Raw genomic sequence first — 71,367 nt, forward strand, 5'->3', positions numbered from 1 at the left:
CATCTTTTCTACGTGTCAGACTGGGATCTTAGAGCCAACCTGTGCTGTCTTCTTCTCATGCATCGTTGTTGGCAGTAAAGATGCTGCAGGTCACATCGCGCCATCCATTGGCTCCTACACAGCGTCCTCATCCTCAGAGCATGTCTTCTGCGATGAGAATCCAGCTTGCTCATCTTTAGCTGAACTCACAGATCTGACTGCAGCCGGAGCACAGCAAAGAGTGATGCTGCTGGTGGACAAGGAGGAGGAGGCCAGCCCATTCCCCCCAGATGTGCGAGAGCCGTGTCACGGAGCACAGCAGGCAGCTGACGACAGGAGGGGTGCAGGTCTTTGGGGCAGGAAAAGGCCAGGTTTGCCCACTCCCTCGCAATTTGACATGTATAGTGTGGTTTTCATGGGCAAATGCCAGCACCCAAACTGTATGAGGAAGTGCAGCTTCAGCGATAACATTGGTTGTACGCTGCTGAATCACTGTCCCGTGGAGCTGGAGCTTCATTTCCCTGGCCTCTGTCCAGATAGGATCTTTTTAAATGGGAAATTGGTGGGAAGTCTCATCAGCCATGACAGAGCTATGTAAAAGGATGGGTACGAGTGAGGAGAAACGAGAGCAGAGCGGGTTAGGGACGGCACATGGGGTGACATGCCTGGGTGCTGGTGTCCAGCAGTGACGGGTCTTCCACCCTCCTGTTGTAAAGAGACCTGGCTGCAAAATAACAGGGAATGGACTTTGCTTGTGGACATCGTGACCTTTGCAAGCCCTGAGGTGGACAACACACAGCCCACTTCCAGTGCTCGGGCTGGGGAGAAGTGCCAAGAGCTGGAGGGACGCCGGTGCGCATTGGGCGGTGAATAACCCCCCGTAACTGCTGTCTCCAGGTCAGGACAGCTCTGGGATCATGTAACCCACACTGATTTGGCTTCTGATCTGGTGGGTGCGGAGCAGAGTACAGAGCCTGGCCTGGCTGTTCGAAAAGTCAGGGCAGCATGAGCATCAGCTGCGCTGGCAGGAATGTCTGACAGACACAGGCTCTGCTTGGAGTTAATTTCTTGTGTTGCCATGACACAAACATTTTCTGTCTTTTATTGTCACTGGCAATTATCATAATTGTTTGTTGCGAAGCCCACATTCCAGGGCAGAGCTGCTGAGCTGACCCAAACCTCAGCTGCACTTTGCCTGGGTTTGCAGTCCCCAGCCTGGTGGGTGGGATGGGGCCCTGGGCTCGGGGAACGTCAGCAGGCTGCGTGTTTGGAGGGAGCGAAGGAGAAGTTAATTTACAGTAAGAAAGCTTGTATTAGCCCCTGAGCTGGCCTGGCGCTGGCGGGACCCAGAGACCCAGGCTGCCCCAGCCTCCTGCCATGTGCACGATCCCCTCCACCAGTCCCGCTCCAGATTCATCCCCAGGGTCTCCTTCCCACACCCAGGGCTGTCCTGTCCCTCCCGCTCTGTCCCGCTGGTGGGGGAGGTGGATGGTGCAAAGTCTGCTGGAATAAATAGTGCTGGAGGAACTGGGGAGGAGGATGGTCCAGCTCACCCAGCGCCAGAGGAAGCGGGATAGGAGAGTGGTACAAGTGTTTCCAGTGGGCACTGGGACCCGGTGGGGCTGGGACACCGCCTGCCCTCCCCTTGGCCATGTCTCCGTGCTCATGGCAAGGTGGACAGCAGGCACCAGCCCTTCCCAGCAGGCGGGGGCCAAATCCAGTGCTTATCTCATGACTGCCCCCCAAGTTATTGCCTCTCACAGCAAACTAAACTTGCAGTTTAATGGTGAATTATCAAAACAGAGCGAAAGAATCAACAGAGGCAATGCCTGGGTGCCCTTGGCCTGGTTTTGAAGAGGGAGACTAATATGCTGAGTGCGTGGCTTGGCTGGCAGCAAAAGTAGGGCCATGTGCTGCCTGGATTTCTGAATGGGAGAAGCAGCTGGAAACACTGCCCTGGGCTTTCCATGGATCCTGACCTTCTTGTCAAGCTTACTGGGTGCTCTGGCTCATAGGGATGCTGGGAAAGCCCTGCTGTCCTGGCCCCCCGTCCTCCCCCAAACCTGCCCCGTTCCAGGTGTTTCCCAGAAGCCTGACAGGATGAGTGGTGTGGGCGACCGGGACGTGTGACAGCGGAGGACAGGAGAGGGAGATTTTCACCTGGTGTAGTGTTGCTGCTCTCCATCACCAGGGCAAGGCGTGGGTCTCTGAAAGTCAGACAACACTGGTGTGGGACACCTGGGCAGCCCCAAATCAGTGGGTCTGCATACACACATTTGTCTCATGTTCCCATTTCCAGGCCTCAGTCCCAGTGTGTGAGATGGCGAGGGGCAAGTCCATACATCTTTTCATTGCTCCGTCTTCAGTAGGGCACCCTGCTCCCTGCGCACCCGCCCTGTATGGACCTTTCAGTTCCCCGTGGGGTTTTCTCTGCTGTTTCTCACAATTGCAGCAATCCTGCAGGCGCAGAAACTGAGCTTCACCTTCCTTCCCTCTGGGCCCCTCCAATGGGGACAGGGTCCCGTGCCCACCCCTGCTGAACCTGGCTTATCCCCATAGAGGCTTTACTGAGCCCAGGCTGGAGCACAAGAGAAGGCCAAGGCAAGGCACATCTCTGGTACACGCGTCGGGGCTCTTGCAAGGTTGTTCCTGATCTGTGGCTGTGAAGATCCAACCTATGCGGGGGGCACCAAGTTATCACACTTGCCTTGTCGTACAAAAGCGCTGCAGAGAAAAGCTAGAAAGTGCCTCTGCCCGGTGGCTGGGTGGGTGATGTTGGGAAGCCACCTCATTGGCACACCAGCCTCGAACACTGGGGGAGAGGTGCCTTTGGATGCTTTGAAACCCTTCTCAATAAGCATGTTACTCGCTGACCTATCCCTGCCAAAAAAAATTATTCTGTCCTGAACGAGGGCCTGTGTGTGCCTGGTGCAGGCAGAGCTGCTAGGTGTGCCACCAGGCACCAAGGACTGATGTTGAAGTCCGGCCTCAAAGCATGAAGGAAGAAGGTCTCAACTGTGGTGGGATGAGGGTGGAGAGTGTGGGATATTGCCTCTCATGTCCCTTGGACTACTCCCTGTGGCACGTGAGAGGCTTCAGCTTTTCCTGGTTTTCTGTACCCTCCTTCCCCACTCTGTTTCAGCATTCCTGCGTTATTCTCCATGGAGAGATCCCAGGAGAGATCCCAGGAGAGATCCCCAACCCTGCCTCGGCAGCCAGGCTACGGGGTCCAGCGGTGGACCCCAAAACCCCTGCGCAGACCAGAGATGGTGCATTGTTGTGAGGCTGAGCCGTCTGCCTCCTGCAACTCCATTTGTCCATCTGTGGGGCCTGTCCCTTCCCTGATGCATTGAGATACCGGCAGCACAGCTTTTCTTCTGTCATTGAAATGGCTTTGGCCCCTGCTTGCCCCCTCCTTTCCACTCTCCTTCGGCTCGGCATTACCATAGCCCTTTGTGGAGAGCCACACTTCTGTTTGTCTGGGCGAGCAGCTGAGGCAGGAGAAATGTGTCGATGCCATTCAGGGGCCTAGTCTGGGAGGCATTGTACCTCTGAAAGGGATGGTTAGAGCATTTACATAAAAATGTGCTTGATGCAGATAATATGAGTGCTTGTGGGGGGTGTGCAAGAGGGGCAGGGCTGGGAGGAGCCCCCGTGTCCTTCCTTGTCAGCCTCACTAATCAGCAGCAGAAGAGAAGGTGTGCGGTGCGATAGCGGTGTCTGACTTCCCAGCTCAGCTGGTGCTTGCCTACAGCCTCCTGGCTGCTTGTTTGGGGCCGTGCAAGTCATTTCTTCATCTGGGTCAAAGAGCGAGCCGATCCAGGTGGCGGGGAGTTATCTTCAGAGGAGATGCTCAGGTCTGTCCCTGTCCCTGCAAGCTCTACTCTGATCCTGTCTGTACATCTCCAAGCAGCTGGGAGATGGCTCCTACTAGGATGTCTGTGTCTTCTCCAGGGTGCTGTGACTGGCAGAGGACAGCTCTGGGACCTGGGAAGTGCCCCAGAAACCCTCCTCCGTGTCCCCATGACATGCTGAGCTCACCCTGCCCCTTGTCTTGCCACGTGGCACCTGAACCAGCTGGCTTTGCCCTCTTGCTTCTCAGCCTTTCCTGAGGGACCTGCATATTTTGTCTTCAATATCTCAGTCAACTGGGTTGGATTTAAGCAGCAAATTGAATTTTGGCCATGCTCCATTCCAGCCGTGGTCCTAAATTCCCCCTGGGGTCGGATCTGACCCATTGGGAACCCTGGTCTCAGGAGAGAGACTGTGGGAACTAGAGAGCAGAAAGTAGCTTGGCCTTGGCTCTGTCCTGCTGATTTTGTGTTTGTGGGGTGGCAGCGTGGTGCCTGTCCTGGTCTTTACACAGTCATGAGGTGTCCTGAGTCCAAGCACTTTAACACGCCAAAACTGTCCTCAAAGCTTATGATGCAACGCTTACGATGTGACAACATACGCACACCTTCATTTTGCAGTTGAAATCATTGAACTGAATTTAAATCCTTAGGCATTTGAACAAATTATTTTTTTTTCCATTTGTAAAATGTGACCTAACGGAAAACCGAAACCTCACGCAGAAACTCTCTCCCTAAGGACAGTTTTTCATGAAGATTATGATGGGTCCTGCGTCACTCTTAGACTGCAACATTATTAAGTGTTGTGGTGGTGCCCAGAGGCTATGATGTTAATAAGCACCTAATTTTAGCAGTAATCTAGCTTCTGTTATAATTACTAGGTCGTTGTGCTGTACAGACACATGTGAAAAGACGGCATTAGTCCCAAAGGGCATGTGCTCGGCACAGGACAGTCACAGCAGTTCCTGCAGCAGGTCCATGTCTGGGTCGGGGGTGGGGAACAACCCAGGTTGTGTCTTGGACACAAAAGGAGGTCTGGGCACGGCAACAGGACCCGAACCTGGGGCGGTCTCGTCCGCACTACCAGTGGGGAACAGCCCTGATGGGAGCTGGCCCAGAAGTGCTCTGTGCAGTGTGGATGGGTGGGCAACCAGGATCAAAGAGCAAAGCTGGTTGGTACTCAGGGCTTGCAGCCTGCGCCGCGACAGCCCATGGTGGTGCTGAGCTCCTGTGGCCCTCCTTGCGTGGCCCCCCCACAAGTGTTCGCTGGGCTTGGGAGCACCAGTGGGTTTGCAGACATCCTCTGGGGAAAATGAAGGCTTCACAAATGGGGAAACCAGGGCACAGAACACATAAATCACTCCAGGTCACCTGTAAATGATGTGGAATAGCATCCAGGGAAGCCTCCTACAAAACAGCAATAACCGTTGTCTTCCTAGGGCTAGAAAAGGCTTTCCTCCCAGGTCAATTAAAGAAGTCAAATCTCAGTTCTGGATTTAAATAGACTCTTTTTGCATACCATGAAAGCTCAGAGGACATTAACCATGATTTGTGCACCTGTCTGGTTCAATCTGGGCTGGAACAGGGTGGCTTCGTCAGCGAAAGTCTTTGCCTTGTTACCCCCAGGGAAGGACCGAATTCCAGGCAAATCTTGCAAATGCTGCTCATCCTGGATGCTCATGGAGTAACCCGACCTCAAGTACACTTTAGGATAGATCCTATCAGACAAGGCTGCTTCAACCATAAGAAAATACATGCAAGCTCACATCAGTGCACAAATTGGAAGGTGTCACCTAGGAAAAATGTAGTTGTAAAACAGAGCAGAATGCAGTAATTTGGTAATGGCATCTCATTTCAGCAAGATTTACATGGTAAATATCTCATGTGGATGCACATATATTATTCTTGAGCAAAAAGTTATTTAGCTTTGAAGGTTTAAATGAAATGAATCATGGTCAAATTAAACTTTCTACCTCGCTGAAATGAGAAGGGAAAAATGAACTGATTCATTTTGACTCTTTTTCTGTAGAAAGCATGATCTAAATTGACACACTCCAACAACGAATTTCTATTTTGGCCCGATTGTATTTCCAGTGGAAAGCTATCGAGATGAACAGGTCTCTGCAGTTGGGAACTCACTGCTGACCACCTTCTGGCATGGCCTAAATTAACTTTGAAAGTGGCACTTAGTGAAACCCGTCGCTGCCGCCCTCACACCCTTTCCTCGCTTTCCTTTAAGTCCTCTGGCATTTTTTTTTCTCCTCATTCCTTCTGGTTTTTCCCCAACCCTTTCCCTTCGTAGGTGTGCTTGAAGGTTTTGTCTAAGAGGCTGTCCTGGTTCTGGCTAAGATAGAGTTAATTTTCACCTGAGCTGGGAGGGCAACTGGAGCTGGTGGCCCCTGTGGCTGGGGGACACGGGGATAGGTTACCACTTAGCCAACAGCTGGGACAGGTTACCCAGACTGGCCAAAGGGCCCTTCCATGCCATGGGACACCACGCTCAGTGTATAAAGTGGGGACCATGCTACAAGGCAGGAGCTCAGTGTCAGGATCCACTGTGAGCTATTGTACCGTAAATTATGTGTTTAAGTATATTCTCTTATTGTGGGTTTTTTCTATCTCTGATTTTTTTTCTGTTCTTCTCCTAAACTGTTTTTACCTCAACCCACGAGTTTTTCCTTCTTTTCTTTCATGATTCTTGGAAAGGAAGGCCATGGACCAGTTGGAGAGGGTCCAGAGGAGGCCATGGAGATGATGAGAGGGCTGGAGCAGCTCTGCTGTGAGGCCAGGCTGAGAGAGCTGGGGCTGTTCAGCCTGGAGAAGAGGAGGCTCCGGGAAGACCTGAGAGCGGCTCCCAGTGCCTAAAGGGGGCTGCAGGAAAGAGGTGGAGAGACTGTTCAGCAGGGCCTGTTGTGACAGGACGAGGGGTGATGGTTTTAAACTAGAAAGAAGCAGATTTAGACTCGACATCAGGAAATTTTTTTTTCCACTGAGGGTGGTGTCACACTGTCCCAGGTTGCCCAGAGAGGTGGTGGATGCCCCATCCCTGGAAACATTCCAGGCCAGGTTGGCCGGGGCTGTGAGCAACCTGATCTGGTTGGGGATGTCCCTGCTCCGTGCAGGGGGGTTGGACTGGATGGGCTTTAACGGTCCCTTCCATTCCAAACCATTCCATGATTCTCCTCCCCATCCCACTGGGGGGGCAGTGAATGGGGGGAGGGAGTGAGCGACTGTGTGGTATTTTAGCTGCTGAGCGGGGCTAAACCATGACAGATATGGACAAAAAGATGGAGTGATCCCCCTCCCAGCTTCAAATGTGTTGAGTTACAACTCTGTAGCTGTAGCCCTGACCCCTTATCCAGAGCAGGATAGGGGTGAAGGATGATGGGTCTTATTAATCCTTGTCCTCCTTGCTGGTTGGAGATCTTCTCCTACCCTACAGCCATGCTACAGCAGTTTTTAGGACCTCCAGTGTTTTGCCTGGTTGGCCAGTAAAGAGAGGCAAAAGTGTGCATGTACCTGCACCTGGGAAAAAGACTTTGAACATTGGAAAGGAAAGGGAAACAGAACCAGGCAAGATGTGGAGCTGCTGCTTTGTTCCCTTTGAGGACTTGATGCCTCTCTCCACTACGTGTTCATCTCCCCTCTCCAGGGCTCTTTGTCTTGGTTCCAGACTCTGGCTGTGCCTCTCATCTGGCCCCAGAGGCAGGTTGTCTTTGGCTGCTGAGGGACCGAGTGATAGTGCAGCAGGAAATGAGGAGCACCAGCTTGTGTGGCATGAGGCATGGCTCCAGGGCTGGTTGGGGTGGGTCTGATGCTGCACTGGCACTGAAATCACATGCTTCTCCAGTCCTGGCTCCTTCCAAAGGGTCTCTGGAGCATTGCAGGCCTGGAACAATGGAGGCAACATCTGGAAGTGTATGAGATAGAGCTGCTGCTCTTTATCCTGCTCTGAGTAAGAGCAGAAATAGCTCCTAGCTCTCCCTTTGGGACTGGGTCAGTACGAGCTGCGTTTTACACTACTTTGGAGAAGAAGGACCTGATCCTTAACTACAGGACTTAGGACTGGCTCCTCTGCAATACGTTCCCTCCGCTTCTTTTTTCCATCTTCTTTCATGAAGGTGTTTCAGGATGGATACAGAGTAGGAGAAGGCACTGGTCGCTCCCACAACAACTGAAAGCACATAGCCCCGATGACTCCTGTGGACAGGAAGGCAGATTCAGGTTTGAGCCGTGGAATAGCAGAGCAGCACGTGATCGCAATGCTATTTAAAGGCCTCAGGAGACGTGTGGAATTGAGCCCGTACAAGGATTTGTCCACACACAGCTCTCACAGATGGGACGTGTGGTACGTCCTGGTCTGTGTTTGGAGCTTGCTGAGTCTTTGCTTGTGTGGAATGAATAAGCCCTGCCGTATGGGTTTTGTAGTTGAAGAATGAAGGAAAGTGCCAGTGAAATGAGGCTCAAATCCCCCAGCCTTAGCTTTCTGGCTTCCTAGATGTGTGGGTGAAAGAGGACTGTCCCGTGGCCTCCAACAGTGCAAGTCAGGATTATAAAATCTGTTTTAACCAACTTTATGCTGCAAGTTAAACCTCAATATTGAGCTTTCAAGGGATGAAAATCACACTTGTTAGCAAATAAATAATTTGCCAAATCACTGTTTAGTTGCCAAATCCCATCCCATCCTGCTGAGCCCAGCAGAGCCTGGTGAGGGAGCATCTCTGTGCAGCTGCACCGAGCCAAACCCTGCCGAGCAGGGTTGAGGCAAGACACCCCTGTGGGTTTACAGACTCCAAATGCGAGACGTCATCCCACTGCCAAGGCTACTTTTTCTGTTGGGAATTACTCTTCCAGTCAACAATCACGCAAATCCATGTAGGAAGGTCTAAGCAAACCCCAATTCTGACAGTCCTCCCATGGGAGTTCCCAGGTAGTGTGTTGGCTCCTGGTGCCCCATGTTGCTGCGTTTCATGAGCTCATCTTCAGGAGAGTATCTTAAGTTTCTTGTCTGGCCTGTATGGGTTCAGCAGATCCTGCCCAAGGCAGCTCAAGGTCCTAAAGCTGGGTGCCTGTGCATTGACCCAAGGTTTGTCCCGTGCCTAAAACCTTTGGGACTAAGAAATTAGGCTCAGTTTGCTTATGCACCCCAAGGAAGTTCTGTTTCATCGCAAGCTTTGAGCATACATAGTCCTGGACACTACATGCATTTTTGGATGAGTGTTTCTCATGTTCTTCCATTTCAGCAGGAGCTAACTTTTGCTAATAGTGAAGGAAATAAGCACCTGGGGAGTCGCCTCTGTGCCGTGTATGACACCTGTAGACCTCCTGCATGGGACACCCTGGCCCATCAGAGACCTGGCCACCTGTTTTCTGCATCAGTAGCAGCCTGAAAGCTGCTACTAATAACAGCAGAAGGGCTGTTCTATCTGTCCTTGGCCATGTCTTACTGCACGATGGCTGCACGGTTTTGATGAGAGCCCAGATAAAGCAGAGCTTGCCTGGCAGAGGACTGCCATACCACAGGCCACCGCGGCGCTGAGCAGGGACTTCAGCCCAGACTCCACGGTGAAGGTCTATTTGCCCATCATGCCAGAGCCTTGCTGCGACGTTTGTAGGATCCCGGCTTGTCCTCTGCAGTACAGCGTTGCTACTCGGCAGAGTTGGGCAACGGCTGGCACAAGCGTGGGGATTTCACAATCTTCACTTGCACAAGCCCATGCTGCTTCGGGGGAGTGTTTGTCTGTGAACAGCGCTGGACAAATTGAAGTTGCATAACCCCATCCTGTGCTACTTTGGACTCTTTCATTAGGTTTGTATGCCTTTTTTCCTCTTTCTTATTGTTTTTTCCCCTTTCCTTTTCTCTGTGTTGTCTCTGCTTAATCAATCCTGACACAGCCTGGTTGCGTTTGCTCCATCGTACACCAGCCTCATGCCCAAGTGTGCGCCCCTCCAAATCCCTTCCCACGGATGTTTCTTTCCATGCCTGTTGGTCATCACTTTTACTTGAGGGGTTTTCCGGGGCGCCTCTGTTTTGCCATGACTTTGTTGCACAGGCTGCCAAGGGTCGATCCGCCACTGATGGCCATGGAGCAGTTGGCTCTGTGCCACGGAAGCTGAACCTGCAAAGGGGCCCAAAGACCTTCTGTGCTGTGGCTGCTGCAAACTGCAAAGCAGCTGATGAAGATTTCCTGGGAAAGGCGTGATTGCACACACAGCATTGCACTGGGAGGTTTTGGTTTTTGTTTTGTTTTGATTGTTTTCACCGCCTAACATGGGTCACACTGGAAGGCTGGGGTGGAAGCAGGAAAACCGTTGTCGCACCAAACATCTTCCATAACCCCAGCCACAGCAAGGGAAACAGCAAATGCCTTTGTTGCTGTGGTGGCAGCTGGTTTTGGTACATTTGTAGCCCAGCTGAGGGAGGAGGGGTCAAGGCAGTGGACAAATGAACAGGAAAAGGGATTTAAAAATGCAATTTAGCAGAGAGTTCTAGGTTTTCTGTTGGTGCAGAGGACAAGGTATTTGCCAAGAAGCTGTTGTTCCCGAGATTCCTGCAGGACAGGAGCACATCCATATTCACACATGGGGACAGTCACGCACCTTCCATGGCTGAAACATTCCTCATCGCAATATTTAAATGCCTGTTGCACTATCGCCGTTAGATCTGGGCGAATAATCCACAATGAATAATGTATCCAATGAATCCGTCTCTGCTAATTGCGGAATATTCACGAGCAGATGGCAATTTGAAGCAGGTTTTTTCACATTTCTTTTTTTCTCCGCTCGGCGGCCGGAGGTTTGCTGTAAGTAGGTGATGTTTGAAATTCAAGCTGTGTTTCTGAGTGGCGATTGGCCGCTTGTGACACGATGGTGTCCCTCTTCCCGCATTGGCCGAGGGTACAAAGTACTTTGGATACAAATACTCGCATGTGCAAATTTAAAATTCTGTTTCCATGGTTACTTATGCATGCAGCTTTGAACTTCACTTTCCTCCAACATTTGTGCTAGCAAAACTCATTCAGTCGCAGGTTCGTGGAAACTGAATACAAAAGATGCATGAGGCTATATTTGCGTGCCATAGTATATATGATTTCTCTTCAAAAACCCAGCCTGGATTTTCACTGGGCTTTTCTGCCACCTTTTCTGGTGCCTTCTTACATGGGTTTCAGCCTACAGGAATTTTCTTTCCCAATATTATCAGCCGTTGTGACTCCAGTTTTAGCCTCACAAATGCATGTAAAGCTGGGTGATATCTCTATCTGCAGGTAGATGCAAACATCTCGTAATCAGTTCTGCACTGGGCAAAGCAAGGTGTTTATTTTTCTTGCAATTCAAACCTCAATTGGTTTTGCAAAATCAGGTTTCTCTCCTGCTAGTTAATCCTGTGGCATTCAGAAGTAACAGGGCATTAGGACACCTTTGTCTTTGTTTTGCGGCAGTGATAGAGAGAGAGGAGTGAAAGGGAATTAGCAGGAGTTTTCAAGTCAGGGTGGTTGGAAAGAGCGGAGCTGATGGGAAAGCAAGTTGTTTTGGTTTTGAAAAGAGCAAACAAGACATCAAAGTCAGAGTTAGAGCACAGAGCCCTACTGTACGTGAGTCATGAGGGTGTGTATCTGTCCCTGTTGAGATCCTAACGCATACCTGTAACTGCTGATAAAGGAATACTTGGTCTGCATTATTTTCCTTCCTGTGAAAAGTACCGACTTTCCAAAAATTCCTTCTCCCCTCCCACTCTGGGACAGTTTAATAAAAGTTATTTTTGTTTCTCCAGCTATCATGTGTCTTGTGCAATATTTCTGTAGCCTCTGGACAAACATATGAGAGAGAGCAAAGGTTAACCGCGATTTATGTCTGGGTTTGTAATTGTGCTGTGGGGAGCATTCCTGCCTGCCTGTGGGTGCATGGTGCTTCCCGCTCGCATCCCAGGGCGCAAAACCCGGCAGAAAGCAGTGCTCCTTTCACTGGCGACCCACAACCAGCGTTTCATTAGCATGTTCTGGCCGCGTTTCATATTAACGGTGAATTAAAGGTGTTGGGTGCAGGGTCAGGCCGTGGCTGAGCCCTCCGTTCCCCCCAGAGCTCGTCCATCGGCAGCTCTGTCCCTTGGTTTCGCGCGGTCGCCGGCTTCGGCCCTGCTGCGCAGCAACCAGTTGCAGAGCCGGAGGGTTTAGCGAGGACAGGGAACGCACAGCCTGCACCCGGTCTCAGCTGTGGAAGAGATCAAAGCCGTCCCCTCCCGAGCTGCCGAACTGGGAAGGCAGCGGATGTTCAGACAAATATTCGCACCTGGGAATATTCACATCACACTCAGCACTGGGAAAACTGCACTGCCCATGCTCGGTGCCTGACCTTTTTAACTATTCCGAGTGCAAAACCAAATGGCACTTTAAAAAGTGCTCTCTGCTCTGAAACGGGTGACAAAGCATAACAATGACCCCTTCTTATTCAGCAGATGTGATCTCCAGTCACTCTGTGCCCAGCTGTGTGTGTTCAGGCTCAGAGCTGCTGCCTTTAGCAAGAAAATGACTTCCTGTTGCCCGGCAGAGCTGGCCAAGCTGCCCCTTGGGCTGGATGATGGTCCTTCGCGTGCGGCAGGACCGTAACTGCTCTCCCATCTGTCCTAAGGCAGGGAGATGGATGGTGGCCCTGGCAGGGGGATTTGTTCTGAGGGATGTTGGGATGCTTGGAGGGATGGAGAAGGGCACCGCAAAGCCAAGGATCCAGTGGTTTGATACCTGTGAGCCAGGAACATCTGTGGTGGAGCAGTGAGTGATGTCCTACAAATGTGGTGCGCTCCTGCTTGGGAAGGGGTTGCTGTAACAGTGCAACTGGGGGGTTTTGGTAACAACTGCTGACAAAAGTGTTGTCAGTTGCCTTGTGGATTGAAAATCGCTTTAAACTCCCGGTTGCACAACCTAGGTTTCTCAAGACTTTCCCCAAATTGCCTGTCTGGCACTAGGGACAAGTCTGAGACTTTCAATGTGAGAAGAAATTAATTCCCTCTGAGAGCCTGGAGAGGTTCAGAGGGAGGAGAGCGCTCAGCTTTGCCACTGGCACTGCTGCTGTGCTGATCGGCTCTGCCCTTTGGCCGGGATGGCAGGAGAAGCATCTCCCTGCCCTGGGATGTACGGGGGGCGCAAAGCAGGAGGAGAAGGGAGCAGAGCTTGAAGCGAGTCCCCTGTGATCTCTCTGCCTTCCTTTCTCCTCTTACCCCATGGTGGCAAGGCCTGCCGCAGGGGGATGATGCTCTCTCCCTGTTTCGGTGCCCTGTCTCCTCCCGGAGCACTCCTGCCCAAAGGATGGGAGCACGGGGGCGGCTCCCCAGGACCCTCCGTGGCTCTCGCTCCCTCCTCTTCCTCCGGGCTCACCGCAGCGGCCTCGCAGTGCCGCCTTTGTTTGCAGAAGGCACTGGCAGCCCTTGCTCTGCCTTGGCCAGAGGCTGCGGGAGGAGGGGCAGCTGCTGGAGCAGATGGTCCTTGATGGAGAGTTGGGGGGGGCAGACGCTCCTCGGTGGCAGGTTGGGGGGGGATCCCCTTTCACTGCTTGGCTGGGGGAGGGCTCGCTTGCCTCTCACATGGTCAGTTCCCAGCTGAGCGCCTCTGTGGGATTACGCTGCCATTCATCGAATTGAAATTGTGTTTGGAGCAAGGAGACAGTATCTCTGTCCTGGGAGGATCTATTGTGCATAAACTGCGCACAAAGGCATCCTCCTGCCAGAGGAGAGGGGGTGTCTGGGCGGCCATGGCCCTGCTCTAACTTCATCTCCACTCAAAACAGCCCCACACACCCTGTCCTTTAACCCCTCTCTCCCCAAAAGGGCTCTTTGGCCTCTTCTTTCCCGCCCCTTGCATCGTCCTGCTTTGCTCGCTGACAGCAGCGTGAAATCCGCGACTTGCCCCGCACCTCCAGCTGGGACGTCCCACCTCACCGAGGCGGTGGGTTCCCAGCCCTCATCCCCCCGTCACACCACAGGATCAGGCACAAGGCCTGGGGAGGGTGAGGGAAACTGCAGCATCATCCTGGGCTGCCTGCCTGGGGTTAGGGCAAGTGCTGGTTCCAGCCTGCAGCGGACACCCCTCCTGCACACGCAGCCGGGCGGTCACGTCTACAGCCAGACCTCCCTCAGGAGATGTAAACCCTCAGGGAACCTGGAAATCAGTGCAACTATCTAAGTGGAGGATGAGGAGGGAAAACAAAACAAAACAAAAAATCACACCCCACCCACGATGGCTTTATGGCTGAAATCACCTTGCACACACCCTCCTGGAAGCGCTGCCAGAGTTCATCTGCTATCAGCTCATGCCTGCAGATGAGAGTGAGACCTGGTCCTCTGAGCCTTGTGGGACCAGGAGAACTTCTAAGTGGAAAAGGAAAATATTTTTTTTTAAAAAAGAAAAGAGAAAGAGATAATTACCCTTGCAAAGAGTTGTGTGAGCATCTGCCATGAGGCAAAGAGCAAGGCTCGTTGGTAGGGAAGGAGAGCTGTGTCTGTGAGACCCTTCACAGGGGTTGTGGCTGGGGGATCAGAGGCCGGGGTGGGACCTTCCTGACCAGGATAGCCCCCTCCAGAGATGGCGAGTGGTGGGAGTGGAGCAGGGGACGGTCCCTTGGTTGCACAGTGGCTGTTTCGGGAGTCCCTGCTGGCCAAGTTTGTTTGCAAGCATAATTCTTCTGAGAACAGCTCACGATGAGTGCCAGAGGCTCTGCTTGCCGCCCGGGAATGCTGTCCTGTCTGCTCAGGGCTTGTCCTGTCAGCTGTGGATTTGCAACCTGGGCTGGCCTGCTGGGCCAGCTCCAGCTGCTCCAGCTCAGTCTGTAGGTGTGGGAGCTGCTCGGGTGTTTGGTGGCTTTGCGAGAAGCAGCTGTTGGTGGCAGGAAGATCCTGAGGTCACAGACACCATCTCTGTGGTTGCTGAGATGGGGACAACGCTGGCCAGGCTGGCAGAGATACCTTGGCTGTGCTACAAGACTACCATGCCAGGGCAGGTTCAAAGGGGCATTTGGCTTATAAATCCCCTTTGCTGGTTTGGAGGCACCAACCCTGGCCATCCACGAGCTTCCTCTGGGCTTGGGAGTCCTGTGTTTCATCTCCACTTGCAAGAAGAAAGGAAGATCAACCCCCCCAACATACATACCAGCCCTGCGGGCACAGGGGATGGAGGGTGCCTGCTCTGCAGCTCTCAGCCGCTCTCTGCTCTTCTGCATGGGGCATCCTGAGTTGTTCCACTGACGGTTGTTGCTCTTCTGCCCTTAAAAAGCCAGAGAGGCAGGGACATGCTGTCCCTCCATAAGCCTCATTCTTCTGGTGCATCCTGTAAGACAGCTCCGTCCTCAGGTCCTCTTCCCATCTCTCCCCTGGTGAACACCCTTCCTGTGCTAATATTCCTACCCATCGTCTTCTAGCACCTTGTCCCAGGAGAGCCGATAAAACTGCTCAGCTTCATCAGGCACTGCATTCCTTCTCGTGCTGGTCTGGGACAGGCTGTGGGCTCCCCTGTGTGCAGTCCCCGGCATGTCCCCCTTTCACCTTCCAGCCTGGAACAGCCTGACTTAGAATCACAGAACAGTTTGGGTGGGAAGAGACTGTTAAAGGCCACCCAGTCCAACCCCCCTGCCAGGAGCAGGGACATCTCCAACCAGATCAGGTTGCTCACAGCCCCAGCCAACCTGGCCTGGAACGTTTCCAGGGATGGGGCATCCACCGCCTCCCTGGGCAACCTGGCCAGTACTCCACCACCCTCAGTATAAAAAAATTCTTCCTGATGTCCACTCTGAATGTACCTCCTTCTAGTTTAAAACCATTACCCCTCGTCCTGTCACAACAGGCCCTGCTGAAGAGTCTCTCCCCACCTTTCCTGCAGCCCCCTTTAGGCACTGGGAGGCCGCTCTCAGGGCTCCCCGGAGCCTCCTCTTCTCCAGGCTGAACAGCCCCAGCTCTCTCAGCCTGGCCTCACAGCAGAGCTGCTCCAGCCCTCTCAGCATCTGCGTGGCCTCCTCTGGACCCTCTCCAACAGCTCCACGTCCTTCTGATGTTGGGGGCTCCAGAGCTGGACGCAGTGCTGCAGGGGGGGTCTCAGCAGAGCGGAGCAGAGGGGACCTCTTGCGGGATCTGAGGGTCCTCATGGGGTCCAGGCTGAGAGAGAGGACTAAAGAGCACAGGGACTGGCACCGTCTGAGCAGTGTGTCTGGGTGCTGCTGAGGGATGAGCTACAAGTGACTGTGATCTTGTGCTGCTGGAGCCCCTTTCCAGTAGGATCCATGGGACTTTCTTCAGATTCCTCTGTGGTGCACTGGAAGTCTTGATGGTCTCCCCCGACCTGTTCTTGTCTCTATCTCCTTCCTTTGCAGCTTTACCTTTTGTTGGTCATTTTTGGAAGTGCTTCCCTATATGGCTGGGTGATTCCTGAAGCTATACATCTACACCATGATAAATGGCTTGATGCATCTTGGTCCACCTGTGTCTTTTGCTCTTGGTCTTGTATGTAGAAATCCTTAGGGGAGAGGCTGGAATGACCCCAAACATGGATATCAGGTGTCAGAGGAGGTGTCACATGGAAAGAGACCCCAGCTAATCAATAGACTGTGTATAAGCTTGCAGAGCCTTTCCTAGTCATAGGATTTGAGCCAAATCTCATCTGTTTTAGACAAACCAGATCTTCTCTGTCCATGCATGAATCCCACTGAACATGAAGGTGATCCAGTTTGAAAGCTGCAGGGCCCCAACACGATGTAACAAAGTGAATGTGGGACTTTTTCAGGAATCTACCGAACGGGTGAAAGGTGTAATTTCAAAAGAGATATCGTGGCAAACAAGATGGTTGTGTGTGCTATACTCTCTTGATGTCCCCCTGTTGTTCTGCAGAGAGAATGAATGGCTAGATTCAGCTTTTAATGCTGATGCTGAGGCTTTCCAAGGAGCTGGTAAGAGAGAAGGGTGTTGTGGTTGTTTGTGTGCTAAGCAGTGCAATGAGAAACCAACCCCGCTGTGCTTTTAGGGATTTTTTTGTAACATGGTGTCAGCAATTTGGAGTTCAGCTCAGGCTGTGGACATTTCTAGCAGAAACTTAAAATTGACCTGATGTCTGGATGTGAAAGCAGCAGGAAAAACAGTGAGAAGGGTTAGAAGTGTGGCATGTGCTGATCTGCTACATCAGCAGGTCATCAAGAGCAGAGCAATGCCACACAACTTCTCAAGACATCTGGAGCAGTAAAACAAAGGACAGCTTAAAACAAAAGAGAAATTACACCCAGAAAGGAATGCAGCCAGTGTGAGTAAATCAGGATCCTGCCTAATGACTCAGAGGCAGGACGGGATGGAGAGGCAGAAGATCACAATCATTGTCTGCTCCTAAAGGGCAGAGGAGACGTGCACAAGACCCAGGGCATAGCCACCCATCTAAGGAGAACGCAGGAGCTGCGATCAGGCATTGAGAGCTGCTGTCCCTTACTTCCCATGTCCCCAGAGGTGGTCCTGACCGGGCTGCTCAGGCACACAGATCTTGGTGCTTGTATGGGAGCACAAAAGAATGTGCGGGTGAAACCTGGGAGAGGCTGAGCGTGAGCTGAATCACCTTTGTCAAAAATAAGAACTGCCTTCCCCTCCTAGATGATCTTGCATTGAACCTTGTGCTGCAACTGGAATTTTTGCATTCCCCAGTGACCTCCATGGCCATTTAAAATTGTGGTTGTTTGCATTTTTGTTTCTAGAGATGAAAACATGAGCAGGTGACAGCTCCTGCCATGTGGATGCTGCTGGAGTCTGACTTCTGGTAGAGACACGGTTTGGATACCTACCTCAGATGTGAGCAGACTGCACCAGCGTTAGTAGAGATACAGCTAAAGCCCAACGGCTTTGCAGGCTGCTTAAACTTATGCACACAGGCACGAGGCAATCTGGCCTTTAACCAAGCCTTCCCACGCCAGCTCGGTCTGTCTGGTGCTGGACTGGATCTGTGCAGCTGCAAGTCACAGCCACATCTTCTAGCAGCTCTTCTTAGGCTCTTCTAGAGCTGAAGTTACGAAGAGTTTTTGCAGTGGAGGTGTTTTCCCAGAAGTGCCCAGGTTAGAGGCATTAACCAATACCCTGTGGGCATATAAATGGTTTGTGGCCAGTTTCAGCTGGCCATGGCTTCCTGTGATAAAACTACGTGGGCTCTAGGGTCTAGAGTTTATGCCCGAACCTGGCTGTGTGCGCTGACTCTCCTGCTAGCACACAGCTGCTGTTAGGCGCCAGTCTGTGGGCTGTTGTGTGCTGTGGGGATGCTTCCCCAAGCAGATCCACCTGCAGCATCAGTCTGCTCTCGCTGTTGGGGCACTGCAGGCTGGGGGCTTGCAGGGAACTCCCCTGCTTCACCCCTTTGATTTCTCCACATGCCAGGCTCTCAAGCTGCTGGGGTGACTGGCTGCATCTCCCTGCAGCCCAAGGTTGCCCCGTGTCCCATGTCAGAGAGGCAGACCTCATCCACATGCACCCTCTCTACACCTTTTCCTGCCTTGACATGAGAAAATGTTACAGTTGTCATATGGATATTGAGGTTTGGGGTGTTTAACCCAAACCTGCCTGGAGTCCCTGGCAGGGCTCCGATGTTATTAACTAGACAAAATGTGATTTACTTACACATTAGTAGCCTCCACATCACAAAAATTAGTTTCAGTTTCCTGCTGGGTCCTAAACATGGCTCAATAACAGTCTTAAGAGTGCACAAACATGGGCTTTGTTTTTCTAAGTGCATCTGCCCCAACTTGCAGTGACGCACTGGGCATGGAAAAATATTTGGTACCAGCTGTGCCCCCACAGTCCTCTCCCTGTGACCAAAATCTTCCCTTTGTTATGTGTTTATTTAATCTTTTGAGTAGGGGAAAGGGCAAGGCCAGCAGGACTTGCAGCAGCACCAGCAGGACCGCTGATGGACTGAACTGAGCTGTCCCTATCTGCCAGCACTGGGGAGACAATTCCTGAAGAGTTGTTTGAAATCCAGCTTTTTCTCCAAAGTGGTATGGATGACTGCTTTATTGTCCTTCCATAACAGCTGGAATCCTCTCCGTCCCATGGACAGCATCCTAACCTCCTGCATGTGCTGGTCCCTGCCTTCTCACTGAGCCGTGCCTTGCCATGGGTTTCCTTGGTACCCACACAAGCCATATCTTTTCTGACCAGCCATGCCATACAGCTAGAGGCTCAGCTTGCATCCTTCTTTTAGAGAGGCAGCTCACCTCTCTTACCCTGAGTCTGACCTCCCGGCCTCGTCCTGCCCCAGCTCCTCTTCCAGCGCTGTTGTTGCTGCTTCTGGAGCCACCCGGCTCCAGCATCCAAATCCACCTCAGACATGAGGGCGTCTCTGCCCCCACCTCCTGCAGCACCCAGGCCCATGGCTCCCAGGGGGGCTGGGCACGGATGGTGCTGCTGTCATTCTCATTCTGCCGTGCATGCTCCACTGGCAGTTGCAAACTGTTGCAAAGCAGTGTCATCTGCTGCGGTTCCTGCAGCTGTTTCCAAGTACAGGGCTTGATCTTGTTTGCCTTACGCTGTACAGCTTAGCGTGCTCTGCTCTCAGCTGCCTGATTTGACTCCTGCCTCTCTGTACCGCAGTGGATCCTCTTCAGCTGGCCCATGCAGGTGATGTTTCCCTCTCTCTATTAGTGACTCGCAGAGATACAGAAAAATAATATGCCATTGCCTGGTTTGGTCTTCCCCTTCTCACTGAGCAGTCCTGAGATTTACCTGCCTAGGAGAGCTGAGCACTCCCTTTGCTGGGCATGGCAGACATTCCCTGCCCAACGTAGAGAAAGGAAGGGACCGTATCAAACCCATCCCATCAGCCACAGCAGTGTGGGAGACTACGATCAGCTGGGACAGTCTATCCCAGTGAGGATGATGAAAAACGCAATTATTTTACACCTATGACCTTGGGCTGTCAGCGATACAAATCACTACATCTTCATCCAGAAGCGGTCCAGAGAACCACTGGTGCCCCCAGTCAGCAGCAAATTGGGTGACCCATAGCCCGCTGCCGCTTCTTGCAAGGCTGGAGGACTTTGTGAGCTCCCGGCTGGGAGCGACCTGGGATCGCTCGGAGCTGGCCGCTGTGCAGAGGCCCAAAGAGCTTGTTGTCCAGGTCTGCATCCCCCAAAGAGGGGGTGCTGGACGCCAGCCCATGTCAGTGGTGCAAGACTGGCTCCTCAGCCTCAAAGGAGTTGCAAGCTATTTTGTTATTACCCTCTTTTTAAAAACATATGGTTGATTAGTTTCATTTTTACGTGAATGCAGTGCTCAGATGTCTCTACAGTTTCATACCCTCTCCTGCCAGAGCTAACTGAAAAACACCAAAACCAGGAGGTGCACAGGAGCAAACTCCTCTGGGCTCTGCACCCGCTGCTAGCCACCATTCCAGCCGTGGTCTGGCTCCCTTACCTGGGGATGCTGTCAGCTTCCTCTAAGATCTCGTTGTGGTTTATTTTACTTAGAACAGAAGGATTTGAGAGATGTGGGTCTCGGTCAGTGTCAGAGCTGTGCTCAGCATCGTGGTGTAAAGCTGGATAATGCATCCGCAAAGCTCCTGTACCTCATTTCCCCTGGGTCCACACCTGGGACGGTTTAAAATCTGAGTGTGGAGCTGCAGCGTGGAGATGGGGAATGGAACCTTCTCTGCAGGAGCTAGCGGGCTGCAGCTGAAGACCCCGCTCCCCACTGTGGCTCCCTTTCTGCTTTGTTTTGTATTAAGTTGGACAAGGGCACCTCGCGAGCTGCTTCGCCTGCCTGGCACAAACGCTGCCTCTGGGGACAACTCCGCTGCTGGAATATCTGGGTTGCAAAACACAGCCAGCGCAGAGTTGGAGGGGTCCCAGCAGTCAGGATAGAGATTTACACTGCAAGGAATGTTGAACCAGGGCAATCGTCATGGTGTTTCAGGCTACCGGGTAACCTTGCAAGGGGAATTTCTGAAATGTTTCTTCATTGAGCGCAGGGAAGTTAACTGGGTTTCTGGGATATCTTGGAAATGTGGCTCCCGACATGTCGCATTGTCCTGTTTTTCCTAAGAGGCAATTTGCCCCTGACCTGTGAAATGAGTATGGCAATGATTGCAGGCTGCTGGTGGCTTCGGCAAATGGAAAATGCGATGGGAAGGGGTCAGTAAGGGGGATCCAAGGGGAACGATGCGGAGCCAGCAGGATAAGCAGGAGACCGGGGCAGCGGGGGATGCCAGGGTGGCCCCGCAGCGAGGGGTCTCCTGGCTCCAGCAGGACCATCGATGCTTCCCTCTGCCCTGCCGGCACCATGCACCGACATGGGAGGAAAACCAGCAGCATGAATGTCCCCTGCCCCCATCGCTTCCTGTTTGTGTGAGTCAGCTGTCTAAACTTTACCTGTCCCTGTTGCCACCATCTCGTCCGAGTGCTGCTTGTGGTCTGCAGCCTCTAGACATCGCGAGAGGGGAGCGGGAACCCGCGCCGTGGAGCTGCAGCTGATTGCGTGGGCAGGACTTCCAGAAATAAAAATCTAGGCAGGGGAAAGATGCACAAACTGTATTTCCATGAACCAAAAAGGTGAGACAGGGAAGAAAACACCTATTGTAGCACAGCTTGCGACTCACTAAAGCCTCTGGCCTCTGCAGAGCAGGGCTAGCTGAATTCATTGGTACGCATTTAGCTTGCTTTTCCAATTGTGATTCTCTTTGGCATGACTTGCTTTTTCCAAATGGTTTAGATGAGCAGTTATCAGCTGATTTTCACTAGATCTCACATCCTATCCCATGAGTTTATGAGTATCTGAACCCATTTCCTGCTTGAATTTGTACAAATTGTTGAAAATTTCATGGAAGATGCAATTTAAAAAAATATTTGTTTTGAATTAATCTAAACATTTCATCTGAATAATTTATAAGTACTTTATCCTCTTCCAACTATTTAAAAAAAAACCTTTTAAAGTATAAATTGCCAGGAACGTCTAAATTAAAAGTTATTTTTAACTATAGACCAGTGTTGTTTTTCAGGACAATGGATCATTTTTTTTAAAAACAATCTCCCCTTTTATTCTGAATGAGGCTTGGGTTGTTTCCCTCCAGCCGCTGCAATTTCTGTTCACGCCCGTTTGCGACAGCACACTTCAGCCGGGCAGCTTCTGTGATAGGTTGGGTGCAGACAGGCTCTGGGTCTTCTCGGGAAGATCGAGACCGATTGCTAAACTACAGAGCGTCGCTGTACAGAGATGCCCTACAGAGCAGAGTGAGACTTTGCTGGGGAGAGGCTGATGCCCTGCAAACAGAGGATGCTCATTGCCCGTGAGCACCGCTGCTTGTGTGGGGACCCGGAGAGGCAGGCAGGGCTATTACCAGAGGGGCCACGGCCTGGCTGGGTGATGCAGTTGGGTGAGACATTTCCCAAGAGACAGCACCCTCTGGATGGCACAGAGGAAAGGACCCTCTCCTGGGACCAGATGTTTCCCCTCCCAGCCAGCCCAGCTTCCCATGTGTGCTGGGTGCGGCTCAGCCATTCTTCTTCATTATATGTGATCGCAGCAGCTCTGGTTTTGTCAAAGGGAATAAATGGAGAACTGAATGGTGCCCGCGCGTGGGCTCACGTGTGAATAAGAGCAGATGGCGGTGTACCTCTGTGCTCTTGCCAAGGGAGAGAATTTAACTCTTCACTCTGCAGCGTGGCAGCAGTGAAATTGTTGCTGGGCTTCTGCAGGCAGCACCCAATGTCTCCTGTGGCCATGAAGGAGCTATGGCTGTACTAGCCTCTAGTCTTGGCTTATAAGGGGTCGGCTTCTTCTGAAAAATGCAGCTGTGGTCCCAGAAGGCAGACATACAGCTCCCTGTGGGTCTGAGAACAGGCCTTGCTGTGGGCTATGGGATCTCAGAGCACCATCATTTCTACACATCATTGTCTTGTCTATTGCATCTTTTCCTTCTTTTTGGTCATTTATTGGTTGCGTCTGATCATCCTGGGCAGCAAGCAGGACACTGCTGTCTGTTTCCCATTGGGAATTGTCATAGTTTAGCCCCACTCGGGACCAGACTACGCAGTCTCTCTCTCACTCCCCGCACCCTCTGACAGAACAGGGGGAGATAATATAAAGAAAAAGGCTCGAGGTGTGAGATAAGGACAGGGAGAGATCCTTAAAGTTACTGTTATGGGCAAAACAGACTCGACTTGGGGAAAACTATTCATTTATTATTTAAACCAAAGCAGGAGAATGAGACAGAGAACAAGATAACCTACCCCCACCCCTCCCTCTTCCCGGGCTTAACATTATCTCTACCTCCTTCCACCCACGAGCGGCACAGGGGCAAAGAGGGAATGGGGGTTACGGTCAGTCCATCACATGTCGCTTTACACCACTGCTTCCTCGTTGGGGGAAGAACTCCTCACATTCCTCCCCTGCTCCAGCGTGGGGACCCTCCCACGGGCCACAGTCCTTCGTGGAACTGCTCCGGCGTGGGTCATCTCTTCCATGGGGTGCAGTCCCTCCAGAACAGCTGTCCCAGCGGGGCCTCCACGGGCCACAGCCTCCTTCAGGCACCCGCCTGCTCCGGCGTGGGGTCCTCCCCGGGCTGTGGGGGGATCTCTGCCCCTCCGTGGACCTCCATGGGCTGCAGGGGAATCTTGGCCAGGAGCCGCATTGCTGCTCCCCCTCCTTCTGCACTGCCCTTGGCGTCTGCAGCCATTCCTCTCACAGAAATCCTTCACAACATGCAGGCAGACGCCTCTCAGGGTCTCTTCACATCTCATCTCCTCTCCACTTCTCTCAGCCGGGCCGGGCCGAGTTGGGCCCAGATGGCCGCAAGGCCTGTGCCTCCCCCTCTCTGCCCCTGCTCAGCTTCTTCTTTGTTTTCCTGTTTTTCCCCCGTCTTAAATACGTTATGGCAGAGGTGTTATAACGGAACCTTCTGCTGCCAATTGGCTCGGCCCTGGCCAGCAGCGGGTCTGTCCTAGGCCCGGCCCAGTCCACCAGACAAAGGCGAAACATCTTCTAGCAGTTTCCTACAGAAGCTGCCACTGTAGCCCCCCCTCACTAAATAAAACCAGGATAGGGATCAAAACCTTTCCCTGTTGAAATGTAATGCCCATGGTGCAGCTTTCTCGTACCCTCGGACCATCGCCTGACACGGCGATGTGCATATTGCCGCTGCTTGTTCATCACAGCCGCCTCTTCAACTGGAGGAGTCTCATGTTCAGTCCTCACAAATATTCTTAGTAAGTAGCAAAAGCTGGAGAAAGTGAGACCAACACTTGTAGAAATCAGGAGGGAAATGAAGGCAACTGTGGCAGTGCAGACAGAGGCAGAGCATGGCTACCCTGCATCCTGGCAGCAAAAGCTGAGTGCAGGTCACGCAGGGCGTGAGGTTCATTTGGCAAAGGGAGGCTCTCTCTGAGTTTCTGTGGGCATACTCACACTGACCTTTATCCACAGGGAGTCCAGGACACGGTCCATCTCTTCCTAGCCATATACCTCTTTTTGATCTGGCCGACAGTGCATAAATTCCATACTCTTTTGTGACTGTAGGACTTCAAGTAACCCCTGAGATGCAGACATCAACCTTGGAGACTCTTGCACTTACTAGATGACCTCCATGCCCATCGTCTCTTGGCTGTGTTTTCTGGTTCATTTGGGTGACTCAGCCCCTCCTGGCTTTTTTTTTCTCCGGGATGGGACTCCCACAATTTGGATTAGCAGATAGGAAAACCTTTAGACCATAAACCACCTTGACATGTTGGAGGGGCTTTGAAAAGAAACATAACCAAGGCCAGGTTGGACTGTGGTCTGAGCAACCTGATCTGGTTGGAGATGTGCCCGCTCCTTGCAGGGGGATGGACTGGATGGGCTTTAATGGTCCCTTCCAACACAAACCATTCTATGACTCTATTCTATGATAAGAGAGAAGACAGTGCGAACAGTTACCAGGACACATATTTTTGCATACCTCTGCACTTGTTTGGGAACTGGATCCTCATGAAGGAGAGCCATAAAAGACCTCTGGCTCCTCTGAGCACAGATTTGGGCTTTTTTTCTCGGTCAAGCCCCCACAGTTCACTGGGGACACTCTGGCTTTTCAGTGTGGATGAGGCTAGGATGAGGAAGCTGTTATTAAATGCGCAGATGCCCACCACAGCTGATCACAGCCAACCACAGGTTCATCACTCTTTCTCCAAGGTTCTTCCCCTCCTCTGGGTGAATTTAGACCCACACAAGACTAATGCTGCAGAGAGCCAGCACTAAACTCTGTTATCAGCCAAGTGGAGATGTAGTTTACTATAGTACAGTAACCTTAGAGAGTATCTGCTGAGGAAAAATAAATACGCTGTGCCCTTTTTTTACTTCCTTAAAAAGCCTGCCTAGTGTGGCTTCCTTGTTTTCACATTTGATTTGCTAGGAAGGTTGTGTCTGACATTTCTTTGTTTTCCTGTAGGACTTGTTAGAAGTCCCATGTGCAGAAAATGAGCTTCATCTGACCCTTACTGATGAGCACTGGAACTTAAAGCATGAACCTTTTCTCCCTGCTGTTTATTTAGTCACTGAGTGAAGCAAACAAGAATGACTGACATGTTTAACTATTTTGTCACAACTCAAGCCATGGGACTATGTTTTCCTGGTGCACCTGATGCTACAAAACCACCCGCCCTTTTCCATCAAAAAATTTAGTGAGTGAGACATAAAAGAACAGACTTTCTGATGTTGAAAGAAAACAAACAAGCCTCTAGTTTCCTCCTCAGGAAAACAAATGGTCTTTTGTTATTTCAGTGTGGCCCTCTGGCCAGCTTGAGATTGGAAATCCAGAATTAGCATTTAAAAAAATCACAAGCATGGAGGATTTTGCAATATTGCAATTGTCCTGCAATTCCAAGAAGGAAAAGCAATGCGTGGAGAGTCTCAAAACATCACTTATGCCACTCCTTCCCTTCTTCCCTGGCCAATATTTGCCTGGCTGCTTGTCACTCCCCCCAGGAGGAGATTTTGGGGAAAATCGGGGAGCTATCTGCACCCACACCAGGATGCAGCTCTGTTCTGCTTCCTTCTCTCCTCCAAAGAAATGGGGCCAGGCTGCCAGGGGTTCTTTCTCTGTCTGTGCAGTTCCTGCTGGTGCTGCCCCGCGCTCATCTCCATGCTGGTATAAATAGCACAGCACTGACTCACCCGCGGACCAGGGCGGTGAGCTGCAGACGGGCAGGCTCTGCTCGCCCCGTCCTGTGTCTCCTGACGCCGTGAGTGATGCATGTTTTCCCTGCAAGTCCCACACAGTGGCTGTGAGCACCCCGGAGGGGATTTCTGAATGGACATTGCCCAAGGGCTGTGGCCTGGGAGCAAGTCAAAGAAACCCAAGAGGGAAAGAAAAACTCCATTTCTAAAATACCGTGGGCTGCTTGGAAGACTCGGGGCACAGCAAGCCCTGGGATGTGCCCTGCGTGCAAGTGTGGGGCTGGGACTGATGGCCTCTGGATAGCCACAGGGATAGGGCATCTATATGTCTTCAATGAGTGTGAGGAGCAATGTGGTCCCACCTGGGGCTCTACAGCAGTTTAGAAATACTGCAAATACCTGAAGACATTTGCATCTAAGGACAATGCATCCCAGGCTCTGAACAGAGAAATGGAGAAGAAGTTTGCATTCCCCTGGCAGGTGAAGATCTGTCTGGTGTGACCTGGAACCAGACTGGGGTCTTCGGGGCAGAGAGATCCCGCATCCACTCCATTCTGCGCCCCAGCCTGTTAGTTTAGGCTTGCGCACAATGTGTGGAGCTACGGCAGCTATGAGCAGCGTCCTGCCGAGTCCTGACCCTCTGCTCTGACTGCCCAGGTCCCTTTAGGTGTGAGGTGTAGAACTTGCTTGCAGAAAGTACTCCCACCTGCAGCACTGCGTCCAGCTCTGCAGCCCCCAGCATCAGAAGGACGTGGAGCTGTTGGAGAGGGTCCAGAGGAGGCCACGCAGATGCTGAGAGGGCTGGAGCAGCTCTGCTGTGAGGCCAGGCTGAGAGAGCTGGGGCTGTTCAGCTTGGAGAAGAGGAGGCTCTGGGGAGACCTGAGAGTGGCCTCCCAGTGCCTAAAGGGGGCTGCAGGAAAGATGGGGAGAAACCTTTCAGCAGGGTCTGGTGTGACAGGCCGAGGGGTAATGGTTTTAAAATAGAGGGAGGTACATTCAGACTGGATATAACGATTAAATTTTTTATACTGAGGGTGGTGGAACACTGTCCCAGGTTGCCCAGAGAGGTGGTGGATGCCCCATCCCTGGAAACATTCCAGGCCAGGTTGGCCGGGGCTCTGAGCAACCTGATCTGGTTGGAGATGTCCCTGCTCCTTGCAGGGGGGTTGGACTGGATGGGCTTTAACTGTCCCTTCCCACCCAAACCGTTCTGTGATTCTGTAATTCTAAAGCTCCTGGAGGGAAGGTCAGCATTTGGCACGACATTGTTCCCTGCTTGTTGGCTCGAGGAAGGACTCTGCAGTGCCCAGAGCACAGCGCTGATTGCTCTGCTCTGTGCCTTTGTGCTTGGGGCACATCCCTGGAGCCTGCTGGCTGCACCTGCAGCCCAAAGGAAAGCACAAGGTGATGCCACCCCTGTGCTGGGCAGATGCTACCGTGCCCTCCCCTCCGGCTGCCTGGTAAATGCCAGAGCGGGGAGTTACCAAAGCAGGACAGTTCCTAACAGACTCTGGACCATGTCTGTGCTCAGTCGATGCATTCGCCTGTGTCCCCTCTTCTTCCCTGAGGCCTGAGTCCTGCCACTCTACTCAATCCCCACATCCTGCCCGCTTTGGGTCAAGTAAATAGCCCAGTGGAATGTGCCAAATCTCTGTATCTCTGTGTGTTTGTGCAAAGGTTATTTCATCTCTGGCAGGTCACTATGCTCTTCCCACGGTGGTTTTGCACTGCCACAATCTTTCCATGAGAAGCTGCCCAAGTGCTTTCCACAGGTTTCATAGCACCACTTCTAAAACGTCTTTGGGACAGATGTGCAAAGCATAAAGTACAGCTGTCAGTGAGGTGTCCCTGTGCCTTTAATGCTACCAGTAGCACAACACTAGCGCTGGGCCACAGCCACCTCCCAAGGAATAGGTGACCTGAGAGTTGTCCTCAATCCATCAGATCCCCTGAACTAAGCCCTGCAAAACGAGACCAGTAACAAGGCCAATGAAGGGACAGAGTGTTGCGCAAATAATACAGGCTTATCTTCTTATCTGGATTATGCAACAGGCCTAGAAGAAGTGCTTCCATCCTGTGAACTTCTTTAATGTGTCTTCTGAACTTGCAGGAGGTGTTGCAACACTGCGGTGCTCCACTCCAAGGCGTGAGGCATGTCCTGGGGAAATTCTTGACTTACCTGCTGGCTCCCAGACAGACGCCGTCAGCGCCTCTTGCTTAACCCTCACACCGCACTTGCTCATGGGTCAGCGTGTGACTTTCCTGCTTCCCAAGAAGCAAGCGAGGAAGCAGAGCCAGTGCTCTCAAGAGTGGGTAGGGGCCCACGTGCGCCCTGCTCGACCCTGGTCGTGGAAGGAGGAGAGGACCACATTTTGAGCTCCCAAGTGACATTTCTAACTTCATTTTGCTGGCAGGAAGATGAGAAGGGTTGCTGTCCTGGGACTACCTGGATCAGGAGCTGTAAGCTCCAGAGCATTAGGGTCAGCAAAGCCATTTATGTCACACGGCCCAAGCGGCAGAGGCGGTGACCTATGTCCAGCTCGACCTGGTTGCATCGGTTGAGGCAGTTGGTAGTAGAGGATTTTGTGAAAAGCAGGGAAAAATACCACACTATAAGAAACCACCACCCCTCCCCTTTCTCCAGCCACCAGTGAGGGGAGGGGACAATTGTGGGAACGACACAGGGACATGGCCTGGTGCAGAGCATTGGGGTGGAGAGGGGGCGGGGGCGGTGTGATGGACACAGCACTGGTGCAGCAATTGAACACAGATTTCCCTTCCTGGCTGTTCTGTCCCTTTCCCTGAGAGCGCAGAGCCCTTTTCAGAGCACTTAATACGAAAGGACTTGCCTCTCTCCTACCCTGCACATCGAGGTGTGTTTACACGGATGCTGAAAGCCCTGTTCTGATTTTCCCTTGTGCTGGCTGTGCAGGCAGGCACCAGATGGTCCTGTGGTGTCCCCTCCCAGAATCAGGCCGTCATAGCACTGCCCATCCCCTGGGAACCATGCAGCCCATTGATCCATCCTGCACCCACTGCTGCTGCGGTGCCTCACTCCATTGGTGGTGATGCAAAGCCAGACCTCCTGCTGCAGGGAGCAGGAAATTAACGGCATGCACACGCACTTTGTGTCCCATTACAGAAACCAGCAGACACAGGACCCAGCCAGAGGCCAGTGGTGTGTTTTGAGCCCAAGGGTGCACTCCACTCTCGGTGTCCATATCATGGGCAGCCTGGCTTAGCTTCCAGCACAGGGATCTCCTGTAGCACCACCCTGGGGAGCAGAGTGCCCATTGCTGGAGACGAGTCCCCACTTCACCTGAGCTGGAGAGTTTGGCTTCCTCATTTGCTCTATGGTTTCTACAAGGTATTTGAGTTGTGGTGAACCACTGCTGACCCATATTCATCTCCAGTGCATTGTACTGGTGATTTGAGGTGTCTCTCTAAAAGATTGTTGGTAGTTCATCAAATACCTACAGCCATGACCACGAATCACCAGGTCAAATGCTCCACCTTGAGATGGGATGGTCAGGACAGGTCTTCATCTCTTGAACCAGATGATGATCCATTCCTCTTTGGCTAGGCTGTGACACGGGGGTGGGGGGAGCACTCAGAGAGGCTCAGCACCTGCTGTGCAGGTTTGGGAACCCTCAGACTCGGGAGAGAGCCTGTACACAGTGCTTTGCAGGGAGAAAGCTTCTCTGCCAGGCTTTCCCAAGAGCAGACTCACCAGCAAAGCACGCCCAGCACTGCTGGGACAGTAAGCAGCCAGCACTGCCACCAGTTTCCTTGTTATTTCTAATAAATCCCTGGGCTCAATGCTTGCTGCGCACTTGCGAGGCTCAGCTGCTGGTGCAGAAGTCCTGGTTATTCTTGTCCTCCTGGTTTTCTCCCATCCTCTGCTCTTGTTTCTCCTCCCTGGAATAGACTTGCCCCTCCCAACCCCTCCTGCCAGAACTCTTCGTGTTCCTTCCAGCCTTCTCCTCCCCAGAGGAATTTGGGACATGTGAGCTCCTCCAGGAGCAGGGGCCATGTGTCCCATGCACAGACTGGTTTGTCTCCCAGCACAGAGCAGGAATCGGGACATCCAGCTGTTTCCCTGTTTGTCTGGCTCTAATTGACATATTTCTGGTGGATCAAATTGAACGCCTGTTTGTGTCAAACTGTACAAATCCCCCTGAAACAAGCCCTTGGCACTAGAAGCTCTGATTGTCCCCGAGCTAAATAGGATTTTGTTCAAGTTTACCTTAACTTGGCTTTGCAAGCAGAGAAGAAAAGAGTGAGAAAGAAGAAAAGTAAAATATTCCTCAGGGTGGAGAGGGTGTGTGAATCACTCATGCGAAATGGCTTTCAATTAAATCAACAAGCGCAGTCTTCACAAACAACTTGTAAACCTGTGTTGTTTCCTCTTGTCAAAGACAAAAATGTAGATTTGAGTGGACAGGAATTTTTTGCAAGAGTGTCACAGTTCTGTAGCTAGAAGAAAAAGAAATGAAAGCTGATAATGTTTTAGAGATGCTGCAAGACTTTGATTATAGCATTTGCATTTATTTTGCTCAATTTAATGGGTTATCTTCATTTGAATTCGATATCCATGAATTTTATTATTGTTTGAGAGGACATGCCTGCTCACACCAGAAAGTTAATCCAGGAAATAATTCTTACAGAGAAAGCTCCAGCATTTTGTTTTCCAGAGAATCTGAGAGCCCATTTTTTTGGTTGTTTCTATGTTCGGGTGGGTTTTCTGTGTTTTCGGTGTTCTGAGGGTAGTTTTGACCTTCTTTACTTTAAATGGGGCTGTCAGAATGGGCACAGCCAGCCCACCTGGTGCTATCTGGATTTCGGAAATTCCTTTAAACCAGTGCCACAAACCCTGTGTGAATTCCGGTGAAAAAAAATCCAGGATGTGATGAGGCTGGCCCTGCTGCCACTGTGGTCTGTGGCAGGGCTGTGACAAGGGCTCTTGGATCCCAGTGCGGTGCGTTTCCCATCGACCTGAAGCAACGGGAGGTTTGGAGGATGTGATGGATCCCCGTAGGACAGTGTGTTCCCGGGTTGCACAGTGCGGAGCTCCTCTGCGTTTGGTTCCCCTGACCAATCCATGGGAAGAGGCACTATGGGCTCTTTTTTTAAGCAAATCAAGATGTGAGATTTGAGCGTATTGTCTCAGATCCATCAGAGGAGCAAGCTGAAAAATGGCAAGCCTAAATGGGTACAGAGCACATACAAAGGAGAAGGATCAATATTTAAATGGACAACACATCTAGGAAGGTGAAAGGGAATTTCCCAAAATACCATCCTGACAGCATGGAGAACTGGGATTTCTCCTCTTTTTCCTCTGACAGAAAGCACCCTGTGAACAGAGGCTTTTCTCCAGCTGTTTCTCAGCAACCCCACAGTGTCATGTCTGCACAGAGGCGGTGCGTGACATTATGTCTCTGGTGAACAGCATGATGCAGGGCTTTGGGCAGGTTGGAGGGATGAAAACTGGTCTGCATCAGACACCGTACCTCCAAATGTGAGCCCAGCAGCCCCATGATGGGTCAGGTCCCATCACCTCTCCCTGCCATGTCTTCACCTCCTCTATGTTTATTCAGAACTGTCACCCCTGGCTTGTTCATAGGAAGGCAAATCACCAGTTTGTATTTCTTACGTCCAGCCTCCATTCCCCTGTGCTTTGCATCTCTCATTTCCCCTCCAGCCTGCTCTGAGATTGCCCTAAATGCTGAGCCGGGCTTGGCCATGGTTGTGTGCAAGACCAAGCAGCCCCTCTCAAAACAGGCTGGTGCCAGGGGTGCAGAGGGGAGCGTGGTCCCTCCTTGTGTGCCCAAGCATGTGGGGCTGCTCGCTGTCCCCATGACACGTCCACACGCCATAAGGATACCAGGACTGGTACAGCAGCCAGGCTGACGTCGAGGTGCTCGCTGCACATCTCCCCTGTCCTCCCACCCCCTTGGCGTGTGATTCCCAACGCCAGTGGTTGCCGGTGGCCGGGGGGAGGTTAAATATAGACAGACAGAATAAAGAAACTGAGCACAGATTACTTGAACAGGCCTAGGACCAGGAAATCTGCCCATGCTCTGCAGACTGCACGGCTCTGGCCAGGTGGGGGATAATGCTCCAATGCTTCTTATAGCCAAGATGTGCCAAGGCTTGGATATGCTTCTGCCACTGATTATATCCCCATGGTGGGTCTGGGTTTTCCTCTTGTCTCCATGTGCCATTTGGCCTCTGTGAGCAGACAGTGCTGTGTGACCCTTGGGTAGAAAGTCCTTCTGGCAGCCGGGGTGACAGGGGATGCCCCGTCTGCACCTGGAGAGCCTGGGGCACCTGGGGCTTTAGCTGAGCATCCCTGCTCCTGTCTGGGGAGGCTGGACAAATGAAGGGTGTCGAAGGGCCAAAAGCCTTGGGTTAGGCAGCAGCTGGCTTGTACCTCTGCTCTGAGCTGGTGCCCTGTGGTGTGAACAGGAGCTTTGCTGTCAGCACTGTGGGTCTGTGCAAGACGAAAGTGTAGGCTGGGAAGGGGGTAGTGCACGCAGGTGCTTTCCTCTCCTGTAACGCCAGGGATCAGATTCAATTTGGGATCAAGACATCTGCATCCAGGGTCAGGGTGGGTGTCTCCCATCAGCCAGTGCCCAGACATCAGAGATTGCTGCGGGAGAGCTGTTCAATTCAGAGCCAGCAGAGACACAAGAGAGGTCAGTTCACCCCAAAGCTGGTACCTCCAGCCTCCCTCTGAACTGGTGAAGACACCTCATGAGTGTCTTAATACCAGACTGAACCCGTCCAGCAGATGAGCTGGACTCTGCCGTAGTTTGTAAAGGGACCCTCAGCTGATATAGTCCTCCCATGGCCAGATGAATCTCACAAAAGGGGTCTCCAGGGGATGTCTGGATAAAATCAGAGGCGAGTTTAATCCGGGGTGTAGCAAACAGCTGGCAATCCGGTGTGGTCTCACTCCCACAGCACGCACTGCACGCGCCTGTGCGTGGCACTTGGTGCTGGAGGCAGCATCGAAAGAGCTGCTTGGCCTCAGGAGGGAGAGAGCTTGCTGGATACTAGTGCAGCCATGTTAGCAGCCTTTCTTCTTCCTCACAGCATCTTTCCTGATGCTTTGACAGGGCTTTTGCTGGACCTGTCTGGTGGATTAATAATCCCTTTCTCTGTAATCAGCAGATTGCATAACTACCCCATTTCTTAATCAATTACAGTCATTCGCAAATTCTTTCAACAAACAGCTCCAGGAGTGCTTGCGACATCCACAGGCACATCACTGCCCTGTCCAACCCTCCCGTCCAGCCCCATCCCACCCCATGTCCTTCCTCTAACTTTTCCCAGCCCGAGCTGCTGGGCTGCCTGGTGTCAGCGGGTCCATGTGCTGAAGCAGAGCTGAAGGCACATTGCATGCCGTAGGAAGAGTTTGCTATTTGTGAGCTGTTGCTTCCAGGTCTGACTTGCCTTGGCCCTGGTTTTTGGATTTCCTTTCACTCTCATGCAAACAAAAAAGCTTCGGCACTGGATGGCAACAACACCAACCCATGGCGAGCTGCTGTTGGCTTCTCTCTGCTCTTGGTGCTAGGCTGCCTTCAGCCTAGGAGCCCTGCAAATTGGCTTAATTGCTCAAAAGCCCCGGGAATATCCCCAGCTCCTCAGTTTTGAACCTGCTAGGTGGTGATGTGTGAGCACTCAGGGTAACGGTGCAGCCCCCAAACTGCCAGAAGGAGAGGGGGAAGTTGTTTGAAGAAAGGCTCTCAGCTGGCGTAGCTGCCCTTGATTGTGCTGCATGGGTGCAGATCAGAGCTGTGAAGAAGACTGCAGGTGTGTTGAGAGCGATGCTGGCTCCTTGAGGGTTACCAAGTAGTGTGACCATCCTGCAAGCAACAGGAAGATGTTTTCAGCTCAAAGGAGTGAACTCAAAAGAGAAGTTGGGATGTCTGAGAGGACAGGGAGACTTGAACAGGGAAAAAAAAGCCCCTTGCGCACTTGCATCAAATGCCAATGTGAGCCAAACAGAGAAAGAAAATGGATGAAAGAGAAGTGATGGGAAAAGGGGGGAGATGTTCAAGGACACCGCTCTTGCAGGCAGTGTCCAGGAGGTGCGTGGCTGTGAGCCCTACGAGCTGGGATACCCCCCAGAAAGCAGTCTGGGCAGTAACCGGGAACGATCTTGGCTCTACACCTGTGCTGTGTCATTGTATTTTAATTTTTCCATTTTTTTAAACTTTATCTTCAACTCTGTAGACAAAGGCTTAGCTTTGTACAACACGGATCAGCTTGCATGCTGTCAGATTCAGCGTGCAGTAGGAGAAGGGAAAGTAGCAAAGCTGAAAATACAAAGTCTCATCAAAAGGAGTGGATCGATGCAGACGGAAATGTGCAGGCAGCACCCAGGGCATGCAGTTTAGGGTGGATCTGCGAATCTGAGTTTGGACACTGTGTCTTGCCAAGCTGTAAAGGCTATTCTGAGTGCTGGGATATGGGGAAAGTTTGCTCCAGGGTGGATCTTGTGGCAAGAGCGGGCAGTGCTCATCTTATCTCAGGGAGCCGGCAGCACGGTCCTCTCTGCAAGGAAAAGGCCCTGGATCCTTCCTTCTGCCATCACCTGTGATTTGTACCAGACTTGCTTAGGCTTGCTAAATAACATTGCTGATTGTCGCCAGCTGAAGTTGCATGGGGAAGCACGAGGGCTGTGCACCCTGCTCCAGGTCTCCGGGCACGTGCTCCATTAACTAGACTGCTAGAGGGAGATCCTTGTCTTCTCAGCCCGGTGGTTTCTTTTATGACCACTGCTTACCTGACAAATTACAATCAGATGATAAAATCAAGAAGTATATCCAAATGTGAAGAGCTCTGAGATGCCACGAGCTGGAACTTTCAACCTGAGGTGTAAAACACATTGCAACCATCGAACTGCAACTTTATTCTGAGAAATCCTAGTCTGTGACTTTGCAGGTTTGCTCTGCCGTGACAGATATTCAGAAACAGTTGCTAAACGCAGTGACAAAAATAAGATTTTAACTATTTTTGACTCTTGTTTGCCTTGCTGACTCAACACTGTGGGTGCCAGATCATATTCCTGCACATACAATAGCAATGCAGTTATGACCTAAATTCTGATTGCAGAGTCTCTGTCAGTGACTGAGGATGACTCAGAACCCACTTCTTGTGATTTGTTATTTGTAATTTGCCTTTTGCTCCTTAGTTTAAACAGTGCACTCACCTAATTGGGGCTTGGAAAATGCATCTCGGCAAAGACTTTTCAGAGGGACAGTGAAACATAGATTGCCTCCACTTTTAGGTGCCCAGTGGTTTGTTATTAAGGTGGGTGTGAAAAGTCAAGGCACTAAGATACCCAGTCACTTTTGAAGCTCCTGGTCCGCATGACCAATTGCATCTCAGCTAAAAAGAAGTCAGGATAGGTAAATCCATCTGCAGCTAAGTCATAAACAGCCCTTGCCAGGAGATTGCTTGTCCAGACTCCGTGGTGAAAAACCTGTTGAGTCATCAGCCTTCCCAGACATAGATTAGTAAGGCTTTGAAAAAACAGAAGAAAGGCCAAATTGATCATATTTTGGAGGTGGGATGTGAAGCATCCAGGACAACTCTCTTCTTGAACATTTGAAGTGAAGGTCTGCGGTTTTTTTTGTGTATCTGGGAGCTAGGGAAGAGCTGAGCATAGAGCAGTTGGACATTATCAGACATCCACCTTCTGCAGACAGCAGGGAAGGGGTCACTTGCAAGGATTTCCAAAAAATATTGTGCAAATTTTTCTTGACCTCTCTTCTGGAAGTGGAGAAGCCACAGAGGCATTGTCTGCGTGCACAGCCTCGGGCACTGAGCAGATGAACGTCTCTGAGTTTCTACAGCTCATTGGCGAAGTGTTCTGACCGCTACTCTTGGCGCGAGCCGCAGCAGAGGGTCCTGGGGCACAACCAGGCTTTGCGACTCTTCGGAGTGGCAAACCCAGACACTGGCAGTGCTGGGCAGGGGCCCTCTCCATCACCGCCCAAACTGAACCGTGCCTGCCCTTTCAGCCGCACTGGCTTTTGCAGGTTAAGGGCAAGACTTTAGGTACAGAGGTGATGAGACAAGAGTTGAGCCCAGCTTACAGACATGGTCACCGCCCACAAAGCCTTCAGGGTAGAGATCCATGCCGCTGGACCTCTAGTCACCAGAGCTTCATGAACATCTCAGGTGCCAGGTTTATGCCCACAGCAGGGTTGCAAAGACTGTGTGCCAGTGGAAAGCTGCATTTTGCTGTGAAAAATTTGTCACCAGCGGTAATTGCTTTGGTGGCAGAGCAGGGGCAGATGGTAAAGCTGTATTGCCTTGTTCCAGCCAACAGACCACATCTCCTGGGTACGTCTCCTGGTCTGTAGCTAGAGATGCTATGGGGTCACCCCGGGCTGGCAGAGCAGCCCTGGGAGGAGGCTTAGCAGAGGATCACAGTGCTTTGCAGCATTGCTGTGGCAATACAAGTGCCAGCGTGCAGGAGAAGTGGTTAAAGTGGCTCCTGGGGACATGCTGTATGTGCATGCCGCTGTTGGGAGATGGCGACAATTTGTTCCGCTTTTTTTCCATTGTGCACGGACACGTAACCCGGCTTTCAGCCTCCTCTGACAATAACGCTTTGTTTCCCTTAACCAACATCACTTTTTAAATGATGCAAATAATTTTAGTGCATCCAAACAGGAAGTGGCTGAATGTCTGGGTGTCTGAATCAACATCCTGGAGGCTGGGCCTTTGCCACCAGCACAATTACTAAATATAGGAGTCGCCTATGGATGGAAGCACAGGTTTTGGAAATGGCAGAGCCGGTGACACTCTGTGCCAGAATGTGGCCATTGCCAAATACTACTGTTGCTTGACCAGTTCAATCCTGCTTGCGTGGCCACAAGCTGCATCATCTCAGCTCCTCTGTGCTGATGCAACCACATTTCCTCTCTGGTTGTGGCATTGGGATGGAAAGAGCAAAACAGAGGGAGCAGCCTTACTGCTTTGGTGCTGGATGAGCAGCACTCAAAGGCTCACCGAATTAATCCTTTCCCAGGACTGTAAGCTCAGTGGGCTGTCTGGGCAGCCAAGCACAGAAGGGAGTGCAGAACTACCCATCCTGCCTGGCACATGTGGGATTGCCGGAGTCACTGGTGGATCTGGAGAAGAGCCACGAGAAAGAGTCAGGCAGAGCTCAGCAAGAGTCAGATGTACCACCTCAAGTTATGTTTTCTTCTTCTGTTTAAAGAATGTCAGATATTTCTTCCAGACTTTTGCCGCAAGTTTTCCAAGAAATCTAACCATCCCAGACAAGTTCTAATTTGTCCACATTTGTTGTGAAGTGCAGGAACCATAACTGGCAGCACAGCCCATGAATTCTGCCTACAAAACTAAATACCTCCCTAAACCCACTAGATCGCTGTTGATAAAAGTATCTATGGCTCCTAAACTAATCCCAGAATATCTTCTATAGGCATTACTCATTGCTCTCCTCTTTTACTTCCTACGAGGCAGCTGAGGAAGGAGACAAACGATACCTTGAGGTAATGAATGTCCAGAAAGAGACTCTTGGCTTTTCCTGTGCGGGACCTACAGCCATGTTTGACTGAATCCAAGGTCTTTCTTGATGCCCAGTGCTGAAGATCTGCAAAGACTGAGCTGGCCTTGAGTTTGACAGGCAGACCAGGTAGCTAGAGGCTACGTGGAGTGCTGCTGAGGCAGCGCTGGCCCATGCTGGAGGGATATGTCCTCTGGGAATGAAAGACAAGGAGCCCCAAAGCCAGTCCCCAGGACACTCCCATAGATCACTAACACAGGCGAGTGGCTAATCTGATCTTGAACCCACCTTTCTGGACACTGTAGATGGAGATAAACCTACCGAACATATTCTTGGCTGTGGTATGGCCACATGCACTACTGTGAGGGAGATCTGAGCTGTGAAACACAGGGCACCCACCTCACCCAAATGCTGGAGCAGCTCTTCAGAGATGAGTGTTTCTACAGTAATCCCAAATTCTTGATGTCCCAACTCGACCTCTCAACCACGTAGTTTAAATGGAGGAGAGTTTTTCTCATGCTGTGGTAGCAAAGAGGGAGGCTGATGCAAACCCTTCAAAGGGAAGTCACCAGCCCCAAGAGGGTCCAGTCCTGCCCTCAGCCAGTGGAGACAGTGGGAAAGGCAGAACAGTCACCCTGGCCTCCTCAGTGGGAGAGAAGGACTTCTTGCCTTGATGCTGCTCTTCAGCAGCATCTTTGATTCCTTTTCCTGCAGTCGGGAAATTTGGATCAGCTCCTACTGATCAGTAATCAGATTTTTCGATTCTTTGAGCTTTCAGTGCGCACTGCTCAGAGCTGGGAATCACTAATTCCTCATGGAATTTAGATAAACAGTGGTGGCAGAATGAAATCCACTGAGTACTACCAAGGGGCAGAACACTAGCCATCATACAGCAGAGCATGATTCTATGATTCTATGATTCTATGACAGGTTTGAAAGGGTTATTTTAAGCTCCAGGAAGAGCACATTTCTAAGCAAGTGCCCAGAAATTCCTTTGAGTTAGTTATGGCTAAAGAAGAAAAAAAAAGTGAACTGAAGAGTATATCGTCTTATTTTAACAATGTTTTCATTAATAAAACACAGGGAGATGCAGCAGGAACGTTGCACTGTGCTAGCATTGTGTTCTCACCTTTCACAAACATGTTTTAGAAGAGATGCTAATCTCACACTTCTGCTTCCTGCACCGCTTCTCAATCTGACACTTTAAGGCAGATGTGGATAGAGTTTTTTTGCACTGCGCTGAAAGCATCAACTAGTTTTTTGTCATTTCACTAAAGAAAGTGGAAGTATTTAATGATAGGCTGGTGTGTAGGAGCAGTGACATTTCTGTGCTGTTATTCATCATGAGCATTTTGGGCCCACTATGCGTCTCTCTTTGTCCCAGTGCCCTATTTCAGAGCAGGCTCGCACACATCTATTCTGGTTATTTGTAATATAGCAAAAATACTGCATTTAAAATGCAGCTGGCAGTTTCATGGGGATCCAAATCCTGCCTTGTATCGACAAATTTCAGAAACCTGACCAGGACACCCTGAGGGTTTGCAGTTTCAGAGGAAAAAAGACAAGAAATAGGGAGGGAAAAGGGAAAAAAAAATAATCAATTCGAAAATTTTCCAGACTGAAATGAAAATAAAATCTTGGTTCAGATCAAAACAAAATACTGTTTCATTTCACAGGGGAGAAACTCCCAGTGTTTTCCACCAACTCAAGTATTATTAATAGAGAGTGACTTTTCTCACAGCAAATATGACATTGGTAGAAATTCCAGGGGTGGTCATAGGAAACTGGACATGACTTTTTGGTCTGAATAAGATGTTTGGACTCCCACAGCTGCCGAGATGTGGAGTGCTTTTGTCTCGCTGTGGGTGTGCAGAGCCAGGGGGTGGAAGACTGTGTCAGTCCCCTCTGCTTTGTGAAGAGTAATGAAATATTTGCTGGTCCACGGAGAGTGAGAGCATCTTTCCAGCCTGGGGGTTATGGTGCTTCCCACAGGGGCAGGGGTCCTGCTCCCGCGCGTGATGGTCAGTCTGTAGGCGTTCTCCAGGACAGGGGTACAAGGGGCCCAGAGACATCTCATCAGCTTCTGCTGTGAGGACGTCCATGGGTGGAGGCAGGAGTCAGACCAGACATCCAGTGTGCTACCTGAGCCTCAGCCCTGGGGTCTCGTTTAGAAATGAACTGACCCTCCCAAGGACCAAGGACCTGTCTTTGTTAGAAAGCCCTAAAATAAAAGCAGAAATTTTGTTTCACCTGGAACTAAATGTTCCTGCCTAATCCCAAACATAATACTTGCCTGGTGAGAAAGAGGAAAAATAAAAGTGGCTTGATCTGAATTGATTTTAAAATCATTCTCTGGTTCAATGATTTAATTGAAAATTCAGTTGTTCTTGCAGCAGAAATTGTTATCTGAGAGTCAGAAACTGATAAAAGCATGGGATGGAATGGACCCTGTCCTGACCAGAGACTGGCTGCAAGGCATTGGCACAAGGGAGCTGAAAGGTGGGCATGGATCCTGCACCCACTGAGAGCCAGCAGCCTGCCCCGTGAGCAGGGGCCACCACACGACATTTCTTCACATGCCATGCAGATGCTTGCGGCAGCGTCAGCTCTAGGGTTAGCTCAGAGAGGCCACCTCATTCCTGATGGACTTGCTGAAGCCCCAGGTGGTACTCAGCAGGACACAACAAAGCCCATGCCAAGGTTGTGGGAGCAATGACCGCTGCCACGTGCGGACACGTGTAACACGTGTGCAGTGACAAGGGATGGCATGCTGCCTTCAGGACCTTCTCTTGGACATGGACAAGGGGTGAGTGAAGTGATGGTGGGTTTCTGGAAAGGGAACGGCCCAGCCAGACTTGCACAGTGGGTGGGGGATCTCAGCTCTCAATGCTGAGCACGGGATGGAGCTGGATGAGCTCTCTGCACCGGCAGCCCCTGCTGCCAGGCAGCTCTGCCCTGCCAGGGTCACAGGCCAGGGCAGCAGGCAGATGGTCTATTAGGTTAGGCAGGGTTGATCCTGACAGGGAAGAAGGGGGTGGCTTCTTGAGGTCTTTCTCATCCCAGCTGTCTGTGGGAATTACTGGCATCCCGTTGCTATTGGTTGATCTCATTTTCACTGTCTCCCCTTGCTCCGTATCACAGGGAGCCAAGGCAAAGAGACGTGCCGGTGTTCCCACGGGAGCTGGGAACGCGCTCCAGCTGTGGGTCCAGCTGTGCCTCCCACAGTGGCAGCCCCACGCTGGGAGACCACGGCTGCACTGAGGTCCCCTTCAGCCGCAGGGTCACACCAGCTCTGCTGCAGCGTCTCCACAGGGGTAAGATGGAGCCTGAGCAGGGCTCCCATGGTGGCCGCCCTTAGGGCTCAGTCCTTTCCTAGGGCCTTTGATGGCACAGGGATTTAATGCAGTATCTGAAGGCCTCTCGTAGGTGTGTTTGCTGCTGCCATCCCACTGCGGCGCCAGGCATGCTCTCTGTGATGAAGCTCGGGCATAATGATACAATAGAGCAGAGAGAAGGCAGCGAGGATGCTCTCAGGGTATGTTGAACGCAGGATGAGATGCCCATGACACAGCTCTTGACACCAGTGCATACCTGACTGCTGACACAGAATGAACCAACACCAGCAGCAGTTTTGTTTCGTCTCAGCTGAAGCCCGGCTTTCTCACCGTTCAGCATCCCGACTGTCATGAGTCGGTGGGACTGCACCTCCACAGTGCACACAGTGAGGAAGCGCTTGTAGAGCCATGGTCCAACGCAGGCACCACCACAGCGCTGATCTGGTCTGTTCCATCTCTGGGGACCGCGTAAGGAAATGAAGAGCCTGGCCTGGAGCCCAGGTCCTCTGCAGAGGTTGAGCTGGCAGCGCGGACATGAGGCTCGCCTTGCCAACAAGGTGCTTTTGTCCTGGAGTCTGCCTAGAGAGTCCCAGTGCTTCCGCTCCTCCCCTTACCTCCAAATGGGAAAGGACAAAATGAGTCCAGGTGAGGCTCGAGTGGAAGGAGAGGAGGCTTGCAGAGCAGGCTGTGTTGGGGTCTGGCTGCCATTGCCCACTCTGCTCCTCTGCTGATGGGCTTGTCACTGCTCTGAAGAGTTCGGGCTGTGCCTGCCCAGCTCCACTAGGTGTGAGGGGTTACACTAGAAACCTGGAAAAATTAAGGCTAGAAGGATCCCTGGAGGTCTCTGGTCCAACCTCCTAGTGCCAAACTGGGAGAAAGTTGCTCCTGGCCTTGTCCAGTAGTTTTGAAAATCTCTGGGGATGGCGACTCTACCATCTACGGCCACTTGCCCCAGCGCTTGAGCAATCTTAAAAAGAACAGTAACTGTGTGCCAGGAAGGAAAGACCTGCTCTCCTCCTGGGAGAGACTGCGCTGAAGCAGCAATGCACCTCCCCATGGGATCCCAATTCTTCTCTTCAGCTTCCCCATGAGGACCATCACCTCAGGCTACGATCACCCATGGCACGGCCAACACCCGCGCTACGCTGTCTGGTGCCCCCAGTGCAGGGGCTGAACAGAGGGAGTTAAAGGACTAAAGGATCACCTCCCTGTGCGGGTTTAACGAGGCCAGCTGGTGGACGTGTTTTCTTCCTGAGCCGGAATTAGAGCTGTCTGAAAAGTGTACTGTGTTTCCCGGGAAATTTTCAGAGGACTTGCACACCTTTCACTTGCATTAGCATTTCATGTGCTCTCACGGGTCTCCAGGAAATTGCTGAGCAGGGAAATACTTGCAGGGGGCTTGCCTATTAGAACAAAAAAAAAAAAAATACAAAATGTCACGCTTTTCTGGCTGAGACCTTTTCCAAAAGTAGACAAAATGAGAAGTCTTCCTAGCAGCTTTGGTGGTGAGAGATGAGATTTGGGTGTTTTGGTGGTTTTTTTTTTGGTTAGTTTGTTTTTCAAAAAGCCGTTTTGTGTCAAAACAAAGATTTAGATGAAAACTTTTCAATCAGCTCAGGGGACAGCCAGGCCCAGAGGCTGTGGGTTTCCCTTCTGCATCTCTGAGTCATTGTGAGAGTGGAGGGTCTCTATTTTTAGCCTCTGCACACTCTAACTGATACCAGCTACAGAGCCAAGCTGCTCTTCGGCACCAGGTTACCGTTGTGAAACCTCGGCACCAGCAGAGTTGGTCCTTGGGACCAGGCTTGGGTGCACAGAGTGGCACCTTTGTGGAGAGGAGCAGCAGGAGGAGGGGATGGCGGCGTGACCCCCGCGGTCCGGCCTGGGAGCGTGGCAGCAGAGCTGCTGTGTCAGATCATAGCCGTGATGGCTGTGCAAGGGAGTCATCCCCCCCTGCGAAGCCCTCTGTGACAGAGCCACAGGGCAGATGGACGAGGAGGGCTGGTTCTGCACAGGGATTATCTGCTCACATATTTTTTCCCTGGAAATGTAGGAGTTTGGTTTTACCGTGTGTTTTACGGCAACTGTTTGTGGCAGAAAGTTTCAAGTTTTATTTACTTGGTCCAACCACCCAAACCTGACAACTTGAGAACTATTTGGGTTTGAGCTTAGCACAGCGATGCTTTCTGGCAGCAAAATGCCTTGTGGCCCTCTACAGCCTAGACTGGTGGGACTGCAACTGGGGTCACAGTTTTTGCTTGCTTTATTTTTGAAGAATCAGCTTTAAAATATAGAATAAACACTTTTCCCTCTGCTTTTGTTCCAGTGACTGAGTGGGAAGAGACCTGGTTTTTTTTTTAAGGAGCTCCATTGGGTGCAGAAAAGCCCAGAGAGAAGCGATGGAGTGTGTCCTGCCTTGAACCAGATGTGGCTTCGCAGACAAGAGGAGTGGCCTTTTTTGAGCATGTGAGTTAATTCTGAGTGGAAACAAACGGCTTGTGCATGCTCACAGATATCAAACAGGCAAGAGAGAGACTTCCACAACCCACCAGAGTGGTTCTGCATGGGGAGACATGACGCCGTGCAGTTGCGCGTCTGTGGGCTGCGTGATTGATGGGTTAGCATGGAGAGAAAGGCGGCAAGTACACGGTCGATCCAAACGGTTGAAGAAGAGATGTTGTTATAACAGCTCACTGCTGAAGAGACTCGAGGTGTAGGTAACCTGCCCGAGACATAGAGCTGCTGTTGTAAGATCAGCTTAGTTGCAGTCTGCCTGAGCGATGCACATGGCAATTATTGTGTGAAAAACACTGCACCTACATTAGCTCCATGGTAGTGCACTCATTAACCATGGCTGAAACCACTACACGACCAAGTCCAGCCTTGGAAGGATAAGTGTGAGATAAGTGAGAAAAAAAACCCTAAACGAGCCCTTGAGGCCACTTTCTGACCCAAGAGATGCTGTTCCTATAGTCTTGACAAAAAGCCCTGAAGCAGAAAGAGAAAGAGGGCACTGGAGGAACTCAGTTCCTCTGTAACTCACAAATATTCACTTTCTTCCCTGAGCCATTTTAAGAAGTGTAGAAACAGCAGACTTTGTTCATCTTATGTGACTCTGACATCACTCTGTGCAAGGTGGTGGATGCCCCATCCCTGGAAACATTCCAGGCCAGGTTGAATGGGCTCTGAGTAACCTGATCTGGTTGGAGATGTCCCTGCTCCTTGCAGGGGGGTTGGACTGGATGGGCTTTAACGGTCCCTTCCCATGCAAACCATTCTGTGGTTCTATGACTTCACTTCTGATGTGCTCCAGGACAACTGGGATATGGAGTGTAACATCACAGCATAATTCAGACAGATCTCACTGCAGTGCTAGCACAAGTTGCTCAGCGCCTTGTCCAGGCAAGTTTTGCAAATCTTAAAGGACAGAGACTCCATGGTCCCTCTGGGCCCCTGTCCCAGTGCTTGACCACTGGAACAAGCTCTTGCTGGCTCATCCAAGCCTCACAAGGAGTCATCTTTACAGGTGTCAGCTCTTCACGGGTAATCTTTGTGAACTGCATCATTCCAGCCACATTCCAATGGTTTTTAAAACCTTCCTCCATTTTTCTCAGCCAGAAGGTTCAGGCAGTCAGAGGTCCCCACCTGGACTGGTCTAGCCAAGCTTTGTGTTGAGTTGAAGATGGCCTGTGTTATCCGAGGGGTGCATCCCCCTTCCCCACCACACTGCGGCCGATCTGATCACCCCCATTCCCCTGCTCAGGACAGCTGTAGTGGACACCATCACCAGGGTCTGTCCTACCCCTCTAAGAATAGGACCACCTGGAGATCTACCTTCTGCTTCCTCCAGGAACTCAGCACAAGGGACCTCCACCGCAGTTTCCAGAGAGGGCTCTGCCCTCACTAATTGCTGGTTGGTGCCAACATTTACACCCATGTGCAGAACCTTGGCTTAACCTCTGTTTCTCACACACTTAATATGGCTTTGTCTTACCTACAGCATAAGAAAAATTCAGTAGTGAGGGCAGCATATTTGCTTTCCAAACACATGCTAACGAGCATGCATAATGAGCATGTTAGCTGCCACCATCCAGCCCCCACCTTGTCACAGCAGCCGCAGAGCGATGCCTGGCAGAGCCCACGGGGGGTCCCAAGTGAGGGACCTTGCACGGGCATCAGAGCTGCTCTGCCTTGTGAGGGGGACCTAGCCTAACCGCAGGCAGCACCGGCTGGGATGTGCACTAACGCGAACAACTTCCCGCTGGACCAGGTGTCCATTTTCAGCTTCCTGGGGGAATTTAAATATTAACAACATTTCTTTGTGAGTGCAGAAACCCCCTTTCCTCTTGTGCCTGGCTCCTCATTAAAAATCAGAAAAAAAGGTGAAATTTAGAAGGGAGTTGGAAAAAAATGGAAAAAAAAAACTTTGCAAAACACCTAGACTAAAGCCTAGATTTTTTTTTCCAAGTGCAGAAACACTATTTTTATTTAGACAGAACAAAATGCCATTTTTGCAATCAAGTGGAAATTCGCATTGGCTACCGTTGCTCTAATAAGCATGAAAAGGAAGTTTTTGTCTGATTCTGACAGTAGGTAAATTATGTGAGCTCATACCTAGGCACATGTGTTCTCCTACTCCTGGTGACAGATTGCAGTATGACAGGGGCCAGCTTCTGGTCTGTGTTTGGTTTAAGGCGATGCTGCACCGGTGCACACAGCAACTGAAAACCAAACGAAGTAGCTGGATGACGATTCTTCTCAAAGACAGGATCCCTCCAGCCTGCAGCTCATTTTGAGGAAGTTGTAGTGTTCTTTCATGGTGCTGAAAATGGTTGCAATTAAGCAGAAACGACCTCAAAGAGGCTGCCTCTCAGGTCCCAACGTGCGCATACGCTGCAGTCCTGCTGCAGTGACAAACCTCATGAGGAAGTCTGCAAACAGACAATCCCTCAGACAGTCTACTTGGAAACCGTGGGTGTCTTGTCTTCTCTGGGGACACACTTGCATTTCCCATGTAGTCTTCACTGCCACTTATGACTCTTTCTTGTGAGGATCTCGTACAAAGTCGGTTTCCAGTGGTCCTTCTGCTCTTTCTGGCAGCTCTGGGCCATGTTTTTTTCCCATTACAAAGGTGCTGTGAGCACCTGGGCAGTAAGCAAGTCTCCCAGGGATGCAAGGACTTCCACTGAAGGAATGTGGCATCCTTTTTCCATGTGCTGCTCAGGTCGTAGGACTGTTCATGCAGCTCCTACAGAAAAGCTGTCCAGACAGCTGATGGGCACAGATTGTATCCAGAGTCCTTGGGAGTGCTGCTGCTGGAGCTCAGATAGTTTGATGGTGCAAGAGCTCTGTTTCTCCATACACCTATTTCTCCATGGATCTGTTTGTTCTGTCCCAACCCAAGGCTCAGATGGCTCTTGCCTGGCCCTGGAAGTGCCAAACTGAGTTTCCATCACACCAAAAGAAGAGCAAACTTCTCTTGGCTTCCCTGATGGCATCTTGCACTGGCAGCAGAAGGTCCTTCTCCGGAGAATCACACCTCGCGTGTCCCCAACATCTCCCAGCTGCTTTCACATGGTTTGCCAGCTCCAAGAAATGACATAGAGTCTGAGTGAGCGGGTTGAGAAGACCTTTCTCTGAAGGTCCTTTCTCTGAAGGAAAGCAAGGCACTGTGCACAGCCTGAGGGTTTGTGAAACACCTGATGCCAGGAGCAGCTTCCCAGCTCAGAAACCCCAAGCCACAGACACCAGTACAAGAAATGAAAGCCCACTGAAGGACACAGCTAAGTTATTTTTGTGTTTCTAGGGAGGATTTCTGTTTCCCAGGATCAGAAGTGTGCTTTCCTCCTGTTGTGAGAGCCCCAAAACTTCGACACTTTCACACAGTCCCACTACCACATTTGTGAATCCACAAGAGGAGACAAAATCAGGAAACCTAAGTTTGGTTGTCAGTTGTAGAAAATGCAGCTGCGACAGGGTTAGTCTCCAATCTTGTCTGTCGCTAACCTTTGCTGCTGTCTAGTTAAGACACAGAGCAGCGCCAAGAGATGTGAGGCTGCCCAGCATCCAGGCTCAAATCGCAGGAGAAGACATTCCCCAGTGGCGGCACTCCGATCGTTAACAACCAGGAACGTGTGGCTGTTTGAGGAAGATGTGCTGGTGCCATCTTTATCAGATATTTGGGACAAGAAATTAATTACCTCTTGCTACATATGTGTGCAGTACTATCTATTGCAGTATTTGCATAGATCAGTGCTTGTTATTTATGTCTATCTCAGAGGATGCTTTGCCTGGTGATGGCTCAGACCTGCTCAGGCTGCTGACCTGCAGCAGGGAACGTTTTTTTTTTGTGTTGAGTGTGCCAGGCATGTTTCTCTCACCGCTTTCTGGAGAAGCAGTCCCATGGGCTTAGGCCTCTGCCTTGCAGCAAGAGAAAATTTCCTTGTTCTTTATTGACCCATTTTTGCTGCAGGATAATGAGACAAGATATCTTCCCCCCACCCCTCCCTCTTCCCAGGCTTAACATTATCTCTACCTCCTTCCCCCCACGAGCGGCACAGGGGGGAAGAGGGAATGGGGGTTACGGTCAGTCCATCACATGTCGCTTGATGCCGCTGCTTCCTTGTTGGGGGAAGAACTCCTCGCATTCCTCCCCTGCTCCAGCGTGGGGTCCCTCCCACAGGCCACAGTCCTTCGTGGAACTGCTCCGGCGTGGGTCATCTCTTCCACGGGGTGCAGTCCCTCCAGAACAGCTGTCCCAGCGGGGCCTCCACAGGCCACAGCCTCCTTCAGGCACCCACCTGCCCCAGCATGGGGTCCTCCACGGGCTGCAGGGGGATCTCTGCTCCTCCGTGGACCTCCATGGGCTGCAGGGGGATCTCTGCTCCTCCATGGGCCTCCTCGAGCTGCAGGGGCACAGCCTGCTCCACCATGGCCATCACCACGAACTGCACGGGAATTCTGGCCAGGAGCCGCATTGCTGCTCCCCCTCCTTCTGCACTGCCCTTGGCGTCTGCAGCCATTCCTCTCACAAGAAATCCTTCACAACAGGCAGGCAGACGCCTCTCAGGTTCTCTCCACATCTCATCTCCTCTCCACTTCTCTCAGCCGGGCCGGGCCGAGTTGGGCCCAGTCACCGCCCGGCAGGAGGCCAAACTGAGGCCTGCAAGGCCCACAAGGCTCACGCCTCTCCCTCTCTGCACCTGCTCAGCATCTTCACTTCTTTTTTTCCTGTTTGTCCCCAGCCTTAAATCCTTTATCGCAGAGGTGTTATCACTGAACATTCTACTACCAATTGGCTCGGCCCTGGCCAGCAGCGGGTCCGCCCTAGGCCCGGCTGAGTCCACCAGACAAAGGGGAAACTTCCAGCAGCTTCTTACAGAAAGTGTCACCATAGCCCCCCTCACTAAATAAAACCAGAGCACCCCTTAAACGCAACATGGATTTTTAACTTCTCCTTCTAGCTTGTTTGTGAGCACCTTTGGCTTATCTGCTTTATTAATATCAGAAATGTCTGAACTACTGGCAATTTTTTTAAGGCTGTTATAGCCCTGGAGCCCCACGGGTGATGTAAACTTCTGCCTTTTACAAAAGCTGATTGCTGAGCATTGCAAGCCCATGAGCTAGTGGGCAGTCCCAGCACTACTTTCCTTGCTTTGTGGAGTCTTGGAGCTCCATGAAGTCATGGACTGAGGCGAGATCTAGCTTTGAGAAACACCATGGTGTGGGTCCCCGGAGGAAAGACCTTCACCGAAGCTGCAGCAGCCATGTGTAGGGAGATCTTTTGCTCGGAGGTCTTCCCATCCCCTGGTTGTGCTTGGGAAATGTGATTCCTTGTTCCTTCATGGTGCAAGGGGAGTCTCCACTCTGGATAGCTATAGCTTATGGAAGGGCTCAGTACAGCTCCTGCCAAAACTCGCAGGACCTTCCTGTTGGCAACAGAAGGGTCCTGTGCTGATGTGTGGCTGCTTTCTCTTTCTCCTGTGTCAGGTCTGTGGTGTCTCACACTGGAACCATTGGAAACTGCCTTTTTCTTGTGGGCAGAAAACACTGATTGCAGATCTGCTACCTCTGAAGGCTAGGAGATGAGGGCCAAGTGCAACGTCCAGCACATGGGTCAGGGCAATCCCAAGCACAAATCCAGGCTGGGTGGAGAATGGATGGAGTGCAGCTCTGAGGAGAAGGATTTGGGAGTGCTGGTGGATGAGAAGCTCAACATGAGGCGGCAATGTGCCCTTGCAGCCCAGAAAGCCAACCGCATCCTGGGCTGCACCCCCAGCAGCGTGGGCAGCAGGTCGAGGGAGGGGATTCTGCCCCTCTGCTCCGCTTTGGTGAGACCCTGCAGTACTGCGTCCAGCTCTGGAGCCCCCAGCATCAGAAGGACGTGGAGCTGTTGGAGAGGGTCCAGAGGAGGCCACGCAGATGCTGAGAGGGCTGGAGCAGCTCTGCTGTGAGGCCAGGCTGAGAGAGCTGGGGCTGTTCAGCCTGGAGAAGAGGAGGCTCCGGGGAGACCTGAGAGTGGCTCCCAGTGCCTAAAGGCGGCTGCAGGAAAGGTGGGGAGAGACTCTTCAGCAGGGCCTGGTGTGACAGGACTAGGGGTGATGGTTTTATAATAGAGGGAGGCAGATTCAGACTGGAGGTGGGGGATGCCCCATCCCTGGAAACATTCCAGGCCAGGTTGAACGGGCTCTGAGAAGCCTGATCTGGTTGGAGATGTCCCTGCTCCTTGCAGGGGGGTTGGGCTGGGTGGGCTTTAAAAGTCCCTTCCAGCCCAAACCCTTCTGTGAGAGGGACAGTAAACTCCTGTTTGTGAGCTGTGTATGCAGGCATGCCCTTTGTTTGCACCATCCTTGTTTGGAGAGCACGTCTGCCCTTCAGCAGCACTCAGTGGTGGTTACACCACTTGGATCGTGCTTCATTTGTGAATGTATTAACAAAACTCTTTAACAATAATAAGCTTTAAATAACGAGTGGCAACTGGTGAATGGAGCCTCCATCTGTTCTCACCCACAATGTGCAAAGTCTACCAGTCAATGGACTCCTCTCTGCTGAATTCAATGGGCCTTTTGCCAAAATGTGTGAATAAAATGACACTTGTGCATGTATTTATGAATGATGAAGAGGGGGATATGTGCAAATCCAGGATCCACTAAGTGCCCATGAAACAGTTCCTAACAGCGTTTTTAGCAAATCCCAGCAATTGCCTGTCTGAAAACTTCATGTCTTCTTATCGCAGGAAGAGGAATTCCCCAGCCCTGGGACAACACCTGTGTCACATTGGAAGAGGGTCACGTCGGAAAGCAATGGCATTGCGAAGGACACAGCCTCCCCAGTGCAGAGGTGGATTTTGAAGACTTCAGCACCGTACCTGTGACTGATCTAATTTGCCCTGGGATTTCTTTACTGCAGACAATTGCTGCTATCACAGTGTTTATCTAGTTACAAAAAATCAAGTGTTGTTGTGACTCCTACGAAGTAAATTGAGGCTTGGTGGAGAATTCTGTGTAACTTTGTGTAATGTATATTGCTCTGTAGTCATTAGTTTCTCAGAAGGGGCTCTTGAGCTGTTGAAATGACACATAGGGAATCAGCACATAATGAGCCCAATTAGGGATGACTTTAACATCTTGCTGGAAGGGCATGCATTGTCCGTTATCCTTCCAGATAGCTGCTTGGACATGCTGAGTTGCCACAGCCAATTGGAGAGAAAAAACAAAGACTTAGTCTGGATTTGTTCTGAAATAACCACCCAGTATTAGTCCTCAAATGATGTTCTGACAGTTTGGGTAAAACACAACCCCATTGCAACACCTCCCACCTGAACACTAGCAACATCCCTTTTTTTTTTTTTTTTTTCTGAGAAAGCAAAATAGCAGGAGCAGAGCAGGAGGAAGGTCAGTTGTCCTGGAGCAAGTGGACAATGCCTGATGGCGCCTCAGGATCTCCCAGAGTGGAGCTGAGAGCTGGGGAGGGCCAGGAGCCCTTGTAACACATTGCCTGAAGGTGTCTGACTCCTGGTCTCTTCACAGGGGCTATCAGCGTGAAACAGCTTTTTAAAATTTGCTTGTAGTCCGGTCCCTTCAGCCTCCCCTTTGCATTTGTCCCTGAGGCTGCGTGACAAAGATAAAGTTCTCCTTTACATCTGCAGCTCCTAAGGTATTTGTGATGGTCTCAGCTTCCCTTCCCAAGGTGTGTGTAGTGCGAAGGGACTTACCTAAAAGGAGCCTCCTCTCTCTGCATGCCATTCCCTCCTCCCTGACTCTCAAAGGTTGCAGTCCTCCTGCAATGGTCCTTCCTGCTCTCCAGGCAGTGGGCTACCCAGTACTCCTGGAAAGAGGGGTGCGCTTCACACAGCAATGAAGGGGAAAAAAAAGGTTTCCTTAAAGTTGTAAACTATGGTTGAAAGCTACAAGAATGGAGATGGATGGGAAGAGGCTTTTAACTCCACCTTCTAATTTCAGGTTGATGATGTTTCCCTAAGTAAGCACCAGTGAGCTACACCTGCTGTCCCAACCCTTCTCCCATGTGGTTGCTATGGGATTTCATTTATTACAAATTTGCTTGCATGTGGAATCACTGAATTGTGCGTTGTAGTTTTTCACGAGCTTGGGCAGAAAGCAATCAAGTTGGCGCACTGGGAAAAGACTGGAGCCAAACAAGTCCCTCTTGCCATCCGGCGCTGGGGAGGTCAGCGATGGATGCAGGCATGCCTCACTGTGCCTCGCAGGACCTGCACTGGCTCATTTCTTTTTCTCTGGCCTTTGGTAGTGGTTGTCTGTCAAATGCAAACATCTTAATGACTTGAGCTATTCAGTGGATTTCGTCTCTGTTATCCTGGCTAAGCTATTCGCTCTACTCACAAGCTGGCAAGCATTCCAGGTCATCTGAAAATGCTTTGTAAACTTTTGCACATCATTAGATCTAAGTAGGATGGTTATAAAGCAATAGAGAGGAGTTAAAAAGCAATTTACCTTTTATGAGAAATGCAGGTACCCTGATGATAAGCTCTTGTCTCCAACAGAGGATTTGTGAAGCAGTCAGCCAAGAAGTCTAACATCAGGAGAAATCAGAGGCTTTTTTTTTTTCCCCAGGGGAAATTTTGCTATTTTCCTGCTTGTGGGTGATATAATATACCTTAATAACACCCACAGCCCTCCCCACAGTGTCATTCGAGCTGGCACTCTGCAAACTGTCACCTAAAGGTCAATTGCTCTGTGTTTCACCCCTGCAAGCAGAGCTTTGCTGCTGACACCGGAGCCAGGGTTTCAAGGTGGATTGGCTCAGGGTCAGCTCCCTGGCAGATGGCACCTCTTTGCTGCTCCCTTGCTCCTTTTCCATCAGAGTACCACTTCTGTGTGCGCAGCAGTTACGGTGCTGTGTGTGAACTAGCTGTCACACTGTCCTGGGGCTCTGCACAGACCCTGTGCCACTTTCTTATTTGTATAAATCAGATCACAGAACATACTGGGAAATGAAGTTTCCTATGGCATTTGGACTAGGAGTCTGTCCATTACACGTAATTCATCATGGACATGAGCAACACAGCTCTGCTGCTCGCTTTCTGTGTTTGGACGTGCTGAATCTTATGCCCTTACCAGAGCAGATTATCGTGCATTAAGCTTGTCCACAGGGCAAGTGATTTTTCTAGTGCTGACAACAATTTTGTACCTAGCTGACATGTTCCATGCTGTGCTAATCCCAGCCAGACAAAACTAACTGTGGAAAAGGGGGAAGAAGACAGCCACAGCTTTTATGTTCAGCCACCTTTTATGGTGCCTCCAGGAATATGGTCTGAGGATTTTCTGGGTACATTTGCATAGAGGCAGCCTTCTTCCTTGTGCTACAGGCTTAAAATTCTTTGGTTTTGTTTTTTTTTTTTTTTAATACTGAGATCACTGATGACATACACGTACCGGAGATGACTGTGCCTCCAGCAGCCACTCCAGAAGGTTTCTGAAGGCAGCAGGCTCTAGGATTCCTGACTGCCACAGGAGACTTATGTGGAGTAAAATCAGAGTGAATGATGAGCTGCTGTTAATAATAATCAAAAACCTCTTCTGCACCACTACAGTGGTTGAGTAAACAATGCCAAGAAACAGCTCATGCCACTGGGGGCATGGCTTGCTTGGGCCAATTGATACTCTCCCAAATTACTTCTGGGCGTGGTTCAGGTCTCCTTGTAGAGCAGTTACCAGTCCCGTTAGACAGGCTGGATCTACCGTGTTGTTCTGGCGGCTCAGAGAGTTTAATAGTAAGGTTGTGTGAGGGTCTGGGCCACTTGATCTCTTGTCAGTGGTTTGGGAAAGGTTTAATTCACTCATACAGACCTGAAAAGATGGTGGACGTGGATATCTTTTGCACTGTCAGATTTCAAGGATAGTATTGTTGTAGATATAAAGCTGAAGATAAGCTGCTTGAAAAGAACTAGCAGAGCTGAAAAACTCCATAAGCAAAGGTAAGAATGTGACTCATTAGTAAGCAGGAGCAAGACAGATGGTTCAACTGGCAGGACAGTGTTTTACTGAAACTTGGCTTTTGGGACGGATTTTCAGATGAAGGCTGGAGAGCCGAGCCAGATTCCAGTTCACAATGTGAGTCCTGGTGAGTTTTTTCTGTCCTTGTGGCAGAGCAGGAGGATGTGGTGGGCACAGACTTGGCAAAGGGCCTGGGCCTCCAGTTTTGGCAGCATGGCTAAGTCCTGATAGCATCAATAAATGATGCAGATGTCCAGAAGTCAGCAGTGTCCATCTGGCAGTGTTTGTTGATCCATAATTTGGAGTCTCGGGTTATTCACAAAATCTGCTCTTTAAATGCTCATTCTGGGGTGCTGCTCTGCAAGGCTCAGGAGCAATCCTGGCTGTCCAATGACCCAACTCACCTCCTTGGCAGATCCTATGCACTCTGTTCCCATGGTTTGCAGATCGCTCCCCAGGCCTGATTCCCATCTGTCTCTCAGCCCAAACACCAGCTGCACATCTGCACCTGCTTATCCACCATCCAGAGCCTCCTGAGTCCTTACAGAAGATGACACCTGCATGGGCAGGAGCTTGGCTGGCCGCAGACTTGCATGATGATCCTCATTCTGCTCCTACAGCCTTGCTCTGGAGCATGCGGGACAGACACACTCTCCATCTCAAGAATTGCCCTGAGTCTCTTGTGTGAGGGAAGGGACCACCAGTTCATCACTGGCCAGTGCATCCTGCTGGATTTTGGGCAGTGAGAGTGCCCCTGAAAGAGGTCTTGCTGAAATGGACAAGATGGTCTCCCTTTCCCAAAGGCACAACCCTGCCTGGCTGCAGTCCAGGCCATGCTTCCCAAGACACTTAACATAAGCCAAATTTCTAAGCTTTTCTTGCCAATCAGGATGGGGTTAAGCCAGGTCATTAGTAAATGAAATGGGGGGCAGATCTCTCTAGCTCAGGGCATGACTTTGCCACTCTTATTGTGACTTTGCCACTCTTGTTGGGATCTGGCTTGAGAGCAGCTCTGGTGTTGGCTGGCCATGGCATAGACCTGCCTCACACTCCTGGTTTAATCATCTGTTTTGATGAAAATGCTCAGCCCCATGGGCTGTTGGTTAAACACCAGGCCATGGGTGGCCAAGGAGTCGGGGCACAGAGCCCAAGGGATTTTCCAGCTGGACCATGGTCTCAGCTCGGACCTGGAGATGATTCCTCAGGAGGCAGATTCCTGGAGCGTTGTCTCATTGCTGCGGGAGCTGCACTTCAGTCATCTCCTGCGCAATGTAGCCATAAGGAGGTAAGGACATTACTGCATCTTGTTAGCTTATAGAATCATTTAGATTGAAAAAGACTCTTAAGATCGTCGAGTCTGACCGTAAACCTAACACTGCCAAGTCCACCACGAAACCATGTCCCTAAGCATCACGACTACACATCTTTTAAACACCTTCAGGGATGGTGACTCAACCATTTCCCTGGGCAGCCTGTTCTAGTGCTTGATAACTCTTTCAGTGAAGAAATTTTTTTCCCAATGTCCAATCTAAACCTCCCCTGGTGTGACTTGAGGCCATTTCCTCTCATCCTTCTACACCCATAAGGGCTTAATTCTTGGTTCCTGGGTCTTGTCTGGGATGAAAGGGAAATTCTAGTTGTAACTGCTGAGCAGTGATAATTTGTGACCAAGGAATGGTCTGTCACAGAGGGCAAGAAGGCCCAACCACAAGAAGGGGTTAAACAGACTGGAAGCAGGGCTGCCAGACACAGAACGACTCCTTGCAAGGGACTGGTGCTGGTGTATGTAAGGAATCCGCTTGTGACTCATCTTTGCAGACTCCATGTAGAACTGCGTATTGAGGTAGGAGTCTGCCCAATGTTCATTAAAATTTTATTTTATGTTTAAGCACAAACGTGTGTTTAACTTGCCTCAAGGGGTATCATAAAAATTCCTCGTCAGGGACATTTGCCTCCTTGAAGAGTAGTTGGACTGGATTTGTTCTGGCATGAATTCCAGTGCCCATGAGCTTGGCTGGCACATTGGTGAGGGCAAGAAGTTGCCAGCTAAGGAGCCATCCCACTTCCACAGTGTAGTTTCCCTTCCTTTCCTTTCCCTTCCCTTCCCTTCCCTTCCCTTCCCTTCCCTTCCCTTCCCTTCCCTTCCCTTCCCTTCCCTTCCCTTCCCTTCCCTTCCCTTCCCTTCCCTTCCCTTCCCTTCCCTTCCCTTCCCTTCCCTTCCCTTCCCTTCCCTTCCCTTCCCTTCCCTTCCCGCACCTTCTCGCACCTTCCCGCACCTTCCCTTCCCTTCCCTTCCCTTCCCGCACCTTCCCTTCCCTTCCCGCACCTTCCCTTCCCTTCCCTTCCCTTCCCTTCCCTTCCCTTCCCTTCCCTTCCCTTCCCTTCCCTTCCCTTCCCTTCCCTTCCCTTCCCTTCCCTTCCCTTCCCTTCCCGCACCTTCCCGCACCTTCCCGCACCTTCCCGCACCTTCCCTTCCCTTCCCGCACCTTCCCTTCCCGCACCTTCCCTTCCCTTCCCGCACCTTCCCTTCCCTTCCTGCACCTTCCCTTCCCTTCCCTTCCCTTCCCTTCCCTTCCCTTCCCTTCCCTTCCCTTCCCTTCCCTTCCCTTCCCTTCCCTTCCCTTCCCTTCCCTTCCCTTCCCTTCCCTTCCCTTCCCTTCCCGCACCTTCCCTTCCCGCACCTTCCCTTCCCGCACCTTCCCTTCCCACACCTGGCTGGACTCCATATAAAGAGGTCACACAGAAAGAGTAAACAGGCAGCAAAAATTAGGGATAGAGGAGTGTTCTCCAAGTTGCCAAATTAAAAGACGTGATCCTTTTATTGCTCAGACCTAGGCTGTGGCACTGCAGCTTCTCAGCTTGGCTTCACACTCCTTTTTCCCTGTATCCAGAGATATGGGAAACAATGACAATGTCTTTGAGCGAGTCCTCTGGACCAGCTTCAGGATCAATACAGGGAATGAGGCACTTTTGGGGCACAATTCACCTGCTTAACAGGTAAGTTAGAACCAGTACTTTTTTTATGTCCAGTGCTTCTAAAGGGAGCTGGGGATAACTAACTCAGACAGGATTCCCTGCTTTTTAGCCATTTTACAGGGGAGGTGAGATGCATCCCACTTCAGTTTTGGACTCTGGCTTATTTTTTCCACTTCATAACCCACTTCACTTTGGGAAGGGCTGCTCCTGTTGCCTGGGGCAGGCAGATCTCTTTTTCTCCTTCTGTGGTGGAACAAGAGCACTTCTCAAAATAACAGGAGCAGTATGATAGCATCTGGATGTGTGTGTGTGTGTCTGAGTGCTCATGAAAGGTGGAGCCTTAGGAAAACCATTTACATGCTCCCTACAGAACTGATGTTTTTATAATGTTAGGCATAGTCTCTAGAGCTGTTGAATCTGCACAGAGCTGAAGGCAACAAACTGTTTGTGGGCAAAGAGAAGAGAAATAGTGAAAATAAACTATGACAAATAATGTTTTGGTTCAACAAGAGTGAAAACCTTTTGACCATCAGGAAGGGCAAATGCTGCGGAAATTATCTGGAGACAATCTTGTGACTCTAGAATGAGAGGATTTTAAAATCAGGTAAGACACGTTCCTGTCATCAGCGACAGAAGCACCACTGTGCTGGGAAGGGGATTAACTGACATCTTGCGGTGTCTCCCAGCCCTGTTTTTTATCATCCATTCGCCTTTTTATGGGCACACTGTGTAAGCAGCGTGTACTCATTTTGTAACTAATACAGCTTTGTCTTCTTCCTCCTCCATCACTCACAGCCAGTGAGCTCCTATAATGCCTCCTGGTGAGTTACATCTCCTAGAACAAAGACGTCACCAATGCAACTCAAAATGTGCTGAAGTAAGAACTGAGCATCTGTCATTTGCCTGCAGCATTCATGACATTGGGGCTAGCAATTTAGGGAGCTTTGAAATCTTATCAGCTATTTCTAGAACAACAGGAATATCCACCATCCCAATAGTTAACACCGAGGAAAATTTTGGACACCTGTTAAATTTTGGGCTGCCTTGCTTAATAGTGCAAGTTGAGCACTTGGATTAGGGACCCAGAAGAGGCCGACCGATGGCGAGTGCTGAGTATCAGCATATGTGAAGACAGAGCTGGACCTGCAATGTCTTGTGCTCCTCCGAAACAGATGAGACACTGGTGAAAACCAGGCATGTTGACATCACAGGTCATTTAGGAAACAGCAGTGTGCACGCTGGCACTCAGGCTGGCTGCGAAGTCACGTGCGCTGGATGCAGCATGTGAATGTTTCTCATTCTCGACTGCAGCATGCTAAGCCCTGTGCCATGGAGATGTTCTTGGACTGCAATTCCTGGCTGGATTGCTGAGACACTCTGCTTAGGGAAGTCTAGGGGAGTTTCTCTCACCAACAGGTCTTGAATTTTTCCATTTTCTGCCTTTTTTTTTTTTGCATTCAGACCAGCAAATTCCCTTGGAAAAAACCCCGAGGTTTAGAAGAGGGCAGGTGTGACCAAACAGCCTATACCTGCCTGACCTGAAGAGAGTAAATCATGTAGTTGATGCTTGCAGGAAGCAGATAGATCTGGGGGGTTGACGGGAGTGCTTTGTAGTCTAGGTGATCTTGACACCAGATGTCACGGGAGGATCAGGACAGGACTCACGTCAGAAGCATGGTTTTCAGGACACACGGACACTGTGGTAGAGACACCTTGCTTGCGGATATAATCTTTGCTGCACAGGTAAGAGCAGCTGGCTGCGAGAGTGCCATAACACATCTTGACCTCAGACCCTTCCTGCCCACTCCAGGGCCAAAGTTCCCTACACAGGACTTGGCCAAGTGACCCCGCCACAGCACTAAGTTTGGGATCTTCCAAATTTCCCTGCAGTGCTTTACTGGGCGAGAGTGCTGCTGCCGCTGCAGCCCTGCTCCTCCCTGACGCAGCACACACGGTGTTCAGGTGCCATCCGGCAGCTTGTCTTTCTCTGGGCTCTGGTTGGAGCAATCAGGCACCAGGTAATTTTCAGTGGAAAGGCCACACATTTCTAGAGTTATCCGGGGTTCACTGGCTGCCTCATGGCCTCCCGCTGTTTCCATCAGTACTGGCTGGAGTACTCACATACACATTCATGGGGAAAGTTTCTGACTTTTGGGATGCAACATGAGGATGACCAGGGCATTGCAACCATGTGGGTGTATTTCTCACCAGTGGGGCTGTACTTCTGCCCAGGCAAGAGAGAGAAGCACCTGCAGCTGCAAGCAGTCTCTGCCTCTGAAGAGATGCCTTCCCATTGCTGTTGCTGAAATTCCCAAAAGAAAAGGGAATTCAGCTTTTGCTACACCTGCCTCAATCTCTGGATTTTATTTGTTACCATCAAGGTCATATCAAACATGTCACTGTCCCGTAACAGATCATTTCTGTAAACCCCTGATAGCAACAACGCTAATTGAACATTGGTGGGAAACGCCTGGAGAGGCTCTTTGTTCTCGTTGGAACATTTATAGAAGGAGCAAACAGGTTAAGCTCTGCTGATCCATGGAGTTAGAGGAGCAAAGACATCCTGCTTGTCTGTAATATGTTGCTGGTGTCCCAGTTCTGTAAACATCCTCTCAGTCTGTCACATGTCGCTGTGCCATCTCCTGCTATAGCCCCATGGAAAATAAGAGTGCTGCAGTCACGCTGCCAAGGGGAAATTTGGACAAGGCACCCATCTTGTTGACACTCATGTGACTGGAGAAGCACCACCATGGCGCAGGGCGGATACAAAAGCCTGTTTCTCCTTGAGTCTGTGCCCTTCTTCATGGCTATGTGAAGGCAGATAAATATCTGGAAGTGTTTAAATGTCTTTTAGGTAAGGAAGACAGAACAAAACCCATCCTTCCTGCTAGGTTTTAATTCTGAATGAAGAACCTGCACCCTCAACCTAGGCTGGACTCTGGGTGAAGGATGGGCAGGTGCTGTTTGACAAAGCCCAGCTTTCCAACATAACCCAAATGAATAAGTAAACCTCTCCTCCCTGCAGGTACCAGCAGGGCAGAGCTGTATGGCCAAGGATGTCTGGTGCCGATGGGAGAGCCAAGGCTACGTCCTTCCAGTGGGTGGGGGGATGTCTGAGGGCAAGGGGCTGCACGGTGAACAGGCAGCACAGTGCAATAGGAAAGGGTAGGACCTACAAATACAAGTACAGGTTTCCCACCATAAACCCACTTGTGGAGGCTAATCTGAGCCGCTTCCTCATTTTCAGATTAGCTGATGTACACAAAAGCTGAAAAACACAGACAAGATCAGAATGCAGTAGGCAAAATAGGATCCAGTGTGCATTTTTAATGGTAAAAAATCTTTATTTTAATCTGATTTCATACTTTTGAGGCTTGACAACACTGAAACTCATTGCTAAAGAAACCAGCCACTCCTAGGAAAGCAGTCCTGAAGGTGCACACTTGTCCAAAATCCAAGTAACAGCAACAAAATGATTATAAAATCAGGTTTGGGGCCTACCACTCTTCTGGAAAATAACACCCATTTTTGAGATTTCACAGTTACATACTATTGGTACTACTTTTTTTTTCTTTACTCTTTTATTATTTAAAAAGCCCACAAAAGTAGCAGCGATTACAGGACTGCTGTATCTGAGAAACCCTCAACTCGGTGCATGAAAATCTGTGGAAATTTACTGTGCAATCACGGCAACACAGCCAGAGTGCTCTTCCTTCTTAATCCCTTAGAGCTCTTCTACTGTAGGATTACTGCTGCTAACAATAGCGTATAAAACGTTCAGGAAGAAGCATGATTTTTCCGATGCTGGGCGTTGTGATGTCCCACACTGCAGACACGGCTGTTGATCCTTCTGGTTGAGCTACACGTCTCTTTGCTGGCTCCTTAGGGTGGTGGCCACTTCGGAGTGTGCTGCTCCACCTGATATTTGATGATCTGTCACTGAAAACTCGAAACAGGAATGTGAAAATGTTCTCAGGAGGCTCAAACTTGTGCTCCCTGCTTATAGGAAATGAAAGTTTGGTTTTGTGAAAAGGAAAGAGAATGACAGAGCTTCCCAAAATATTTGATTTATGAGGCAGAATGAAACCTGAGACATCTGAAATCATCCTTAAGAAGGTGTGATTTGGGTTCTCATTGCCTAAAACAGCCCTGTAGTCAGTAAGTTGGCCTGTGAAATGAAACAGCTCAGGTACCTGAATGTGTGTCTTCTGCACCATGCACACCAGTCTTCCCCTGGCCCAATGAACATGTCATTACATACTCTGTATGAAGTTCAACCAGGCCAAGTGCAAGATCCTGCACATGGGTTGGGGCAATCCCAAGCACAAATACAGTCTGGGTGGAGAATGCATCGAGAGCAGCGCTGAGGAGGATGGTAATGGTTTTAAAACAGAAGGAGGTAGATTCAGACTGGACATAAGGAAAAAATTTTTTACACTGAGGGTGTTGGAACACTGGCCCAGGTTGCCCAGAGAGGTGGTGGATGCCCCATCCCTGGAAATGTTCCAGGCCAGGTTGGACGGGGCTGTGAGCAGCCTGATCTGGTTGGAGATGTCCCTGCTCCTGGCAGGGGGGTTGGACTGGATGGGCTTTAAAGGTCCCTTCCAACCCAAACCATTTTGTGATCCTGTGATCCTCCAGCCTGTGCCTGGGGCCTGCAATGGGAGTGCGAGGAGCGGAGCCAGGCTTCTGACTCTGTTCAAACAAAGACGGTGCTTGAATCTCTGCTCGCCATGCCTTCCCCTGAAAAGGCTCTGTCAAACCAGGCGCTTTCTCTGCCAGAAGTTTTGATAAAATTGTTTCTTGGGAACACGCCTGGCCAATCTGTGGTTGGCACTTGATTTCCCTGGATATTCAAACAATCCAGCTACTGACAGAATGTTTGCTGGAAAAGAGTTCAGCAGTTCTGCAGAAAGCACTTTGGCACCCTCCCAGTGAAGGAGTAGGAGCGTATTGGGTGGCTCATCTGAGCAATCAGGCCAAGGAACAGTGCAAAACACTTGTGCTTGGTGCACCGGAAAAAAAAATGGATGCAAACAGTAAAAATGAGGGAGAAGAGGGAGAGAGCTGCTCAGCCCACTGCTGAGTGGAGGGGAGCTCAGAGAGCTGCGAGAGAAACTCAGGTTGTGGATGCTCCTGCTCCAGATGCTCAGGATGCTCCTGCCCAGGATGAAAGAGGGACTTGGTGCAGCTTAACCCCTACCCAGCCTTCTAGGGAGAGGCAGGCGGAATGCACTGAGAGTCCTGCTCCAAACATCTGAAGACTCCTGGTTTGCACAAGCCTCTGGGGAGCTCAGCCATCCTGCGTGGACACGGGGCACGAGGGAAAGGTTTCCTTGGGAAGAGAGTTTCTCTCTGTGAAGGCTCTTCTCCAGGATGCTTTGCTATCGGAAGGGGCACATCTGGAAGGGCAGAGCTCTTTCTGGAGCAGAATAATGAGACAGAGAACAAGATAACCTACCCCCACCCCTCCCTCTTCCCGGGCTTAATATTATCTCTACCTCCTTCCACCCACGAGCAGCACAGGGGGGAAGAGGGAATGGGGGTTACGGTCAGTTCATCGCATGTCGTTTTACGCTGCTGTTTCCTCATCAGGGGAAGAACTCCTCACATTCCTCCCCTGCTCCAGCGTGGGGTCCCTCCCATGGGCCACAACCCTTCGTGGAACTGCTCCGGCGTGGGTCATCTCTTCCATGGGGTGCAGTCCCTCCAGAACAGCTGTCCCAGCGGGGCCTCCACGGGCCACAGACTCCTTCAGGCACCCGCCTGCTCCGGCGTGGGGTCCTCCACGGGCTGCAGGGGGATCTCTGCCCCTCCGTGAACCTCCATGGGCTGCAGGGGGATCTCTGCTCCTCCGTGGGCCTCCACGGGCTGCAGGGGCACAGCCTGCTCCACCATGGCCATCACCACAGGCTGCAGGGGAATTCTGGCCAGGAGCCGCATTGCTGCTCCCCCTCCTTCTGCACTGCCCTTGGCGTCTGCAGCCGTTCCTCGCACAGAAATCCTTCACAACAGGCAGGCAGACGCCTCTCAGGGTCTCCTCACATCTCATCTCCTCTCCACTTCTCTCAGCCGGGCCGGGCCGAGTTGGGCCCAGTCACCGCCCGGCGGGAGGCCAGAGGGTGAGGGGTGCAAGGCCCACGAGGCTCGTGCCTCCCCCTCTCTGCCCCTGCTCAGCGTCTTCACATCTCCCCTTTTTTTTTTCTGTTTTTCCCCTTCTTAAATATGTTATCGCAGAGGCATTATCAGGGAACATTCTGGTACCAATTTTGGTTCAAGCCAACTAGTGTTTTCAGAAACAATTCTTGGAAAAAGTTTAAGGGCAGCATGGACTTGAGATTATTGCCCTGTGCAGTTGGATGCATCCATCCTGGCGTGGAGGATAACAAAGTTTAATAGATTGTTCTGTGTCAGTGGCCTCAGGGCCAGGAAACAGCGCCAGGCGTGTTTAAGTGACTTGCACAGATGCAAGCGCTGGTAAATCTCTGAGCATCTTCTTCTGGGCAGATGCAGCCATCGGGTTACCAGTGGGGAGAGGGAGGGTCAGGGGTCCCCAGTGAGGCCCCTCTCTGCCCAGCTGGGCACGTCCCAGGCTGCTTTCTGCCCACTTTCTCATCACTTGCCAGCAGGAGCACTGCAGCATGCCAGGGCTGCACAATCCTTTACTTCAGCAGCAGGCACGAAGGCATAAGCTTTCCCATCCGTTCTCCAGACAAAAGACTCAGCCAGTTCTTAGAATACCTGAATGCCCTATTCCTTTCATAACCATCTCAAAAGTGTGCCCCGGGTGCAAGGAGCGAACGTCCCGGGGTGGTGTGGAGCAAGCCAAGAGGGGCCGAAGGGAACAGGCTGGAGGTGGAGCCTGGATCAGTTTTCATCTCGCCGGGCTTTTCTTTTTTTTTTCCCCCCTCCCTTTTCCCTTTCATCAGATCACACAGCCTCCCAATGTGACCTTGAGGGTGCTGTGGGGGAGGAGGAAGACATAGCAAAATTTGTGCAGCGGGGAAAATACTGAATTCGACCATTTCAGTGAACTGCTGTCCCAAGGCAACCCAAGACCTCACCAACTCAGGGGAGTCAGAGCCGAAGGAGAAAAACTGGAGAATTTGGGGCCCAAAGTCACCCGCCTCCCAGCGTGGAATTATTTTGCAAACTCAGCAAAATCTTCCTGCTGAAAAGGTCTGCCTGGGAAGTTCCACAGGGCTTCAAAGAAATTAAATTCAGTGTTACCCTGAAACAAAATCGCTTGAGCATGACTCTGCAGGGTGAGCGGCAGGCAGCAGAGCTGAGGGGATTGTGTTACATTGAGACAACGATCAATCTGAGATAACGCTGCAGGAAGGAGAAGGGTAAATGGGGAAGGGCTCTGCTGAAGCCCAGTGCGTGGCCCAAGCAGGAAAAAGGCTGATGAACGCTGGTGGTCCCGCTGCCACTGCCCCCGGCAGCCGTGAGCCCCATCCTTGTGCAGTGATGGGTTCTGTCAGCCCCGATCCAGCTGGTTTATGGCTGGCTGTCAGTGGCACATCAGCAGCTGGTGGGGGCTCCAAAACACACGCCCTGCCCTGTCTCCTGCCCCGTGCCTTGCTGTAGGAGCAGCAGCCGAACAAAGGAAGAGGGTTGCTGACCTTAGCGTGGGGCTGTGAGTGAGTTACAGGCATGCTCAGGATCATGCCCAAACGAGGAGAACCAGTTCCACCCCAGCAGCATAGAGGGTGTGGATCCGAGGCTGGAAAACCCCCAGACACAGGAAAATGAAGAAATGAGGCTCCAAAATTCTCTTTTAAACCCTCAGCGTGACTCAGAGGAAGTCTGAGGCTGGGAGAGAGGAGCAGCGGGTGATGCGCTGCAGGGCACAGTCTGCCCAGAGGAAAGGGAGCGATCAGCAGGTGACCCCTTAGGAGAACCCATCCCCCAGGCATCATCCAGGAAATCCATCAGGGACACTGCCTTGCATATGGATCCTGGGTAGCTGGGCTGGACCCCATCACCCGCCTGCCCTTCTCTAGTCAACTGAACAGTTCTTGGCTTGAAACAGCAGTGCCAGAGCAAGCCTTAACCCTGTCCTGACAGCGAGCTGCACCGCTCTCACAGGGGGTTTCAGATCTGCTTGGCCTGGTTCCTCAATGGCTGGGTTGGGAGAGGTCACTCCATCAGTGGGTTTGCTGCAGAATGGCTATTTTGCAACACAAAACTCCTTTTTTTTTAATATATTGGTATTGAAATGTTCCTCTGAAACATTTCAGCTCCAAGAAATGATAATCTTCAGAATAAATACTTTGTATGAAACTTCCCAGCAAGGCTAGCAACGTGGCAAATGTCTTGGCAGGACACTCAACCTTTGCAACCGAACAGCTATGCTCAGCCTGTCTCTTTCCAGGACTGGATTGAAAGGCCACTGAGATAACCAGGCATTCAGCCTCCAGCTTCCCAGGAACTGCATCAGGCTGTGCAGCTACTTGGAGCCTGAGGAGGTACCGGATTGCTTTTGGTCAAGCACGTCTCTGCAATCAAAGTTTATAGAGGCTTCTCAGTAGGACGGGTAGAAAAAAATGCAGAGACCAGGAAGCATCTGCTGAAACTGCCAGTGATTAAAATGCAATAAAATGTTTGTCTTCTGCTGCTGAGCAAGAAGTGTGGCATGTGTTTTGCTGAGGTAGCAGAAGTGGTTGTGTTCGCTGAATGAGCAGCTAATGAAAAGCATTTCAAGCAGGAAGCAACACTGATGAAGATTACGAGCCTGCTTAGATCTTGAAGAATGAAATGGCCTAGGCTGGATACTCCTGTTTTACACCTGATTTTGCATTGATCAAAGAGTATTTACTGTGCTCTACACCAGTGTGGAAAGAGTGGGAGCACCGCTCTGTGCCAGAAGCTGCTTGGGAACGTCGCCCTGCCAGGGCTACCTGTCAGCAGAACAAATCCTTTCTGCAGTCCTGGACAGGGCAGCTCAAGCAGATCACAGCCGGGAGTGAAATCAATCTGGCAGCAGCCATTTGTGCTGAAGCCAGTCCCACGGGAGCAGCCCCGAGAGGCGAGAGCTTCGCATCTCGCTAATTCCTCCTGGGCATCAGACTTACGGGGCCGCAAACAGAGCTGGATCAGCTAAAGGAGTGGCTGGATCCACGTCCTCTTTATTTGGGTTCCTTTGTGTCCTCTTGCCCTCCTGTTGCTGTTATTAGCCAGCATCCACGGGTAGGCACGGGTCCCTGTTGTGCTCGGACATTGCGGTCATAGGAGTAGGCAGCAGCTCCTGCCCTGGACAGCGTGCAGAGCAAATGGGTCAAAACAGATGCAGGCCACGGGATGGCACTGGGGCAGGTTCTGGCAGGGAAGCCCAGGATGGTAATGCTCTTCTGGGAGTCTGGGGGGCATGGGATGCTCACCCTGCTCAGGTCTACTCATCCCTGATGTCAGTTGTCTTCTCCAGAGGTAGAACTGAGCGACCAGCATGTGACAACACGTGATGTGTGTACAGCCATCAATTGTGTGATATAAAAGGTGCTGATAAATCCTGGAAAATCCATGAGGCTGTGTTTGGGTTGGGGAACAAAGCAGGGAAGCATGTTGGAAATGCTTGCATTTGGTACCTTCACGTGAAGCTCTGAAAATGAGAGGAGAGGAAACCAAGGTGTCCTGGTGATCCTGCCATGCAAAAATCAAGAAGCCTGTTGCTGTTGAAGAAGGAAGTGGGACGAGAGCTCAGGAATCATGTGACACAGAACAAGAGATCCCACCGGGAAGGAAAGGCAGGGAGAAGCTGCGGCTGATGCTGTGGTACATAAACAGCATCAGGATGCCCATGTCTGATCGACCATCAGCCGGCTGCGTGCAGCCTGTCCTGGGCTGTCCTGTGGGTCAGGCAGGGGACTGGTCCAGCATTCAAGGGTTTTTTTTTTTTTCAGATTTTTTTTTCAGGCAAAGCAAAACTCTGACCCAGTTCCCCAGTGGAGGAAGCATCACTGTCAGACTGAGCAGCCCCTGCATTACTGCCCATGGACAGCTCTAGTCTCCTAGATCACAGAATCATAGAATCTTTAATGTTGGAAAAGACCTCCAAGATCATCAAGTCCAACCATCAACACAACACCACCACACCTACTAAACCATGTCCTGAAGTGCCACGTCTACATGTTCTTTGAACACCTCCAGGGATGGTGACTCCGTCACTTCCTTGGGCAGCCTGTTCCAGTGCCTGACCACTCTGTCAGTAAAGAAGTGTTTCCTAATATCCAATCTAAATGTGGAGACAAGAGCTGACTTTGTAGCAGGTACCTTCAAAGCCTATGTTTTCTTTCATTACTTGTTTCTGATTATGCAGTCAACTCATCGCTTAGGTTGAATGAATTTGTCTTCCATTTTAAAGATGAGTAACATGACGGGGGTTCCCAGGAGCAGTTTTTGGGACGTGTAAGGCTGGGAGCCAGTGTGCTTCCCATGAGCCAGCAAGTCAGCTGGAAAGACCAAAGGTCTTGAGGAAAGGTGTTGCTGGAGGGTGTGGACCAGGGACATTCTAGGGCAGAGCAGGTGATGGAAACACAACTCATGACAACAAATAAGCTTATTTTCTCTTAGGGAACCCTTTGGAAGTGAGTAGCAAGCTGTGCCACCATGTGCAGGTGTTTCCCTGTCAGGCTTAGGGTGCAAGAGCAAGGCTGCCCCTGAGTGAGGGAAGTGGAGGGAGGTGGTGTCGAGGTGGGTGCTGGTGCCCAGCAAGGCTGCTTGCCCACTCTCCCTGGTCTGCAGGTTCGCACCCACTGTTAATTTAACTGCTCTGATGGGTAAACACCATCAGTCAGCTTCTGTGTGTCCCTTCTCCATGGAGATTTTTCAATGGTAGAATTTGCTTTGGTATGTTATTCCCCAGTGTATTCTTGGAGGTGGTGTCTGCTCACACCCCTAGTTGAGGTAGTGTGGCTTGGTCAGGGGAGAGTGAGATGCTCCAGGAAAGTCATGCTCTGAGACAGAGCCTGATTTCTGGTGAGGTGTCTAGCACTTTTTAAATTTTTCCCCAGAGTGTCTCAGGAGCCAGCAGCATATCTGAGAGCAGCATCCACCTGGGACCTAACCACAGTCATTACCGATATTTCATTTATTCTTGGTGCTAGTAAAACCCGCTGTCTCTCTCTTGGCAAAAGACCATGGGTTGCTCTTCAAATATGGAACCATAAACCAATGTCTTCACTCTGAACTCACCTCCTGCCTTGCTGGATGCATGCGAAACAGCCTCCATGTGCACTCAATGACTTTCATTGTCACCCCATTAAGAACTTTCTGCAGGGCCAGGTAAACGAAGGAGACACCCACTCAGTGGGTTTGAACTCTTCTGTGTCCTGACAGCACTGCATGGCTGTGCTGCTCCAAAACCATCTGCAGAAGTTGGGCTGGGGTAGCTAAATGCTGGCAGAGTGCACTGTGCGTGTCTGTCCCATCCTTCTTGGAGGGGCAGGGCTGCAATCCTTACAATGGTTTCCAGACTCTTCTACACCATGGCTGCAAGTCTCTTCGAGGCAGCATATTACAAAATCATATGTGTGTACAAACTTGTTTGGATAGATATTCCCTGCCTCATCTCTTCGCGCTCCCTTCAGGGCAGGAGATATAACTCAGCCTTGACAGATGGTTCACATTGCAAACCCCAGGGTGCTGTGCAGCTTTGCTGAAGGTGGGCAAAGTGCCTTCGCAGGCTAAGAGTTGGCAAGGATCTGCGCCTTGTAAAATCTCAGCTCAGCCAAAGCCCCAGAAGGATTTCTGGTAGAACAAGAGCGGGCATGTCTACTTAGCCTGACGCGAAGAGATACGAACATCAAGAGCGGGGTAGCAAAGCACATCTAATGGATGGAACAACACATGCCTAGGGTTACTCACATTCAAATCTTGCAGGATATAGAAACACAGTCCAAAACAACAGTCCCTCCACAGCTTTGCTTTCTTCAGCAGCTAGCACAGCGTTACACTGACTAGTACCAGGCTGCCAGCTGAAAAACACATATGCTTTCTTATTTGTGCTTACACACTACAAAGGTCACCACAAAGAATATTCCTCACCCATAAGGCCCCTCATACCTTGCCAGGCATGCCAGGGCGCAGGCCCAGAGAGCTGTAGCACTGCCCATGCCAGATTCCACAGCTGGGATCTGCTGCGGTGCGGTTGCACCCAGTATCCCATTAAGGCTCATTGCCTGGCTTCCTCTGCCTGCTTAATGGGAATGGTTGTAGTTATCAGCCTGGATGCACCTGCATGCTCCAACACTCATGTGCTGGGCGGTTTTGTTAAACGGGTTCAACCAACCTGTGCTGCAGAGCACATGCTGGGGGAATTCAACTCACCTGACTTCTGAGGACAGCACCTTACTGGTGTAAATTACCAGCTTATCCTGGATAATTTTTGGTGCAATCCCGGCAAGGCAGATGAGCACAGCAAATCCATTGCCAAGACTCTGGTGCTGCACAACCCATCTGAGAACCTTCTTCTGGTTAGCAGCTGAAATGTGACCTTAACTCTTGCCTCCCAGACTCCATAATGTTCCCCAGACAACTGCAGTCTCTTTCAGCCCTCATTTTACCAGCCAAACAGGCCAAGCCCATGTAGCATCTGCTCTCAGGAAAGGGTTTCTTGTCCTGTCATTACAACTGCCGTCCTCCTATGCCTCACTTCTCTTAAGAGTTCATGTTTCACTGAGCAGATCTGGTCTTGCTGATGTCTTATACAATGCCTTTCATAGTGCTTTCTCTTCACTGGAGATATCTCTGCTGATCACGTTGGGATCACATTAGCTGTCTCGTACTGATGGGAGCAGGGTTTCTGCAAGACCTGATATCCTAGGCATTTCTAGCTTGTGAGGACTTGGGTATTGTTTTTACTACCACTTGACTTTGCCTTAGTGCAGCTGAGCATCACTCAGTTTTGCATGTGTGAGAGACAGATGCACATAAGAACGGGGGATGATACCCTCACTGCTATGTTGTACAGCACTCTGACATGTCTGTCTCCATATGGGTGCTACCAAAAGCGTGGATAAGTTGTTGGAGCCTCAGTCACTGACCTGAGTCTGTTATGCCCAGCAATACTTGGAAGGACAGGCTGAAGCAAGTTATCTTCCCCATTTCACCTAGAAGGGTGAAGTCCAGACCTTCCCTGTGCCACTGGCCAGCTGGGCAGGGAGCAGGGGCAATGGGTGGAGAGGAGAGGAGGGGACAACTGCTCCGGTGGGACAGGGTGGAATTAATATCTTGCTAGCTCCAGGGTCCAAGCTCTTGGCTGCCTAAGAACCAGCAATGAAATGTGGTTTGCTATCACCTACAATGAAGTCTGAGAGGTGGATCTTGTTCTCTGTTATAATCTATTTTCAACTTCCTCTCTGGAGAACAGGTCTAGTAAATGGTACCTGTAACCCACATATTTGAGACCAAAGCTGTTCTTTTGTCACTGACGTTGTAGAGCAAAGGCTTACAAAGCTCACAGAACTGTTTTCAAGCCGATATGCTGTCATCCCTGCACACTTCCAACCTTCAGCTATCACAGCTTCTCCTCCCTACAGGCATGAGGCAGGCAGTCTTCATCACCCTCTGCTAATCATTGTTGGAGGAACAGCAGCTCCTGGGACACAATTGTCTCTTCCAGTATACTTAGGAATTGCTGCAAATTCAGGAGAAACTAAAAGACAAAATTCACCTGTTCTCCAAACCTTTCAGAAACAAAGAAATTCTTGCCCCAAGAATAAGGAAAGCCGGTGAGGTTGGCAGCCCAGCTCAAAAAGATGACTGAACACTGCCTGTGTGTCACCTGGTGCAACAGGTTCAGCTGCACGAGCAAATCTCTGCCACCAGCATAGGCATGATCGTGTTGGTGGCAGCCACGTCTGACACAGGCCCACGCTCACCTCCCCCAGCTCATAAAGGCAGCATAAACAGCCACTTCTAAGCCTCATTCCTTCTGAAAACACCTGCTTCACTTGGAAATTCATTAGCCTGATATATCCTGAATCCCTCCTTGGTGTTGCACAGAAAAATCTCAGCATCTCTGAGATAAGAACAAACCAGCTGCTCGGGGCTGCGGCTGAGCGACTCCGTGGGATGGGAGCATCCGCTCCATGCCTTTCTGCTTGGTGCCCCCAGGGAAGGATCAGGTCCCCACTGGACTCACCAAAAGATGCTCTCCAAGGAGGACAGGTCTCTGGAAAAGACTCTGTACCTTTCGTGGACCCTCTGGCTTTGGCCATCTTTAGCATCCACTGAGCCTTTCCATCCCCCATGTCCAGCTTCTCCAGGGTATTTTCAAGAGAGCTGAGCGTTACTGTGCTGTGTAAGCAATGTGGGTTATCTGTTTCATCCCAGGGCATGGGCCATCTGGGTTTGCCAGGGACAGCTTTTGCTCTGCTGAGAGTCCTGCAAAGCCACAGGTTTCTCACAAGCTGTAGCTTCAGCCCTCTTCCTGAAGGTGCATCAGACTCCATCTGTCAATTTCTCACGGGGTGTTCTCTTTTCTGTAAATCCTGTGGAGTGGCAGCCTACCCTGGAGGCATGCAGGGTCTCCGAACACCCATGAGAAGCTTTTGCCCAGCCCACGGGTGAGAAGGGAAAGGCACCAAGCTGTGCTGTCAGTATCTCAGGTGGGCTGCCTGTGGAGACTGGTGATGAGTCTCCAAGCATGAGTTATACTGGGACTCTTGTGTAGATAATGATCAATTAGTATGTAACTTATAGGTGCTTGTGAAGCCATGGAGGGTTGGGACGCCATCAGGGTGTGAGTTTTCACTGGTGGTGAAGTTGGTTTAAGGATTTCCCACCCCTTGGCTGCTTGTTCCTGCTGTAGCTTGGTGTCCTCTCTGCTGTGCAGCGTCCCTTCTGACCGGACCACTGACAGCAGCCAGGTGTATAAAAATATTCCCTCCTAAATACGCTTTTTATGTGACGATGTCAGCCATCCAAATTGCCACACAGCTCCTCAGACAGCTGTATTGACACAACCGAAGGGGTGGGGGCAGGAACTTCTTAAACTGGCTTTGCCACTAAAAAAAAATGTTGGTGACACCACACCTTCCAGTTGCCTGGGAAAAGAGCAGTT

The sequence above is a fragment of the Chlamydotis macqueenii genome, chromosome 22 (genome assembly GCF_036417535.1).
Source record: "Chlamydotis macqueenii isolate bChlMac1 chromosome 22, bChlMac1.mat, whole genome shotgun sequence".
In the NCBI taxonomy this organism is placed as follows: domain Eukaryota; kingdom Metazoa; phylum Chordata; class Aves; order Otidiformes; family Otididae; genus Chlamydotis; species Chlamydotis macqueenii.